Genomic DNA, 72,089 nt, shown 5'->3' on the forward strand with positions numbered 1-72,089 from the left:
TGGAGAGGAGCCTTTATATAGAGGAGCCTGTATGGAAGAGCCTTTATGGAGGAGCCTGTATGGAGGGCACTGCTCTGCCCCCTGCTCACCTGGCCATACTGTCCTCCTGAACTGTGACAACTTCTTTTCTCCATTCATGTCAATGAGGGCAGCCCTACTAATCAACAACCAATCACAGCGCTCACTCTGAGCTCGATTAAGGCCACCATTCGAAGAAACTAATAGGAACCGGGTGAAAGGATCGGCCCTACCTCCTCTGTGACAGTGGTCCGTACCCCCTCAAGGCTCCGGTGTTTTCCTTGTCGGGGCTTCCAATCCGAAGGACGTTACGTTGAATCTCAGCACACAAAACCCGCCCATTCACTCCGTGGCGGTATAGGCAAGCTGAGGATGTCTCCTAGCAACCGTACAGTCTTTTCTGGACAATACCAAATATATTTCGTGGGGCGGGGGGAGACCAGAACTCCTGCTCCATAAAAATGGTTCATTCCATAAGGGAATCCCTGCTACACATAGTTTTAGGATTACTGTGGAGTGTGTAGTAAATGCCGAGTATTGGGGGTTATAGGACCTCAGCAAAAGTAAAGCTGTAGAAAACAACACATTGTACAGGCTCTATTGTATAAGACCACAGTTATGTTTTACCACTTCTGGACCCGAAGGTGTTACCACCTTAATGACCAGGCCATTTTTTGCGCAACGGCACTGTGCTAGTTTAACTGACAATTGCGCAGTCGTGCAACGCTGTACAATAATAAAATTGATGTTCTTTTTTTCCCACAAATAGAGCTTTGTTTTGGTGGTATTTAACCACTTTACCACCGGAGGATTTTGCTGTCTTACATCCAGGCCACTTTTTGCGATTCGTCACTGTGCGACTTTAACTGACAATTGCGCGGTCATGCAACGCCGTACCCAAACGAAATTTACGTCCTTTTTTTCCCACAAACAGAGCTTTCTTTTGGTGGTATTTGATCACCTGTGCGATTTTTACGTTTTGCGCTATAAACAAAAAAATAGCATAAATTTTTAAAAAATAACAATATTTTTCACATTTTTTTTATATGAAATTCCCCCAAAAAAATTTAAAAATCTAATTTTTTTTATCATTTTAGGCCAATTTGTTTTCTGCTACATATTTTTGGTAAAAAAAATCGCAATAAGCGTATTTTGATTGGTTTGCGCAAAAGTTATTGCGTTTACTAACTAAGGGAAAGATTTTTGTCATTTTTGGTGGGTTTTTTTTTAACTAGTAATGGCGGCGATCTGCGATTTTTTTTGCGGGACTGTGACATTGCGGCGGACAGATCGGACCCTTGACTGACATTTTTGACACTTTTGGGGGTACCAGTGACATTACTGCAGTAATCAGTGCTATACATATGCACTGTTACTGCAAAATGACACTGGCAGGGAAGGGGTTAATTTTTATTGGTGATCAAGGGGTTAATGTATGCCTGGTGCTTACTAACGTGTGTGGGGGGAGGTGACTGAGTGACACAGGGACAGATCGCAGGTTCAGCTATGCTGAATCCTGTAATCTGTCCCTGTCTGTCACTTAGGAGATCCGCCCGCTTTGTTTACACAAGCGGGCGGATCTCCCCACTCAATTTCCCGACGATCGGGGAAGAGCAGCGGTGATCACCGCCGCTCCTCCCCTGGCCCGACTCCCTGAATACAGCGGGAGCGAGCCTCCAGTGGCGCGCGCGCGCCGCCCACAAGGTTAGGAGTCCAGCAACGTAGGTCTACGAGCCACTTTGCCGCAGTACGCTCCATGTGAGCGGTCGGCAAGTGGTTAATCACCTGTGAAATTTTTTATTTTTTTGGGCTATAAAAAAGAGTGGCAATTCTGAAAAAAAAAAAACAATATTTTTTACTTTCTGCTATATAACATTCCCAAAAAAAATTAAAAAATCTAATTTTTTCATCATTTTAGGCCAATTTGTATTCTGCTACATGTTTTTAGTAAAGAATACCCAATAAGCGTATTTTGATTGGTTTGCACAAAAGTTATCACGTCTACAAACTTAGGGAAAGATTTATGTCATTTTTATTTATTTATTTTTTACTAGTAGTGGCGGCAATCAGCGATTTTCAGCAGGACTACAACATTGCGGTGGACAGATTGGACCCCTAACTGACATTTTTAACACTTTTGGGGGTACCAGTGACATTACTACAGTAATCAGTGCTAAAAATATGCATTGTTACTGTACTAATGACACTGGCAGGGAAGGCGTTAACACCAGGGGCGATCGAAGAGTTAAATGTGTCCCTAGGGGGTGCTTTCTAACTGTGTGGGGGATGGGCTTGCTGGATGAACAGAGACCTGTTTTCTGAAATAAGAGGCACACAGGATTCCTGTGTTCATTACTGACAGAACAGAGGTCTGCTGTGTTTACACTGGCAGACCGCCATTCTGTCTCCACAGGGAGCGATCGCAGGTGCTCAGCAGACTTTGCGGCCGCTGGATCCGCTGATTGGCTCCCCCTGTGGCCAATCGGCGTTCGTGTGCACGCCCCTACTAGCTGTCCCGCGAAACTATGTACAGCTACGCTGTTTTGTGGGACCTGCCGCAGTATAAGTACAGCAGCTGGTCGGCAAGAGTTTAATGATAAGGTTTAACCCCCTTCACGATCAGGCCATTTTTTTCGATACAGCACTGCGTTATGTTAACCACTTAAGGATCAGGCCTATTTCTGACAATTACTTAGAAGCCCCAGCATTGTATATATTTTTTAACAAAGACTCTGGAGAATAAAATGGCAGTTGTTGCATTATTTTATTTTATTTATTTATTTTGGCGGTATTTGAGCAGCGGTCTTTCAAACACATTTTTTTGGAAAAAATCCATTTCACTGAATTTAAAAAAATGAAACAGTAAAGTTAGCCCAATTATTTTGCATATTGTGAAAGATGATGTCACGCTGAGTAAATAGATACCCATCATGTTACGGTTTAAAATTGCGCACACCCGTTAAATGGCGACAAACTACAATACTTAAAAATCTCCATAGGTGACGCTTTAAAATTTTTAACGGTTACCAGTTTAGAGTTACAGAGGAGGTCTTTTTCTAGAATGATTGCTCTTGCTCTAACGATCGTGGCGATACTTCACGTGTGGTTTGAACACCTTTTTAATTTGCAGATGCGACTTACGTATGCATTTTCTTTCGTGCGCGAGCTCACGGGGGCGCTTTAAAAAATTTTTTTTTTTCCTATTTATTTTATTTTATTTTTAACATTTTTTTTTTTTTTTAAATCTGATCACTTTTATCGCTGTCACAAGGAATGTAAACATCCCTTGTGGCAGTAATATGCAGTGACAGGTACTCTTTATGGAGGGATCAGGGGTCTAAAAGACCCCTAACCCCTCCACTGCACTTCAAAGTATTCAAAACGCTGAAATCTGCATTTTTGAATACTGTCACTTTTTTTAAATCTGCGCCGTTGGCAGCCAACTAAACCAGAAGTGAGGTCGTTTTCCGGGTTACATGATCGGAGACCTGATCAAAGCCAAACCAGGCTTCATTCGGGACTCCAACTAGCCAGCGGACATGCCCTTTGGGAGACCTGGGTAGAGCCGCAGAAGGCGGCGGGAGGGGGGCATCCCTTCCCACTCACTGGGATTACGGCCGAGTGGCTGCTGAGCCGCATCTGTTGTTATCTCCTAAAAGCTGACCGCCGGCTCTAAAAAATGGTACGGGATTGGTGCCTGCAGACATCATCCCGGTACAACCACTTCTTCAAGTCGACGTAAAAGTACGTCGATTTGCGGGAAGGGGTTAACTGACAATTGCACGGTCTAGTGAAGCTGTACCCAAATGAAACTGATTTCCTTTTTTTCCCAAAAATTGAGCTTTGGTGGTATTTGCGAGTTTTAATTTTTTGCGCTATCAACAAAAAAAGACCAACAATTTTGAAAATTATAATTCTGCTATAAAACAAACCCAATAAAAAAATGTAAAAGATCGAATTTCTTCATCAGCTTAGGCCAATATGTATTCTGCTACATATTATTGGTAAATAAAATCGCAATAAATGTATATTGATTGGTTTGCACAAAAGTTATAGCGTCTACAAACTATGGTATATTTTTATGGAATTTTTTGTTTATTTTTATTTGACACTTTTTTGGGGACGAGTGACACTAATACAGTGATCAGTGCTAAAAGTATGCACTGATCACTGTACTAATGACACTGACAGGGAAGGGGTTAACATCAGGGGGCAATCAAAGGGTTAACTGTGTTCCCTAGGAGTGCTTTCTAACTGTGTAGGGGGAGCTTTGACTGGGGGAAGACAGAGACTTGAGTTCCTGCTTAGCAGAAACACAAGATCCCCATCCTCGCCTCTCACAGAATGGCTGTCTGCCTTGTTTACATAGGCAGACCACCATTCTGCCTATCTCCCTAACGATCGCGGGGTGCAGGCAAACATCAGGTACACTGTAATTGGCTCCCGCTGAGTCCAATCACAGCAGGAGAGGGTCACTGGCGGCACGCGCATGCGCCCCAGACATATTGCACAAAATCACGTACAGGTACATGATTTTGCGCAGGAAGGCCACCCTGCCACAGTATATATACATTGGGCGGTCTAGAAGAGGTTAATCACTTGTATATGTCTACCGGGGCAAGATTTTTCATTTTCTGAACACATGTTAAAATCTGCTTTATTTTCTAGAAATGACTGTGAACCCCAAAAAATATACATTTCTGAAAGACCCCCTCCCCTCTTTCCTGACCTTTTTTTTTATTCAGCTGTTAGTGGGAACTCCGCTGACAGCTGATGACTCATCTGTTGTTAAGGACACAGTGGCCGGCTTCCTGGCTCACTCCTTAACTAACTATTTACTGGTTGTTAAGAATGACGGCACCTTCCAATCCCGCTCCTTAACGTTAAACATAGCTTACACACTTTGCTTTAAACATTGCTAATCATTGGCAAAAAATGCTAAAATGTTAGCATTTGTTATCCAGTGGTTTGTTTTTTTTAGCAGTTTTTAGGTCTCTAGTGTGCATGAAGCCTTATGGTTGGCCTCAAAGGGCCAGTTGTATCTGTACTAGATGTCCAGAGCACCGCCCCCCCCCCCCCCCCTTACATCAGAACCAGATGTCAAGAGCCCTCCACCATCAGAACTCAAGAATCCCCCACCCTCCCTTTCACAACAGTGCACCTCCCTTACCATGTGGTGCTGCTAGGAAGAAGCTGGAGGAGGCACTGGGAAGTAGAATGTGCAGGGTCTAGAGGAGGACCAGAGAAGGGCTTGATTTAGCTGCCAGAATCTGCTGAATGCTATGACCAGGGGGTGCTGCACAGAGAGGCACAGGATCTGTAGGAGGAGTTCTGTCCTCCTCTCTGCTGCCAACTGCTGAGACAGAAGGGTGGCAGAAATTAGCTTCCCCGCAGCTGCATGGAGCAGTGCAAGATCTGGTGAAGAAATTCTGTCCTCCTCTATGTTGCTTACAGCTGAGACAAGGTGAGGTTGGAGACATACGAACGAGGGCCACATGAAATGGCCTGGGTCTTGTGTTGGACACTTGGTCTAGAGAGAGTGTTCTTCATCATAATATTGGTCGGAGGAGCAATAGATAATAATAAATAGAAATATACAGAACAATCCATGAAAAAGCTTAGTAATAAGGATAAACGGGTAACTTACCACCTACCTGTCTTGTTTTCTGATGACGGTTTGTACAGCGTCCTCGGAGAGGAATGCCAGTTTTCCAGCAGGAGGACCCCACTCTGAGGTTGCTGTTGTCTCCCAGACTTTTTGAATCTCTCCCATCTCCCATCTAGAAAAAGAACCTGGTTATCTATAGTTAGGTCCCACAAGTGTGGGTTTAACACTTTTCAATACTGTTGTGTGCATAGTAATACCAAGAAAATCAAATCCTTATATTCAGGTGAAACTTTCCCAATACGCCAATATATAAACTGCAATACCAGTAATGTTGTCTACAACGTTCAGCCTGTGCACTCCAGTATATTGGATGTACTATTCGTACCCTCAGAACTAGAATAGGTGAACGTTATTGTGATGTCGTTAATAAGAATGCCAAACAATTATCCAGTATATCCAAACACTTTAGAGATATTTACGGGGGTTGACATGTCCATTTTTTGTTTCCCTGGATTGGAGAGGGTGAAAAGGCCAATTAGAGGAGGAAATTTACATATGATCCTATTGTAAAGGAAAGTTAACTTTGGTGGATCTTTAGATTGGTAAAAACAAAACTACCATCAGAACATGCAGGTGTCTGTTTCTGCTAAAATAGATATGGCACTAAGCGGCAATCTACTGGCCCTGTGAAGACTAACAGAAGCTGCTACTGAGAAAAGTTGTGCCACTCACCTGCCCCCTTCTGCCCTTTCCTCATCCTCAAACTTTGCAGCTGAAGCTTCTTCAATTAACTTTCACATTCTCAGGATAGCTTAGCCTTCCATGTAAGATGTGGGTTGGCAGTTTGCTAGTTTTCTAATCCCTATTGTAAACACAGAGGGCAGAGAGCATGAACTTTGATGATGAATTGCTCCACAGTGCCTTTAACTTCAGAATTCAATGGGGGCCTAGTTTAGAACTGTGACGGAATCCGGACACCTCGACTGGGTATCTCTGCCAGTAACCTGCTTCCTAAGCTCTGGAACACGGGATCTGTGAATCTGGCTATAGTTACCCCAAGAACTAGACAGTACAAGTTTTGGAGTCAACCAGAATCAAACTGTTTATTAAAAACACATGCACACAGATATATGCAATCTTCTAGATTGTAAGCTCTAACGAGCAGGGCCCTCTAGCTCTTCCTGTTTTGAACTGTATTGTAACTGTATTGTCTTCCTTCACATTGTAAAGCGCTGCGCAAACTGTTGGCTCTATATAAATCCTGTATAATAATAATAATAATAATAATCTGAAAACCCCTCCCCCTTAGCCACACAAACATACACATCCCATAATAAGCTTACTTAAGGCAGACAGGAACAATAGAACAATGGAATGCAGGTATTCAACAACAACAAACCCCCACCCCACTAGCAAGAGTCTGGTTAGTGCAGAGCAGACCTGACTGGGGTTCTTGGTCACCATGTGCCCCTAATAGACACAGGGTGACTTACACATAGGAAGGACTGGGGAAACTTGACGAGGAGTCTCCCAACCTCCCTAAAGCAATCTGAGTTCCACAAGCCCTCCAACCAAAGTGACTCACGTCACAAGAACCTATTTACTATTTATTAATGATATTAATAAGTAAATGTCCATAGCATGGCCAGTGTGGACAAGACAAGACAAGAGTAATATGCCAAAAGTTTGGTCAGCCATGGTCACCTTTACAGCACACTTTTCCCTTTTAACCTGACCTAATCTAAACCACCGTCCCCCTCCAGAGATGAATAACTACCTCGATCCAACAGTCTCTAGTGTTTACATCTTGGCTTTGTCTGCACATTACAGCCCTATAGATTTCCATGGAAGTGTCTGCCACCGTCACTGCTTTCAGGACATTGTATCTAGAAATCTATAGGGCTGTATTGTGCAGTCAAGAATTGTGGTGCTTGATATAAACAAGACCCAGAGGTTGCAGCCATTGGAATGAGGTAAGTATGCAATCTTTGGTGAAGGAGGATGGAATAGGTTTGGTCAGGATAGTAAACAGCAGAAGAAAAGTGCACTTTTTCTTTTAAGAGACAATTTCACTTTATCTATTCAGGCCAAAGTCACAGTGTGTTTCTAAAGAGGCCCTTTACCTCAGTTATACTTATACCAGATAGTAAAACCAATGCTTCTGAGTAAGGGTAAGCATGTGACCTCCCATATTGGCAATGGAAGGGTCTAGCAGCCAACTGCTGGGCTTCCAGCATTGTCACACTACTAGATACTGACCTGCATAGGCAAAGTGACAGTGTTTTTTTTAAATGATTATGGAACAAGAATAAAGTTGAACTCCAGAAACTATATGTTTTGCATACTTACATTGGTCCAGTTCGACTTGATGTAGGTTTGCATACTGTACATCATATCTGAAAGGGCTGCTGATGATCCTGTAAATCACTGTAGTAGTCCACACTACATACAATGGGAGCCGTGATCCTCTGGGTTCTGTGGGAGTAGCTTCATCTCTGCACACTGAGCACAGGGGATGGCTCGTTCGACACCTCCGCCATTCATAGAATGCCTTGTGATTTCTTTTAATTAGCACAAGATGTTTTCTGATTGGAGGAAGTGGAGAGGAATGGTGGTTACGTTAGGATCTCCACATTGTACATCACTGCACTATGATACATGTGTTATCACCGTAGAGTGAATGGACCCTATGGCTAGGTTCATGTTTTAACATGCTTTTTAGTGCTTTTTTTTTTTATATTTGAAAGTCAAAATTTTTTTTTGAGCTGTCATTAACGTTGAATTCCAGATATGTTTTTTTATTTTGCATAGGTGCATTGGACCAATGTAAATATATACATTTCATATGTGGCCAATCTTTGTGTAAGCAGAGAATAACTTTTAATAGCTGCTGCTACTACTACAGTGATCCTCACTGTCTTCTGAACCCTGTGCCCCAACCTGTGCGGCTACCCTGCGGCACATTAACCACAGGGGGTTACCTGCTTAGCACAGGCTTCATGTACAGGATGCCTTACATTTTTCTCAATAAATGCAAGGTGATCTGTGATTGGGCATGGTGGAGATCATGACATTACCACCCCACCTCTCAACCTTGTCCAATTAGAGAATGCCTTGCATACATTGAGACAATGTAAAGCATTTTCTGAATGGTATCCGCTCAACATGGGACCCTGAAAACAGCAAGAATTACTGTAGTAGCTTCTCCCACAGGGATCGGCCAGGTATGGAATATATACTGTATACTTCCAAGAATAATTATACTTATTGGTCCAATACATGGAACTCGGCTTTAAAGTCCACGGGGCTAAAAACGTGCGCTATTTTTTGCAATGTGCAGGGCAATGCACATGTGTGAACGGCCTTATAAAAAGGAGTGGCAATTCTATGGTCATGCACAGGTGTGAACGGGGCCTAAAACACAAGCCAGGTGATGATCGAGTGTAACCCAGCACTTGGTATGCTTGAGGAAGGATGAACAGAGATCTTTCCCTCTGTTGTTCCTGGGAAATTATCTGCTCAGCTATGACCTGCATTACTCAGCTAGCCTTCAGTATGTTAATATAAAAAACATGTAACGCTAAATAGTAATGAGTATCAAAGAAAATTCTTAAATATATGTGCACATAAATCCAGAAACATTTTTGAAAGTGAGAAGTCAATATGAAAAGTCCATGAATATGAGAAAATCCAATGGTAAAAAAACTTTGTGCTGTATAGAAGAACCACAAGTCCCAGCATGCAGGTGGAGACGGCGCTCCTCCCACGGCAGAGAAAACAAATAGAAGCCCCCAGTGAAGCAAAGAGAAAAATGGCTTCTTACCAGATGATGTTGGCTTCCAAACAAATGGAAAGCAAAATGCGCATAAAGGGGTTAAACCCATCAGGTGCAGATCATCAGCGAAGACCTTCAAAATGCACTCTCAGGAAGACACATGGGAACCACATAGATGTAAAAAGGGAACACAGGGCACATAGCGTGATACAGTTTAAAACAAAGATAATTTATTAAAAGTTATTACACTCACATGTTCGTAGAGACAAGCAGGCATATCTTAAATACAAGGTGGAGAAAAACAAAGACTGCAGCATTCAATCGTATAAAAGCTTGGGGGTATGGTCACGACACGTCTGGTACTGCCCGACGTAGCGTTTCGTCATAGGATTGACGTCGTCAGTATGGCTACCACTGGTATCCTTTTGCCCAGGGACAACCCATGCTATGAGAGCTTTATCTCTAGGAACAAATGTTCCCAATAGATGCGATTGCAGGTCATCCAAATAAGGAAAGTTGCTCTTCCACAGTTGCTTTTTTTGTCTTTTCTTTTCATCTCCACTGAGGGACATTGGGGAGGGGCAAGGGCATTGGGCTTAGCACATGGCCTTTGCTAGGTTGACCTGTCACTTGGTACAGAAGCAGCTCTGGAGCTCAGAGGCGGGACATCAAATGGATGAAGATGGTGCTCCATTGTGGGAGCCCTACTTGTTCTGGCCTGCCAATCACCAGTCACTGTCATCAATTGCCAACACTGAGTACCGGGGCCCAGGGACAGAGGATGTGGGAAGGAGGAGCCACATCAATATCATGTCACACACTGACGTACTTTATCGAATTTTTGGACCACTGCACTCTGTCTTACTACTCTGACCTCTGAACCTTGTGTTAGTTACTACTCTGAACTTTGCATTACCTACTACAGACCCCTGCACTCTGTATTATTTACTACTGACCTCTTACATAGATTGGACAGTCTAATGGTGAAAGAAATCAAAGTCTATTCGGATATTAGTACTCTGAATATTTATCACTAAAACAGGTACCCCGAGGTTTATGCATTAAAAAGTTTCCAACTTTTGACCTGTTGGATGATGATCTGAAAAGGGAATTGACTGACAGGTTAACAGCATGTTCATTTGATTTTATGAGAATGGTTGTCAATTCTAAATCCAGAGAGTTGGATAAATTACAACAAGGTTTCTGAACATTACAGAAAGATATTGCAAGTTTACAAGAGAGTCCGGGCTTTTTGGAGCTGGATGAGCATTTGAACAACAAATTGAATAAACTGGAAAATTATATTATCGCTGGAAAGAAGGAGAAAATACTGAGAGATCATTTACATATGGAAGAAACCTATCTATTTAAAACAGCATAAAAAAGGGCTATAATGGCCAGAAGAAAAAGGTCAGTTTTTCAGATACATAAAATTTAATTTTGAATAAGACTGGGTTCACACTGTCGCACAGAGCGGCTCACAGCAGGGGTCCGGTGCGTCCCTGTTGATTGTGTTAGGTCCAATTTGAGTCTGAATATTTGGCTGAATTTGGCTGAATTCGGGCCTGAAACGGACCAGAAGACGCACAGGACTATTGTGCAATTTGCACAGGAGCCGCCCTGAAGATATAGAGAGCTGGTCACAATCTCCTGACATGCAAATTGGATGCGGGGAAACCCACATCCAATTGCCAATAGTGTGAATCCAGCCTGAGACTCTGGCAATTACAGCTTCAGATTCTTCACTTGATCCAGGCAATCAGCTTAGTTCTGGTGCTCTCTCCATGGATCAACAGCATTTAAACAAGAATGCCCACAGACAAGTGAAAAAGAAGAAAAAAAACCCCCAAAAAACAAGGGGAAAGGAACATAAATGCAGGAGAAGGCACCTGGTATCAATTGCATGGTCAGACACAGAAGTGATCCACAATGTCATGAATCTGTCACAAAGAACCCATAACTCAGTTTATTTGATGTTATTCTTAATGTGAATACATTTGTTCTGTTCTTTAACCCTTGGGAAGCATTATATTGGTGAATGTAGAGAGACTGCTGGTAATGCATTAATTGAAGGGAATGTCATAACTGAGAAAAGTGAATTTAGTTTTAAGGAGCTCTGTGCAATATGTGACCTTGATAAGTTAAGCTGGATACACACTATACAATTTTCTTTAGATTTTTCCTTTAGATATATCAAAACCATATAATATGAGGTCAAACCCAAACACTTTCAATTTGTATGCAATCGGGAAAGCCCTTATACTACATAGTTGAAGATAAATCTAATGGAAATCAAACAACAAAAGTTGTATTGTTTCAGAGGTTAATTGAGAAAGATCTTACACAATTGGCCACAAAAGTTTTGAATCCCAGCTTTACGTTTGGTGACAATTTACGTGAGTCAGAGCGTAAATCCCTTCAGGATCTGGGCTCTAACTCCAGCATTGTCATTAGAAGCTCAGACAAGGGTAGATTGGTGTTAGTGCTTGATTCCCATACATACAGAGTTGAGACTTTAGGCCAATTGTCAAACAAAGATACCTATGTGTCATGGTCTTACCTTCTTGCTGTTCTCCTTCGTTTGACATGTGCTGGCGGCCATCTTGGTTTCTGGGTTTCTTGTAGCCTCCCACTCTGCGGCTTCTCCTTCCCACTGGGAGGAGCTGGATGCCTAGCTCATATATATAGGAGGTCTGTGTCTTCAGTTCCTTGCTTGGTCCTCCTGTGTTCACATGCTTCTAAGACTGCTGCTGCTTCTGGTTCCTGATCCTGGCTTCGTCTGATTACCCTGCTGGTTCCTGATCCTGGCTTCGTCTGACTACCCTGCTGGTTCCTGATCCTGGCTTCGTCTGACTACCCTGCTGGTTCCTGATCCCGGCTTCGTCTGACTACCCTCCTGCCTTGGGCTGAGTTTGCCAGGAACACGGCGGTGAACTCTTCCTCTGGGACGTCTCCCTTCATGGCCAATTATGGGTTCCAACCTGCCGTGTTACCGGAGGTATTCTCTCCCCAGGATATTCCGGCTGTGGAGGATCACCTTTCCGTCCTACGTGCTTCTTGGGTACAGATCCAGAAGTCCCTTGAGGTCTCTGCGCAGCGCCAGAGACTCCAGGCTGATCGCAGACGAGCGCCTGCTCCTTCCTACCAGGCCGGAGACCGTGTATGGTTGTCCACCCGCAACCTCAACCTTCGAGTGCCCACTCCCAAGCTGGCGCCTCGCTTTGTTGGTCCCTTCCGAGTGCTTCGCAGGGTAAACCCGGTAGCCTATGCCCTTGCGCTTCCTCCTGGCATGCGGATCTCCAACGTGTTTCATGTCTCCCTGTTGAAGCCACTGGTGTGTAATCGTTTCACTTCCTTGGTTCCTCGGCCTCGTCCGGTCCAAGTGGGCAATCGTGAGGAGTATGAGGTGAGCAATATCCTGGACTCACGCCTGGTCCGCGGTTGGGTGCAGTTTTTGGTTCATTGGCGTGGTTATGGTCCAGAGGAGCGTTCCTGGGTTCCCTCCGCAGATGTCCATGCTCCTGCCTTGCTCCGTGCCTTCCACGCACGCTTCCCTCAGAAACCGTTCTTTACTCCGCGGAGGAGGGGCCCTTGAGGGGGAGGTACTGTCATGGTCTTACCTTCTTGCTGTTCTCCTTCGTTTGACATGTGCTGGCGGCCATCTTGGTTTCTGGGTTTCTTGTAGCCTCCCACTCTGCGGCTTCTCCTTCCCACTGGGAGGAGCTGGATGCCTAGCTCATATATATAGGAGGTCTGTGGCTTCAGTTCCTTGCTTGGTCCTCCTGTGTTCACATGCTTCTAAGACTGCTGCTGCTTCTGGTTTCTGATCCTGGCTTCGTCTGATTACCCTGCTGGTTCCTGATCCTGGCTTCGTCTGACTACCCTGCTGGTTCCTGATCCTGGCTTCGTCTGACTACCCTGCTGGTTCCTGATCCCGGCTTCGTCTGACTACCCTCCTGGCTCCTGACCTCTGGCTTCGCAAAGACTCTGCTTCGGTTTTGCCATCCGTTTGGACTTTTGCTTTACAGCTTGATTTTCAATAAAGCCTTCTTATTTTCACTTATCTGTTGTTGTACGTCTGGTTCGTGGTTCCGTGACACTATGGTAAACTCAGTGGAGATCCAACCAATTCCTTCACTAAAAATATGAAATCCCTAATGTGTAGAGCAGTTAGAGCAGGTTTTTTTCCTCAAGAGGAAAGTGATCTGTTTATTCCACTAGCTCCTATTATGACAGTTTTTCATCACTTGCCCAAAGTACATAAAGGGTTAAATCCACTGGTCAGTAGACCAATTAGAAGAGACAAAGCCAAACCTGGCTGGCTAAACCGTAATGTTAAAAAACTTATTAGGGGAAAAAAAATGGCCTTCAAGGAATATAAATCAGAGGGCACATTATCGGCTTTCCAGCAATACAAGGAGGCTAATAAGAAAAGTAAATATGAAATCAAAATGGCTAAAATCAACTTTGAGAGACAAATAGCGGAGGATAGTAAAAAGAACCCTAAGAAATTCTTTAAATATATCAACAGCAAAAAAACAAGGGCAGAGCATGTTGCACACATAATTAACGATGATGGGAGGATGGTTACAGAGGACACTGAAAAGGCAACCGTGCTTAATGCATTTTCTCCTCAGTCTTTACACAGGAAAAGGAGGGGTACACTGACCATGACTGTATGGTTAGCAGTAATTCACAGGACTTGCTGCTATGGCTAACAGAGGGGGAAATCAGGGAAAGGCTGGATAAAATTAACACAAATAAATCACCAGGTCCGGATGGCGTACATCCGAGAGTACTCAAAGAACTTAGTAAAACTATATCTAGACCACTGTTCCTGATCTTTGCTGACAGTATTATGACAGGAAATGTACCGGGGGATTGGAGGAAAGCTAACGTGATACCAATATTCAAAAAAGGGCAGAGGCATGTCCTGGGAAATTATAGGCAGGTCAGTCTGACATCGATAGTATGTAAACTTCTGGAGTGGATGATAAGGGACTATATCGTAGAGTTTGCTAAAGAAAACATCATCAGCAGTAATCAGCACGGGTTTACTAAAGGGCGTTCTTGCCAAACCAATCTCTTAATATTCTACGAGGAGGTGAGTTGTGAGCTAGATAGGGGGAGATCAGTGGATGTGGTGTACCTGGATTTCGCTAAGGCATTTGATACAGTTCCCCACAAGCGCTTAATTTTTTTAAGATAAGGTCTGCAGGCATCGACCACAAGGTTTGCTCTTGGATACGGAACTGGCTAAAAGGGCGTGTCCAAAAGGTGGTAATAAATAGCGCATACTCAGACTGGTCTGGGGTGGTAAGAGGGGTCCCCCAAGGCTCAGTACTGGGACCAACCCTGTTCAATTTATTCATAAACTCTTGGACGTACATCTCAAGGATCAGAACATTAAGGGGTATGAGAGATGATTTCGGCCACGCGCGCCTACACAGGTTGAACTGGATGGACTATTGTCTTTATTCAACCTCAACTACTATGTACTGTAACTATGTAACTAATTGTACCAGGCATAGGTTCTTTAAACGATTGGCTTAGTCAATAGGTTGATCACCATCTTCAGCCAATGGTGATTGAATTACCTGGCAATCTCAGGGATACCAAATAATTGTTGGCCGACTTGCAGGATTTTGAGTGGCAGCAGAATTTTAAAAGGATCATGTGTGATGTGACCAGTTTATATTCCTTGATTCCACATGCTTTAGATCTTCATGCTGTCACTTTTTTCCTGCAACGTTTCAGCAATTATTCATTGGTTCATCAAGAATTTATCCTTTAAAGCTTGGATTATTTGTTAACGCACAGCTTCCTCAGGTTCGATAAGGATTGCTACCTCCAGAGGTGCAGGGCCTCTATGGGAGCTAAGTTGTCTCCGTCCCTTGCCAATCTATACATGGGTTGGTGGGAGAGCTCACGCATCTTTGGCGTCGGCAATCCTATTTCCTACTGATCTTTTGTGAAGGCATACTTTCGCTTCATAGAGATCTCCTGTTTATCGCCTCCTTAAAGATTGGAAGTCTGGATAATTGGCTTGATTATCTTAACGATAAGGAGTTAAATCTAAGACAGGATACTCCAATGTTAGCTTCATTTCTTTCCTGGATGTGAATTTGTCCAGTGAAGGGAATCGGATTATATCTGGACTTCACAGAAATGAATAAAAAACCCCAAGATAAAGGAGATTAAATAGCGCTTGCTAATAGGAACTGGGATAATTCTAAATGTGTTGTGTAAAATCAATACATAAATATGCCTAATGGGCTAAAATATCACAAACCAATTATATATTACAATATAAAACCAATAAAATTCATAAAATATATACCCAATAAATATCATAAAGTGTTAAATAAATCAAATCGCATAAGTGTCATATAAGTGCATAATAGTGCCAAATAAAGTCCAATCAAAGTTCAAAAATGACTATGAAAACTGGTTACACTTCAGTGCAAAGGAAAGTACAAGTGCTCAGTGCTGGATCCTCCAATGGTCCAATAACCAGTCAGATGAAGTGACTTTATGATAAATATAGATGTGAACTCACCAGAAATAGTGGGTCTAAATTACCTTACGGCAAAAAGACCAATAAGGCTTGATGGCCCTCCCGGCCTAAGGACCGGTATCTGCTGGGCTTGTCCCCCACAAGCCGAAATCCCCCTCCTGGGCAAATGAGGTCCTCAGAGTCCGGCCAGGGTGAAAACAATAGCTCCAGATGGTGTAATACCGTTAAGAAGGTTTTTATTAATGTTGCTGATGAAACAATACACATAAAGATAAAATAGAGTAAAACCGCGCCCGCTATAGTGAAGTCTGTAGCGTGGAGAGCGGTAGCTACCGGATTGGACCTTCAGACCTCTGAAGACGTCATACGCTCTGACGAAACGCGCGTCAGGTGGAACGCACACCGCATACCCGGAAGTCAGCTGGAACGCAATCCGGTAGCTACCGCGTTTTGTTAGTTTCTGTGTGTTAGTTGCTACTCTGAACTCTGCTTTACCTGCACTCTGCGTTATATACTACCTCTGAGCTTTGCTTTACATACTACTGAACTGTGCATTACTTACTACTGACCCCTGCACTCTGCGTTACATACTAATGACCTCTAATCTCTGTGTTACATACTACTGCACTCTGAACTTAGTATTTCATACTAGTGTGACCTCTGAAATCTGTGTTAATTTTTTTTTAAATGTTAAAGTTTAAATCACTTTAAAGCAGAACTTTATTAGGTACACCTGTTCAATTGCTTGGTCACACAAATTGCTAATCAGCCAATCATGTGGCAGCAACTCAATGCATTTAGATGTGATGAAGACAACTTGCTGAAGTTCAAATCGAGCATCAGAATGGGGAAGAAAGGGGATTTAAGTGACTTTGATTGTGACATGGTTGTTGGTGCCAGGCAGGCTGGTCTGAGTATTTAAAAAACTGCTGATCTACTGGGATTTTCACGTACAACCATCTCTAGGGTTTACAGGGAATGGTCTGAAAAAAAAGAAAATATCCAGTAAGCGGCAGTTGGGTTGACAAAAATGCCTTGTTCATGTCAGAGGAGAATGGGCAGACTGGTTTGAGATGATAGAAAAGGAAACAGTAACTCAAATAACCACTCGTTACAACCAAGGTATGCAGAATACCATCTTTGAATGCACAACACATTGAACCTTGAAGAAGATGGGCTACAGAAGCAGAAAACCACACCGGGTGCCACTCCTGTCAGCTAAAAACAGGAAGCCGAGGCCACAATTTGCACAGGCTCACCAAAATTGGGCAATAGAAGATTGGAAAAACATTGCCTGGTCTGATAAGTCTCGATTTCAGCTGTGACATTCAGATGGTAGGGTCAGAATTTGGCGTAAACAACATAAAAGCATGGTCTATCCTGCCTTGTATCAACGGTTCAGGCTGGTGGTGGGGGTGTAATGGTGTGTAGGAGGGTTTGGGGGATTTGAGGCAGGAGGGGGGATTGGGGGGAATGTTTGTGCTGAGGGGCGTTTGGGTAGAGAGGAAGAATTTGAGCTGGAAAATTTAACTGGTGGGGGGGTGGATTTGTGGAGGGATTGGGGGGGGGGATTTTTGCTGACAGGGGGTTTGAGGGGAATTTGGGCTAGGAGGGGGAAATGGGGTGGGATTTGTGCTGGGTGGAGGGATTGGGGTGGGATTTGTGCTGGGAGTAGGGATTGAGAGGGGTTTGTGCTGGAAATGGGGATGGGGGTGATTTGTGCTGAGAGTGGGGATTTAGGGGGATTTGTGCTGGGAGTTAGGGTTGAGGTGGATTTGTGCTGGGAAGAGGGATTAGGGAGATTTGTGCTGGGAGTGGGGATTAGGGGGTGATTTGTGCAGGAAGCAGGGATTGAGGGGGATTTGTGCTGGGAGTTAGGGTTGAGGTGGATTCATGCTGGGAGTCGGGATTGAGGGGGATTTGTGCTGGGAGTGGGGATTGAGAGGAATTTGTGCTGGGAGTGGGGATTGTGAGGGCTTTGTGCTGGGAGGGGGGGGATTGAGGGGGATTTGTGCTGGGAGTGGGGATTGAGGGGGATTTGTGCTGGGAGTCGGGATTGAGGGGGATTTGTGCTGGGAGTTAGGGTTGAGGTGGATTCATGGTGGGAGTCGGGATTGAGGGGGATTTGTGCTGGGAGTGGGGATTGAGAGGAATTTGTGCTGGGAGTGGGGATTGTGAGGGCTTTGTGCTGGGAGGGGGGGGGATTGAGGGGGATTTGTGCTGGGAGGGGGGGGTTGAGGGGGATTTGTGCTGGGAGTGGGGATTGAGGGGGATTTGTGCTGGGAGTTAGGGTTGAGGTGGATTCATGCTGGGAGGGGGGGGGGGATTGAGGGGGATTTGTGCTGGGAGTGGGGATTGAGAGGAATTTGTGCTGGGAGTGGGGATTGTGAGGGCTTTGTGCTGGGAGGGGGGGGATTGAGGGGGATTTGTGCTGGGAGGGGGGGATTGAGGGGGATTTGTGCTGGGAGTGGGGATTGGGAGGGCTTTGTGCTGGGAGGGGGATATGGGGAATTCATGCTAGGAGGGATTGGGGAGATTTGTGCTTGGAGGGGGTATTTGGGGAGAAGATTTGTACTAGGATAAAGAATTTGGGAAGAGGATACATGCTAGACAAGTGATTTTGTGGGGTGAGGAAGATTTCTGATAGGAGGGTGAATTTGGGAGGGATTTGAGCTGGGAGGCAGGATTGGGGGGGGGGGGTAAAGTTTTGTGTTGGGAGGGGGAATATTTGCATTTTTGTTTGGGGAGAATTTTGGCTTTCAGACAGAATTTATGCTCAGGGGGTGAATGTGCTGATTAGTGCAGTTTTTGTTTTTTGTTAAGGGGGGGGGGGGATTTGTGATGACACAGGATGCTGGGAGTAATAACAATTAAAATAGACACTGATTCACCTCTGTAAAGATCACAATGCCCATGTGAATGAAACCCAAGACCTTAAGAACTCATTTACACACAGAGAGCTTTATTTATTATCTCAGTATTGTTTTATCTTTTAGATTTAGCAGGAATTTTGTAAGTTATGTTATGTTTGTGTCTGCTATTAATGATTTTCATGTATTTTTACATTTTTAGTGATAATATAGATTTGATTGATTTTTTTTGGGGGGGGGGGGGTGCTGTCGGGTAGGCTGTATGGGGCCCCGGGATTTCTAGTGGCAGCCCTGCAGATTTGGCGAGTTGTCCTGGCACAGCTTACTGTACGGATCGGTCAGGGAGGTGTGTAGCTTTAATACAGTTTTTACTGCGCCCTTTTATGCACAGTAGGCTTGTGCCTATAGGCTAGGATTACCAGACAACCCCGGACTAAAGACACTTTCCCCGAACCAAGTCTGTCCCCGGTTTTGTGATTTTGTCCCCAGATTCAGGGCCGGATAAGTGTAGACAGGGTATGTTGTGGAGGAAGGGCTAAGAGGTGGCTGCAGAGATAATCCATGAGAGAAGGGAGCAGTAGTGAGCTATAGATTGGGGGGGGGGGGGTGGAGAAGTGTCCTCTGTGCATAGCAAACCTCTGAACCCTGCACTCTATGCCTAACAACCTCCTGTATATTATGTAATCCTGAACCCAGCGCTCTGTGTATTATGCAGTCCTGTACCCAGTGCTCTGTGTATTATTCAGTCCTGTACCCAGCACTCTGTGTAATATGTAGTCCTGTGCCCAGCGTTCTGTGTAATATGTAGTCCTGTGCCCAGCGCTCTGTGTATTCTGCAGTCCTGTGCCCAGCGCTCTGTGTATTATGTAGTCCTGTGCCCAGCGCTCTGTGTATTATGCAGTTCTGTTCCCAGTGCTCTGTGTATTATGTAGTCCTGTACCCAGCACTCTGTGTATTATGTAGTCCTGTGCCCAGCGCTTTGTGTATTATGCAGTCCTGTACCCAGCACTCTGTGTATTATATAGTCCTGTGCCCAGTGCTCTGTGTAATATGTAGTCCTGTGCCCAGCGCTCTGTATATTATGCAGTCCTGTACCCAGCACTCTGTGTAATATGTAGTCCTGTGCCCAGTGCTCTGTGTATTATGCAGTCCTGTACCCAGCACTTTGTGTATTATATAGTCCTGTGCCCAGTGCTCTGTGTAATATGTAGTTCTGTGCCCAGCGCTCTGTGTATTATGCAGTCCTGTACCCAGCACTCTGTGTATTATGCAGTCCTGTACCCAGCACTCTGTGTATTAGATAGTCCTGTACCCAGCACTCTGTATATTATGTAGTCCTGTGCCCAGCGCTCTGTGTATTATGCAGTCCTGTACCCAGCACTCTGTGTATTATATAGTCCTGTGCCCAGTGCTCTGTGTAATATGTAGTCCTGTGCCCAGCGCTCTGTATATTATGCAGTCCTGTACCCAGCACTCTGTTTATTATGCAGTCCTGTACCCAGCACTCTGTGTATTATTTAGTCCTGTACCCAGCACTCTGTGTATTATGTAGTCCTGTGCCCAGTGCTCTGTGTAATATGTAGTCCTGTACCCAGCACTCTGTGTATTATGTAGTCCTGTACCCAGCACTCTGTGTATTATGTAGTCCTGTGCCCAGTGCTCTGTGTAATATGTAGTCCTGTGCCCAGCGCTCTGTGTATTATGTAGTCCTGTACCCAGCGCTCTGTGTATTATGTAGTCCTGTGCCCAGTGCTCTGTGTAATATGTAGTCCTGTGCCCAGAGCTCTGTGTATTATGCAGTCCTGTGCCCAGTAGTCTGTGCAGTATGTAGTCCTGTGCCCAGCACTCTGTGTATTGTATAGTCCTGTTGCCAGAGCTCTCTGTATTATGTAGTCCTGTGCCCAGAGCTCTGTGTATTAGGTAGTCCTGTGCAGGAGCTTGGTGTATTATGTAGTCCTGTGCCCAGCGCTGTGTATTATGTAGTCCTGTGCCCAGCGTCTGTGTATTATGTAGTCCTGTGCCCAGCGCTGTGTATTATGTAGTCCTGTGCCCAGCGCTGTGTATTATGTAGTCCTGTGCCCAGCGCTGTGTATTATGTAGTCCTGTGCCCAGCACTGTGTATTATGTAGTCCTGTGCCATTTGCCAATAAAAAAAAAAATATGTCGCTGGATTTCATTTTTAAAAATCTGGTCACCTTACTCTAGGCTGGATAGGCAAAAAGATATCTTCCTCCTGTCCAATCAGTGAGCACACACACATTTCTTCCTATCATCAGCAGCAGGCATTCAGTCATTTTATTCTAGCTTTCATCCCCAGCCTGTACAGTACAACAAGAATCACTCTATAAGGACGACCTCCACATTTCCCCAGTGTCTCCATTACGTAACTACATCCCCAGCCTGCCATCACCTCCCCTCACATCTAATCACGCGATAATCACGGTTGCCCCATTTTTAAGTGCGGAGTGATACGGTGCACGCTGACGCAAAGCACTGTGGGTAATGTAGTTCTCTGTGCCTTGGCTCATCATTGCGGGTTAGGCACGTCTCTACTAAAAAGAAACTACAGAACCTCCTCACCCCGCACACAAGGAGAAGGGGGTGTGTGTGATCACGTGTGTCCTCGCAGCGCTGTACGTCTAGTAGAGGTGACCTGCACTCACTCTTCACAGAAGCTTCATCCAGGAGAGTCGCCTCTTTCCTCTTCCTACCTGCACCGGCCTGTCTATCAGCCTCTACATAACGAACGCTATGGTTTGTATGGCTTCCTTTACAGCTACCGCTCGTTGGTGTCCAGGTCAGCCTGCTGTGTCCTCTATCCCTATACTGGCTCTATGAAGGATATGGCTGGCAGTGCGCCAACTTTATTCTGCTCTTCTTTTACGTTCTATGTTCTCTTCTCTCCATGACAACACCTGAGGCGGCCTGTACACCTGTGAGGAGGAATGTACACCTGTGAGGAGGAATGTACACCTGTGAGGAGGAATGTACACCTGTGTGTGGGTGGCAGAGTCTTCCCTCAGGTGGTGATACTTGGCATTGTAGCAGGAAGGTGTCCCCACAGTGTACATTCTCCTCACACCTATAGGGGGTCTCTCTGAGAGAGAAAGAGGTGACCACCCTTCAAGGTGCAAGGAAATCTTTTATTGTATAAAATCATCTGACCTAGAATAAGAAAAATCATACAAACTTCATGACACATGGAAGGAGCAAGGTTGATGCGTTTCATGAACCCCTTTCACTTAATCCACTAAGAATTTGGGTTTGTGAAATGTGTCACCCTTGCCCCTTCCATGTGTCATGAAGATTGTATGATTTTTATTATGTATTGTCAGATTTTATACAATAAAGATTTTCCTGTATCTTGAAGTGTGGTCACCTCCTTTCTCTCTTGGATATACTTGGCCGGACCTGCACTTAATTATCAAAGAAAATATTGGTCTCACCTGGAGCAATGTCAGTCCTGAAAGCTTTATAGGGGGTCTCTGCCTGTGTCAGCTCTCCTCATACCCCCCCCCCTATATTATATTATATATATTATCTATCCCTCACTGTCCCCTATGCTCAGGCCTCAGTGCTGTGATGGATGTCTTCTCAACTGACATTTTATGGGAATACCGTGCATGCTTGCAAATAGTATACAAATCAGACCCAAAACTGTACAACTGGTATATCCCTGATCACCAATCCTTAGAGAGGTTGTAACCCCCCCCCCCCCCCAAAAAAAAAAAAAGGTTCTGTTCCCTTAGTGAGTTAAACTGCATAGTGCTTGTGCTGTCTAATCTATGCCATTCTATGCTTTAAAAACCTGGTTGATCCTGCCAGTTCCTGTGTTCCCCCCCCCCCCCCTCTGTGTGCTGACTACGGTAATCATGGCTGCTGTTCCTCTGTCATCCCTCTCCTCTCCTCCCTGCCTGTCCACTCCTTTGTGTGAGCGAGCTCTCCATTTGCTGGAACTGATTTTTAAAGTGTTAGCTGGAGTCTGGCTTCAATTTTTTTAGTGTATTTTAATCTACTAGTACATTAACACCCCCCCCCCCCACCAATACTGTCTGCTGTGCCCCTTCATCCAGAGTGGGGCCACTCAAATAGAGGTGTGTTACTGGCCAGTTCCCCAGGTGAAAATGGGGGGGGGGGGGGGTGGGGGGGGGAGAGATAAAGAAAACAAATGCAGCCACCACATCTAGTTGGTAAGCTTCAGTATATTACAGTTCTGCTTTTTAAAGTGGTAGTAAAGCCAGGCTAGTAAGCTAAAAGGAAAAAAAAATGAGTCTCCCGCAGGTTTAAAGTGGTTGTAAACCCACTCTGTTGACATTTACCTATATGTAGGCCTATAAAGGCTTGCATATAGGTGCTATAAATATCTCCTAAACTTGCACCGTTTAGGAGGTATTTAGAATGCATGCAGCTGATGTCATCAGTGCATTCGCTCTGAAGGAATGGCCACCAGTGCCGTAAACAGTGGCTCCCGAGCGCATGTAATTGCGCCTCTGGCCAATCAGATGGCTGGAGGACGCGAACAAGGAAGCAGGGCATCACTGCCAGGGCTTCGTTCGAAGGTAAGTATTTCATAATGAGCTAGTATGCGATGCATACTAGCTCATTATGCCTTTGTCCTTGTAGGTTTTTTTTTTCTCTCCTTTTTTTAGGGTTTACTTCCTCTTCAAGTCATAATATGAAAGTGTGCCCTGCCTACTGGAAGATTATGACAGACTTGCCTGCACACTGGAGCCCTCCAGCACTGCGCTGTCACAGCTCCACGGTTCTTCCATCTTCACCCTGTCTTCCTTTAAGGTTTGGAGTCTTTGGCCACTTGAATGGCCGGGCAGCGGTAACGTCGGTCCTGCACATTGCATGGGAGCCACATTGCTGCGGCATGCAGAGCATGCCATGTATGTGGGCTGGGCATCTGTTACCCAGGTCATTTTACCCACTGACAGGCGGGGGGGGGGGGGGGGATTTGACAGATGACCTCTAGGGTCTCTTCTGTTATAAAAGCTCTGGCTGTCGGAGGATGTTTTTATTAAATTTACAGCCACTTTTAATGTGATGACCGCATTTGTTTTCTTCCACCCCCCCTTTTTTTTTTTTTTTTTTTTCTTTTTTTAGACCTCGTGAACTGGCCAACCACACACCCCCCTGTATTATGGTGCTCCCTGCTCTGGCTGGAGTAATACATTATTCTGATCTTTTAAGGGATAAGTTCACCTTTCTAGCATGTTACACCTGTATTTAGGGTATAACATGTTACAATATGCACCCCATCCCTCATTGTGACAGCAGGTGAGGGATCCACTACAGTTTGGACAAATGAGTTATGAGTGTATTTACCATAGAAGTACATGGTTGGGGTGGTAGACAGAGCAGAGCTCACCCATGTATACAGATTTAGAAGTCCTTTTTCTCTTTGGTGGCTGCAGATAGGAAGCAAAGCATTTCTAGCCAGGAAATTAAATTTGAAGTTACAGCGTTGTTGGTCTCCTCATTACCTGATAGCAATTTTCCACCATGCCATTTCCTTGCGGCTGAGTTTTGAAAATGGTGCATGCACCCCCTTTTTTTTTTTTTTTTCTGTGGGAAATGCAGGCACAGCAGCCGATTGAAATGAATGCACTGCCGGGCCCATGGAGGGGCAGCCGACAAACGTGCAATAATGTGAACCAGATCTTACTCGTGTTGCATTAAGGCAGCCCATTTATTTTGATTGGGCTGCCTAAGGCAACATAATAAACCAAAAATCAAGCATGCAGCTTTTCCGGTTGTGGAATGTATGGTTGTGTATTGCCTTAATATGTTGTAATACACTTTAATAGCAGTGTACCAATGTTCATAACATGCGTTGCAGTAATCTGCGCAATATTGCAACTCAGGTGGGATGGTCCCTCCTTACAGGTAACAGAGCGATTTTAAAAAAGCATGCATTGATTTTTCTGACTTCTAAAACTCCTGCCTGGTTTTCTGGCTAATCCATTGGCTTCAGTACTTTGGTCAATGACCTATACCAAGTGTGCTGATGAAGAGTTAAGACTTGCTGGTTCTTGGTCGGTATCAGTAACTCAGATTTCATGAAATTGTTTGGTGTCAGCAATCGGGAGAAATGAAGCAAGTACAGTATTTTCAGGGGCAATTGTCTTGGCTCACACATTCTCATTCTTGGTGTAGTTCAGATGATGATCGTCTCTGAAGTACTGTACATGTACAAGAGTTCTTACTCATTAGGGTCCATATGGAGGAAGATTACTCGTGGTATGTTAACTAAGGACATGTGCTTCTAAAGCATCTGTCTTCCAGGTACTATGTATGGAAATAACCTTACTTTGAAAGGACATTACTGCAGGGCTTTGTGCCCATACGTCAGAGGTTATGCCAGGAACTGGGGCTGCCAAGTGAGACGCGTTCTTCATCACTGCCAGTGCTGTACAGTATTGAGCCCTACACTCTCTTCACTAAGGCCTTATGAGTCTCAGATGGAACAGTTTCATAGTGACAAATGGAGATAAAGTGGTTGTAAATAGAACTGTTGCAGACATTTTATATTTGATCTTTTGTAAAACAAACCATGAAACTAATATAATTGAAGAAAATAAAATTTTGGAATGAAGTTTCATATCGCGCCATCATGGCGGTCAGACTTTGGTTTGAGAAACTGTTTTAAATAGGCAGGCTGTGTAGTTCATGGAATATGATTTTTATATAGGTGATTTGTTGGAATGTTGTCTTAGATCACTGTTCTGTTATTGGATGGATATGTTCTCTGGATGTTGAATAATATATACACTATATTACCAAAAGTATTGGGATGCCTGCCTTTACACGCACATGAACTGGCCCACCATGGATGAGCAGGTTTGGGGTGGAGGAACTTGAGTGGCCTGCACAGAGTCCTGACCTCAACCCGATAGAACACCTTTTGGATGAAGTAGAGCGGCGACTGTGATGTCTGCTGCAAAAGGTGTCCATATTGAAACCTACAGGGTAAGACTGGGATGCTAAGTTCATGTGCGTGTAAAGACAGGCATCCCAATACTTTTGGTAATGTAGTGTATGTTTATCCTGGCTTTTATATACACCTTTCTGATTACCGTATATAAAAAGTTACCACTTGTGTGTTAAAAAAAAAAAAAAAAAAAAAAAAAAATTAGATTTTCTGAGATATCAGAAATGTCTGCACTCAGTCAGTTATGTCTACTGTACTGCTGGAGAAGTTCTATTTAGCAGTGATAATGAGGGATCACTTAGTGACTGTTGGCATACATTTTGCTGTGTATTGCAGTGCAGGCAAAATACTTGGGTTTTAGATACTGGTAATACTTTAGTGTCTGGACTTGCTTTAACCATTGCTGCATTGTGTTTGTGTCCTGCAATTTTGGTCCATTTAAGTCAAGTGAATGGGATCCTAGTAAAACGGTTGTGCAAGTGAGAACCTAGTAATGTACAGTGCCACATTTATTATGGTATTAAATTATGGTATGCAAAAACAAGCTTGGTTCCTAATTTTAAGCTAGTCTCTAGTCAGATCTTGCCAGGCAGATGAGTAATGAGTTATTTCAAATGTGGGCATCCCCTTCCCAGCACTAAACATATCCATCTTGTTTTATGATTCAACTAGTTCATCCCAAATTTTTTTATTTATTTTTTTTCCCCAAAAGAATATCAGCTGTCACTTTACTTATTAAACCAGCCTTTTCTCAACCACAAATCTGCAAAACCCTAGGATCCTATTGAAATTGCTAGGGGTTCCTTGAGTGAAATCACACATTGAGCTCTTACCTATACTGACTACCAAAGCAAGTGGGCACCACTAATGTTGGGTGACATGATCATTTTTTACTGTCTGTATTTCTTTTATTGCATTAACTATTTGTGAATGTTTCTTGCCATGTCTGTGTACGAGAGTGGTGGATTCTGCATGTGAAGCTAGGAGATGTTTAGAAAATAGGGCATACTGCTATGTGGAATGTTTTGCTGTTGTGCTGACTGTCTTCTGCCTTTTTATTCCAGGCTCAGCCTATAAGAGTCCTGGTAACTGGAGCTGCTGGTCAGATTGCCTACTCTCTGCTTTATGGCATTGCAAAAGGGGATGTTTTCGGCAAAGACCAGGTAATTGTTTTTGTGTGTGTGTGTGCACTGTTCTCTTGAAACAGTTAATTATCCATTGCTGTTTTAGTGGTGTAGCAAAACAATGTTGTCGTCCAATGTATAATATGCTGTGTATGGGTTTTATTGCAGCCGTTGGAGCTTGTTCTCCTGGATATTACACCTATGATGGGAGTATTGGGAGGAGTAGTAATGGAGCTCCAAGACTGTGCCCTGCCTCTGCTTAAAGGTAACGTAAATTGTTCTGTACATTTTCACACTTTTTTTTTTTTTTTTTTTTTTCTTGCATTATCAACGATCATGTGTTTATACAGTCATCAACAGGCTCTATAATGTTTGCGTTTAAAAAAAAAAGTGTTTGTTTTTTTTTTTTGTCTTTTCTTTCCTGCTTCTGTCAACCCCCTCCCCGCTGGCTGTAAGGTTGAGAACTGAGCAATCAAACACCGCTGATCACACAGTGAGCTAGTGACTCAGTCACCGGCTCTCTGCTCTGCCATTTATCAGCCCTGCCCTTTACTGGAGTTCTGGGTAGTGGAGGGGGCAGAAGGGGCTTGCTCAGGCTCTCAGCAACTGAGCCAGGTGTCAGTCCAGGGTTCTGGGTGGATCCTGACCATATGGTCTCGGTTTTTCTGTGTCAGCTGAAAATGGATCACAGGAGTGCAGAACGAACTGTGCTCCTATGATCCACAGGAGAAGTACAGGCAAACGAGCTTTGGCTGTACTTTTCCTCCTTTAACCACTTGAGTCCCCAGTGCCAACTTAAAATGGCATTGAGAAGATTTCAGACATTGACAGTCAGAATGTACTTGTTTCTGAGCCTTCAATGTTCCCACCAAGTGACTAAGACATACTTAAGCTACAATCGCACAAGCGGTTTCCCCTGGTGCGAATGACTGTTTTAACACCTGTGATCAGCTGTTTGTGGCTGTTCACACTGGATGCGTGTGTGTGTGTGTGTGTGTGCGTGTGTGTGTGTGTGTGTGTGTGTATGTATGTTTCAAATAATACTACTCTTAATGGCCCAATCCAGTATTCCAGCTGACTGGCCACAATGTGTTTTGCAGGTGACTGGGTTGAACTTCTATAGGGACTCTATATTAGAATAGTAATATGGGAGCTGTCACTGCTTATAGGTCATTAAAATTGCAAATCTCTAGTGTTTAAATTCTGTCTTTACTAGCTAATCACTAACTTAAAAAAAAGCATGCTATGTTCTGTACATCGACTCCCACTATCTGATATTCATATACTTGCATCATTAGGTAATGTAGGATGGGTAAAATGGAGCTTCAGGAAAAAAATCTGTTTACATTTGATCTAGCTAATCTACCTCTAATGCTGTACATTCCACATCCAAATGGCTGCTGGGATGCTTATATTTTTGTTGTAGTTATTATTCAGGATTTTTATTGTAAACCGTTTGTGCAGCACTTTACAACGTTGGGGCAAACGGTACAGTTTAAAAATAATTAAATACAGGTTGAATCAGAGGGCCATGCTTGTTAAAGTTTACAATCCTACTACAGTTTTGATCATTGGTGAGTTCTGGGCTTGTACAGTGATTGTGTTGTCTCCCATACCAATCTTACCCCGTCATGTTTTTATAATGTATTCGGTTTGCAGAGTTGATTAAACACAAGGAGGTCCTTTTTTCTTTATCCGCCCCTCCTTTCCCTTGTCCAGTCACAGAACATATTTTGTATTCGGCAAATAGATTACAAGATGTTTTATGAATTTTGAGGAGGAATATAATTTTCTAGCAGCCATCCTGATGTAATATGTCCAGAATTAGAGGTAACTTGGCTGGACAAATCAAACGTTAAAGAAAAATCTGTCTCCAAAGGTGTGTGTGTGTGTGTGTTTCCTGGCATCTGTTGCTTTTATATGAAGATCAGATTTCAAGTACTCCCCCCCCCCCCCCCCCCCCCCCCCCCCCTGAAAGCTGAGTCTAACTCTCTGTATGGCTGGCATGATTGGAGCTCAATTGGATTTAAAAACTAAAAAAAAAGCTGATCTCTTCAGTTGTCAGTCATTGTAAACCTGTAGAAACATCATGATGCATTTGTTAGAGACCATTTACTCCTTAGGATGGGCTCTCCAAACAACAAGGCCAATTTACTGTGGACTCTCATACACAGATTTAGTTTGCAATTCACTTCAAATCTTTGCATGCAAATCTGACCATCAAGTGTATGTGTATGCAGCTTATTCAGTGAATCAGTACAAAGAGTATTTCCAACCCTTATAAAATAAACATTTTAGGCCTAAAGAATATATAAACCCCCTTAAAATATTATATTTTCTGAAAGAGGAGACCCTGTAGAATAAAATGTTGGTAAATTTAATTTTCTTTAATGTAGCACAATATTTGCATTGCTGTTTTTATGGACTCAGTTTTCATTAAAAGATGCACTCAAGAAGTTTAGTGCATACTAACACAATTTTTTTCTTCTTAAAATATAAAAAGTGAGGTTGTCAAACAACATCATATTTTGGCTGTACCTATCCGTGTGCAATCCAATTAATGTTTTTAGCCAAAACCTTACTTTCAAACCACAAAACTGCTATCATTATTCAGTGACAAACTTTCTCGTGTACAATAAAGTTAAAAAAACAAAAACAAATGTGACCGTTCCAAATGACTAGAATTCAATTAGTAGTTCTTTTCTTTCAAATCATTCCTTTTTTTTTTTTTTTTTTTTTTTTTTAGGATGTAAGCCCACCAAAAAGAGAAGGGGGGGGGGGGAACCCTGTAAGACAAAGGCATAATGAGCTAGTATGCATCACATACTAACTCATTATGAAATACCTTAGAACAAAGCCCCCGCAGTGCCGCCCGCTCAGCTACAGGAGGGCTGACATGTTTGGCCGTCCTGGGTCACGCCGGCCAGAGGCCGTTCACAGCACAGGGCTCTGAAGGAACGGCATTTCCTAAAATGGTACAAGTTTAGGAGATATTTACAGTACCTATAGTTAAGCCTTTAATAAGGCCTAAAGAATATATAAACCCCCTTTAAAAAGGCTTACCTATGAGTATAAGTTAGAGGGTCTACAACCTCGTTTTAAATGTGCTTCTCATTTCTCGCAGTATTTCCACCTTCACCCTTGTGGATTTCAGTTAATACAATTGTGCAGTGACTCCCACCTTTCACCACTGCGCTCACCTCCAGTTTAGACCTCTTTCCAGGTCTAAAATTGCCTTCCTATGCTAGGGTTAAATCCTGGCTCCTCAACCCTTCAGTCTTCTTCCACTTTCCTCTGAGTTGGCTTTGTCTGTCTGGATTTCCTTTCCTCCACATCCCCTCAGTATAAAAGATAAACTCCCATTGTGTAGTATATAGACATCATCTGATGGGGCAGCAGCTCCCATATGTTCCACAAACCCAATCCTCTCTCAACTGACTTCTCCCCCTGCATATTGTCATGATCACTTGACTTCCTCAGAGGTTGCTAAGTAAATCGTCCCCCCCCCCCCCCCCCCCCCATGTCAAGCTCCAAAATGACTTGCACCTGTAAGTGGCAAAAAACGATGGTACTCTATATTCAAATGCAATGCTTTAGCCTTTTTACAGGGGGGGGGGGTTACACACTCCTGGTGACTGCAGCCTCTGGGGGGGTGTATACCTGACAAGCCGACTTTTTTTAACCATAATTACGTAGGTATCACATTAATATTAAAGACTTTTTTGTTAACAAGGAGCGTAACAAAGGCAGGCTAATTCTTATCAGGACTTGAAAGAATGCAAACACTTAATGAAAACATTATTGGTGCCGTGTGCAATATATACAATATACAGTATGTACAAATTTCCTTTACATCTCCCCTCTTTTGATCAATATTTTGATCCCTAGCCATACCTGCTATCTTTTAACCTGGAGCCTCCACACACTTAAGTGGAGGTAGTCCCGGCCAAAGAGGCAAACTCCATTGTGGAGAATAATAGCTGAGAGCAGCTTTTTCATTACAAAATGACTTTTCATTGTAAAAAAATATTGATAAAAAAATATTTGCGAGTAATTGGCTGTACACTCCTGTGGCTGGAATGGCCTTCTAGCTTAACTGTGGACATGCTGACTTAGGTAATCACAGACAATTCTACATAAAATGGAAGACCTATAGAAGACAATATGACTTCAACATGACTGAACTACTTTTCAAATCACATTAAATATATAATCAATACAATTCAAGCATTTGAATAAATAGTACCTCAAACTGTGATTCCGAAAGAGGGGAAACAGATACTTTCTCTTAGTCATTTTTGCAGTGTGTGGGTCCAGGTGACTTTTCCTTCAAGTTTTGTAAACTGTACATTAAATAGATACTATATTGTGTGTCCACACATAGAGATAGAGATATATATATATATATATCTCTCAATAATCCACAAGTCACCTGGCTTTAGTTTGAGATCCTTCCAAACTTTTAGGATCTGGAATTGGGGAGAAAACGCATATAAATGAGTTTGTCAAAATCTTAAAAGATCAGAACCTTCTCTGTGAGATCTGAGTTGAGGCCTTCAACTGCTGAGACAAATTATAAGCAAGTGAGCAACACGCTCCCTAACCAAATCTCAGGGAGAGAGACCAATACCCGCTTACGGGCTTAAAAAAAATCTATGAAGACCTTCAGGCCATCGTTTCTTACTCTACTTTTTCCACTACATTGTTGATGGGTAGAGGTGTAAAATCCTCAACTTTTTGTAAGGACTCTCCCATAAAGTTTCTGGGACTCTGTACTTACAAACTACTTCTAATAATACTTTTTACTGTGGCCTTTAGAATTTACCAGTGGCCAAACTTCTGGCCATCCCGAAAGCATGTCCATGCAGATAAAATGCATACTCGTAAGATCCTGACTTGGGCGTCTGGATATAATATATTTTTTGTAATCTCTGCAAGGGATGTTCAGCTTTTGGTAACCGGTAAAACAAACGGTCATTATAAAAACGGTGGTGAACCCTGGCACAATCCCACACACATTTAATAAGATGGCTATAGCTGCCTTTGACTTATGACACGGTCCATGTGTCAAGCTGAAGGGAAAGGAGTGGCTGGCAGACATAAGATCACCTTTTTCAAAGTCTTGTTTCATAAGAAGTTGCCCCCATGTGGACCACTTGTTCTCGTTCTGGGGTCCCTAAAGTTTAAATATTATTCCAAGCTCTACTGGGGCAGAACTAGGGTGGAATCTGTGAGTTGCACAGACCCAGAAAGTGTCCAGGGCTGTAATGCATCATTCTTAGTTGCCTGGTTTGCTTCCATGTGAGTTTTAATGTTAGTGTGTGGCTACCTCAGCAAGAAGCTGGAAGGCTGAAGACAGCCAATCAATTAACTTGGCATGTTAGGTTTTTACTTCAGGCAGGTAAACCAACTTCTGGCCCTTCAAATGGAACCAAAAGCTCTCTAAATCTCTATGTAAATGTAAACGGTTTTGATAGCTCACAGGCATTGCTAAAGCATTGAGCTCTGCTTCTGGAGCTGGGGAAGAAGGGTCTAATGTCTGATTACAGAGCGTCCTTGTGGGTGATAATTGCATACTCAGTATGGGTATTGCCATCCTTGGTACAAAAAAATCAAATATTTGGGTCTTCAGGGAGTGTCCTGCTCTGGACTCGCAGCAGCTGATTCCTACATCATTAGTTTAACACATGTAGTTTTTCTTTGTCTCCAGCCTCCTCCAATACAGGCAATAAGGTGGCTGGGTTCAGTGTAAGTATTTTTCATTGTTAGGTTTGTACATAACAAAACACATTCATATTTTGTAAACCTTTCATTAAACAAATATTTAGTTAGGCTGTTTGCAATATTTGCTGCACAAAATGTGGGACCGTAAAAGTTAAATTGACTGACCAAAAAAAATTTCTAACTTTGCTACTACTACTTTAGTTGGGTGAACTCTTCATTGTTGGGTCCCGCTTGCATGAGATGTATATTACAATGGCTTTTTTTTTTTTTTTTTTTTTTCATCATGTGGTTTGTGTAAACTCCAGTTTCATATTTCAAATTTCAAAAAGACAACCTTTCCTGGCAATATTATATTTTCTCATTACATGTGCTGTTAGTTTTGAGCAAGATAACACAAGTCCTTAGTTCCCATCTGACAATATAATATATTTCATAAATTAGAACCATACTGTGCAGTAATGCAGCAGTTTACTACTGCACTTACAAGGAAAATGAACACATCATTTCACAATCCACACATTCTGCTTTGGAATTCAAAAATAAAAACAAGTATAGTCAGCCAGATCAAAAACTATAAAACAGCTTGGCTGCAGGTGACCTCTATCCCAACAGGGTGTGTGGACTTTATGTGATGGGTCTGTTATATTTTACATTTTGTTACACTCACATTATGGACCGCACATCAAGTTCAGACGACCTCCTAGATTTCATCTTTTGTAGAAAATTCCAATGTATCCCATCCATCTTGGTTTTGTTCAGTACTATAGCAGCTGTTATAATTATCAACCTCCTCTTGATCTAAACTAACCCCATATTACAAGTTTTCCCAATAAACCTGTATTTTATTTCCAACCAAAAGGTTGTCTCAATTTTAAAATGTATCTATATTAATAGAATTGTTAACCTTAAATCTGAAAGTAACACCCAGCCCAATTCCAATATATTCCCACAGTTATAGATCTCCTTGCGTTTTTACCAATTTTTTTTTTTTTTTTTTCTTAATGCACTGTTTCCAGTAACCAAGGATCTTTAATATGTGTTATTCTATACTGTGTGCACTTTTCTCAATTTAACCTTCATTTTGCCATTCGGTTTGGGAAACGGATTCAAAATAACTGATCACATGGTTTATCATTAGATTAATTTAACTCCGCGCACATTGCTATGATATACGTGTAGTAATATCATGGGTGACCTTGCCAGAAATCACTGTCTCATCCTAGTACATTCCTTTCATGAGAAAGGGAGGGCAAGGGAGACTATCACGTCTGCAAAGAGCTAACCTGACACACAAGATGTAAAACTAAAGCCTAGTACACGTGTAACGAATTTCCGCCGATCGGTCGTCCATCTTTTGTCCAGAGTGGTGTTTTGTTGGTTGGAATGTGCCTAGACTGCACACGCATTTTCAAGCATGACAAAATTCTACTTAAGAAGTGATGTCATGTGTTGGGTTGCTTTCTTTGTGTTCTTTCTTCTCTGAGCATGCCCAGTCTTGCTCATAAGATTTTTTTTTTCCCTGTCAATCTGTACTGACTGCACGAAAATCGGACGTGTTTTGACGGAGGACAAAAATTTTATAGCCTGCACACCAGAATTTTGTCGGCCGAAAAGTCGGAGTCAGTTGTCGGAAGCATCATACTAACAAGCCGAAAATCGACGGATCAGTTGTCGGACGAAAATTCCCGGCCGAATTTCGACGCGTGTTTACGGGGCTTTAGAGTTCCAGCATTCACACACACAATTATCTCTCTAAAACCGCTTTACATTTATCTATTGTCATTGACCGATGCAGCTCTTATGCTTCTTATACCCTAGGTTATGATGCCCCCTGCAGGAGTAGTACAAGCAGGAAAAAAAGCAATTCACCACGCCCACGGGGGCTGTCCCTAAAGGCATAACCCCACACACCGTGCTCCTGCAAACCAGTTTGTTTGTGCCTAGTGCAGTAGGACATCCTCCATCTACGGGGGATACCAGCAATTTCTCCGCTTTGCGGTGTCAGAGGAGCATTTTCAATTTGTGGCGTTACCCTTTTGGTCTCGCCTACACTCCCAAGTTTTTAACAAGGTTCTGGCCCCGGTGTTGGCATTGTTACTTTGGAAAGGGATTGCCATCCTGGGAAGTTTGTAAAGCAGCAACTTGGTCTTCTGTGCACACTTTTACAAAATTCTACTACAAGGTACATTTGTTGGCATCTTCAGATGCTTCCTTTGGCCGCAAGGATTTGCAGGCTGCTTTTTCATAAGAGAATCATTTATTTCTCTTCAGGAGTTTTTTTTTTCATGGGTGAGCTTCATGCTACCCAGTTGGCTAAGTTTAGCCTTTGGAGTTTTTTACTATCTGGTTGCGTTATCCCCACCCCTCATGCCAACATTGCTTTGGGATGTCCCTATGGTATAAGAAGCATAAGAGCTGCGTCTGCCAATGGATTATAGAGAACTAGATTTTTGTAAGAACTTACCGTAAAATCCTTTCTCTCTCTATATTGATAGACTTAGCACACGCTCCTCTGCTATGGGGATGGTTTGTGTCTTTTCACTGCTTGCAACAAAACTGGTTTGCTGGAGCAGGGTGTGTAGGGTTATGCCTATAGGGACAGCCTCCATGGGCGTGGTGAATTGCCTTTTTTTTTTTTTTTTTTTTTTTTTTTTTTTTTTTTTACTCCTGCAGGGTGCAGCATAACCTATGGTATAAGAGCTGCTTCTGTCAATGGACTCGAGAAAAATTTTACAGTAAGTTCTTACAAAAATCCAGTGTTTTTTTTTTGTTTTTTTTTTCCTTCCTATTTGTACACAACACATACAGATCATTCTCCTCACTTTCTTTACTTCCTTAACCACTTGCCTACAGTACACTTTCACCCCCTTCCTGCCCAGACCGATTTTCAGCTTTCAGCGCTCTCACACTTTGACTGAGAATTACTCAGTCATGCAACACTGTACCCATACAAAAATTGTGTCCTTTTTTCACACAAATAGAGCTTTCTTTTGATGGTATTTGATCAATACTGGGTTTTTTATTTTTTGTGCTATAAATAAAAAAAGACTGAAAATATCGTGAAACGCATTTTTTCTTTGTTTCGGTCATAAAATTTTGCAAATTAGTCTTTTTGTTCTTCACAAATTTTGGCCAAAATTTATACTGCTACTTATCTTTGGTAAAAAAAACCCAAGTAAGTGTATATTTGGTCTTTGTGAAAGTTAGAGTCCACAAGCTATGGTGCGAATCATTGAAAATTGATCACACCTGATGTACTGAAGGCCTATCTCATTTCTTGAGACACTAAAGTCAGGAAAGTACAAATACCCCCCAAATGACCCCTTTTTGGAAAGTAGACATTCCAAGGTATTTAATAAGGGGCATGGTGAGTTTTTTAAGTTGTAATTTTTTCCCACAATGCTTTGCAAAATGAAGATTTTTTTTTTTTTTTTTTTTTTTTTTTTTTTTTTTACAAATTGCCGTATTAACAGGTTATTTCTCTCACACAGCACATGTATACTTGCAACTACACCCCCAAAACACATTCTACTACTCCTCCTGAGTATGGCGATACCACATGTGTGAGACTTTTTCACAGCCTGGCCACATACAGAGGCCTAACATCCAAGTAGCAGCGTCCGGCATTCTAGGAGCATAAATTACACATATAATTTCCTGACCACCTATCGCACTTTTGAAGGCCCTGGAGCACCAGGACAATGGAAACCCCCATAAAATGACCCCATTTTGGAAAGCAAACAGCCCAACGTATAATTTTTGAGGCATAATGAGTCTTTTGAATGTCATTTTTTTTTTTTCCACAAGTTTTTGGAAAATGTGGAAAGAAAATGAACACTTTTTTTTTTACACAAAGCTGTCCATTTATGCAATATTTCTAACACATAGCATGTACATAGCAAAAATTGCACCCCAAAATACATTCTGCTATTCCTCCTGAGTATGGCGATACCACATGTGTAACACTTTTTCACTGCCTGGCCACATACAGAGGCCTAACATCCAAGTAGCGCTTTACACAAAGTTGACCATTTATCCACTTTAAGACTGGGCCTATTTTTGACACTTGGTGTTTACAAGCTAAAATAATTTTTTTTGCTAGAAAACTACTTGGAACCCCCAAACATTATATATTTTTTTTTTTAGCCGAGACCCTAGAGAATAAAATGGAGATCGTTGCAATATTTTTTTATCACACCATATTTGCGCAGCAGTCTTCCAAATGCGATTTTTTGAAAAAAAAAAAAATTCACTTTTTTGAACTAAAAAATAAAACAGTAAATTTAGCACAATTTTTTTCCATAATGTGAAAGATAATGTTACGCCGAGTAATTAGATACCCAACATGTCATGCTTCAAAATTGCGCATGCTCACAGAATGGCGCCAAACATTGGTACTTAAAAATCCCCATAGGCAACATTTTAAAAATTTCTGCAGGTTACTAGCTTAGAGTTACAGAGGTCTAGGGCTCAAATTATTGCTCTCGCTCTAACGATCGCGGCGATACCTCACATGTATGGTTTGAACACCATTTACAGATGTGGGCGGGACTTGCGTATGCGTTTGCTTCTGCGTGCGAGTTAACGGTGACAGGGCGCTTAAATTTTATTTTTTTTCCTATTTTATTTATTTTTTTATTTTTACAGTTTAAAAAAAAAAATGTTTGGATCCTTTTTTATTCCTATTACAAGGAATGTAAACATCCCTTGTAATAGAAATAGGCATGACAGGTCCTCTTTATTGTGAAATCTGGGGTCAAAAAGACCTCACAACTACACTAAAAAAAAAAAATTGTTGAAAGAGGAAAAAAAAAAAAAGCGGCCCTTTAAACCGGTTGCTAGGCAACGTCTTTTGACGTAGCTCCGGTCCTCCAAGACCATAGAGTTGAGTGAGGGCCATCTTGCCCTCACTCGACTTCCTGTCTCTGAGTATCCGGGACCGGATAGTTTTCCCCGCTGCCGGCGGGTCCGGTAAGCTGGGAAAACGTCTGGGACGCGGCAGGAGGGGGGGGGGCACCTCTTCCCCTGCACCGTAAGGGTAATTCCGCCACTGGGACCACCCTTATCTGAAAGCCGACCGCCCGCCGTTTCAAAAAATACCGGGGTTATGGGGGCTATCTGCTGCCATAACCCCAGTATTTAGCTTTTAATGGCCGACGCATATAGTCGTTAGGCGGTCAGTAAGTGATTGCATGTATATGGCAAACAGGTGACGATGACTGATGGGGTGACGATGACTGATGGGGTGACGATGACTGATGGGGTGACGATGACTGATGGGGTGACGATGACTGATGGGGTGACGATGACTGATGGGGTGACGATGACTGATGGGGTGACGATGACTGATGGGGTGACGATGACTGATGGGGTGACGATGACTGATGGGGTGACAGGTGACGATGACTGATGGGCGTAATGCGATGTTTGCGCGATGTTACCGCCGGAAATGGCGGCAACATCGCACAGCGTTTGGGGTGCTATTGCAAAAATCGGGCAACGCACAGGCGTCCCGCAATTTGCAATGATTTCCGGATTGCGGGCAGAATCGCAGTGATTCTGCCCGCGATCGCTGCGCTCACATGTGAACGTTATGGGTGTCAATTTCTGGGCACTGATGAGGTGACTGTTGGGTGACAGGTGACATTGGGGGGGGCTGAGGACTGTGTGGGGACCTTTATTGGTGTGATTTTTACTTTGTGACATGTGTACAGAGCAGTAACTCACTGTTTCTAGCTCTTCTCCCCTCATACTGGAAACTGTGTGAGGGGAAAAGAGCTAGTAACAGTGAGTTACTGCTTTGTTTACATTTTGTGATCGGCTGTGAATGGATTCACAGCCGATCACATAGTAAACAGTCACTGTAAGTGACTGTTTACTACTGCCGGTGACAGCTGTGTTCCTACGGAACACAGTGCCACCGACATGACCGCGCTCCCGATCGCGCATGCGCGGTCATCTCCCGGGGCGCCTCCATTGTGATCGGCTGTGTCATTGGAACACAGCTGATCACGTGGGAAACTGTTTCCCCCCTGCCGGTGATCTGTTTTCCTTATTTTGTTCTGATATCCCTTACATCCTATGTACTGTAATCCTGTACTTCACTTACTCTAGCTCCTATGATCAGACAGGCAGACAAAATGCTCCTTCCATGTTCCCTCTCTGGCCACATATAAAGTATTCTGGTTGAGCCAGGGCCAAAAATTTTTATTCCTATACAGTTTGACTCTCATTTTTCTGTTTTTGGCTTTCCCACGTTTTTAGAATTTTACTAGTTATAGTGCCTGACCCTAAATTCATCACAATTAACATCAAAATTTCCCTTTTTATGTCTAGTGTAAATTTGTCTGTCACCCTTCGTCCATCCTGCTCACATAGATGGCTTTTCCTCTAGCTGTTTAGTCTGCATGATTCTTAGTCCCCATGGACTTTTGTTACCCATTGTGGATCCCTGTCCACTTTAATGTTTTATCTAAGGGGTCAGTATAGGCAGAACCGCACCTTTTGGTTCATATATTTTCTAGCGCTCCTCTTGCCCTGGGCATTTTTTAAGGGTCATTCCCTTAATTTAATGCCCATAATGACTGACCAGTCTTTTTCTCTTTACCTTTTGCCTCTAAACTATTATTACAGCAGATGTGTTCTTCATATATCCTGTTACCAGCACTATTCTTACCTTTCTTATAACACTCCAATGGACAGCGACAACTTAAAATGTATATCTATCCCACCAATCAATACAGTTAGATTAAGGGGAGTAAAATGGGTACCCTTTTATCCCAAAAGACCTTAACTGATTAAGGAAGTCTGATAACCCAAATGTAAGCAAAAGGCTTACCTCAGCTGGCTGATTATCAGAAATTCCTGGACCGTCTCAAGCTCCTTGTTTCTCAGGGTCACCTGTAAATTCCTCCTGGCTGGCTCTCCATTTGTTCTGGACATCTTATAGATGGACAACTCTTATCCTCATATTGATTAGTGGTTCCAAATAGCTACTGCAGTAGGGAACAGATGTAAAGATACACTCCGCATCTTTCCAAAATAACTGTTCTGTTTTGACGCAGTTGAAGTCTTTTATACACATGATTACATAGGTATTGCAATAATACAGTTGTACTTTTATGCTAAAAAGGGGTTTTATAAATTTAATGTTTATTGAGGAGAGACAGGCATACAAATCAACAAAGGCAGTGAATTTAAATACAGCCAAACAGCGTAACAGGGGGCGTAAATCATGTAAACATAGCCGTATGCAATAAATAACACGCAGTGCATCAGAGTATGTCTCAGGATGGCAGGCTCCCAGGAAGAACCACACCCCTACTAGACTTAAAGCGGGACTTCCTCTTTTGGCAGAAGTTCTGCTTTAAGGCACCTGTAAACCTACCTACATTGCTTATAGCTTGGGGTGTTAATCAGGTCATGTATCCGAAAGGTCCAGTGACTCCTATTGGGTGCAGGCGGAAGAAAGAGCTTGTCCTGGCTCTATGCAACTTCTAGTAAGGTGGTTGGATGTTTTCTTACTGGGGGTTGGAGGACTCGTATCATGAAAATGGGCAAATAAGTCAGAAGGCGAAGCACTAGTCCTCATTGTGTCATTTTGTTTACCCTCAGGACTGAGTTGCCATGTGTTTTATCTCTGTGTAGTGGATGTTTTGGTGTCCTTCTTCCTTTTTTTTTTTTTTTTTTTTTTTTTTTTTTTTTTTTTTTTCCCATCCTCATGGTAGACTTATTTTCAAAAAAAAAAAATTTTTATTGATTTAAAATACCGGTAACAAAAGAGAAATTTACTTGATAGAGCTGGCACAACACCAGCTCTTGCGGGAGAAGGCCACACCTGGCCAACAAACATACAGTCTAAATGAACTAACATAATTCAACTAACAGTGGTCATAAACTTAAAATACAACCAACAGCCCCAACTACCAGCTCAAACCCGCATCCAATAGATCAAAATATCAGGATAGCATATGCATCTGAATCCTCATGGCAGACTTTGATAACTAGTTGGGGAATGATTAGTAGGTAGCAGGAGATACTAGAAGACACATCTCACCCAGCGGCATCCATATATAGTATTGCATAGCAGACAGATCCAGCAAGATGCCACCCCTCAAACCCCATTACAACCCAAGCATGGGCACATGATGAACACCAGATAATAAATAGTCAAATGAACTTCCTTTCCCATCGATGTAGATTGGGTTTGATCAAACTTGGTCAGCCAGGGCATATTCCCTATAAGACAACAAATCCTCATTCTAAGGATATATACTATTTATAAAAATAGTTTCTTATGCTGGCAGAGGTACATACCAGGTAAGCTGGTGTACTGCTCGCTAATGTAACTCCTAGGTCACATTTAACCTTGATTTGTGAAAATATTCCTGAAAGTCCAAAGTGTTATTTCGTGTAATGCTTTTGCTTATCTGAAGGGTAAAGGTTAGTTCTGCACTCTGCCTTAAAAACAGCCTGACCGTTTTTGTAATTTTATTATGTTGTTTTCAAGTTGTTTGTGAAATTCTGTAGCGTAGTACAGTACAGATTTCAGAATCTATAGGTCATGGGTTGAATCGTTGTGGTGGTGATCTAGAACGCATGCAAGTTTACATTTCCGTATTGCATCTTGTTCTTTCACATCAGTGATTCTTCTTTAAAGCCCAACTCCGGGCAAAAAAAAAAAAAATGTTCCTATGCAGTGGCGCTGTGCCCGCACTGCATGGGTTTTCTTCTAGTTTTGTCTAGAGGTGAGAAGACTATACTCACCCAATCCTTTGTTCCACTGGAAAACTGCACTCCCCCCCCACGGTCCAATGGTGGACTGGTCTGTTGCATCTGCTCTGGGCATGACGTCAGGAACAGTCCACAATTCAAGAACACTGTGTGGGGCTACCAGACTGGTATCGTGCTGGGAGGATCTGAAGGGTTGGCAGGCACAGCACTCCTTTACTGTTTTTTTTTTTTTTTTTTTTTCACACTGTATTAGAAGCCTTGAATCATTTAAAAGTCTGTTATCAAGACCTTTGTTCCTCTCTGACCCAATACACATGCTGAGTTACAGCAATTTCTAGATGGTTATACACTGTCTGACTTCGTGGGAAACGAATCCTTATTGAACTCCCCATTGAGGCAGAGGCCATACATTTATGCAAATTATAAAAAACTGTTGATGAAGGAATCTCTCCTGCAGCATGGACGAGGTTGGGCTATGATGTTGCGCTTCCACCTCATCCAATCAGAGAACGCTTTGCATTCAGAGAATGCAAAGCATTTCTCAAGGGCACCTGTGCCAAGTGGCTGACTTTCTGTATTCAGTAAGCAGAAGTGAAACCGCTTGCATGTTACCTGGAAGCAAGTGGAAATCACTAGAGGAATGGGGTCTACTTCACTGATTTTACAGCTTCAGGGGCATCTGCCGTGTGTGTGTGTCATTTACATATGTCCAGCTTGGATCAATGTAACTATGTATGAAATACTCATGCCTGGAATTCTTTTTTTTGTTTAAGGCACAATTGCCAAACGTAGCTGAGAGCTGCACTTGATATATTCTCTGCTGTTAATTGGTTGTGTTATTTGTGCAGATGTCATAGCTACAGACAAGGAAGATGTAGCCTTCAAAGACCTAGATGTTGCTGTTCTGGTGGGCTCCATGCCAAGGAGGGAAGGGATGGAAAGAAAAGACCTTCTGAAGGCCAATGTTAAAATTTTTAAATCCCAAGGTGCTGCTCTTGACAAATACGCCAAGAAGTCTGTGAAGGTGATTCTTAAGACTTTTCTGTTCGTAAACTTGCAGTAGCTAACGAAGTCTGACCGCTTAGTTTGTTATAGAAGATTGAAGGGTTCAATTGAGCGCTCTTTATAAACACTAAATGACCGCCAACTGTTTCAACTCTTTTTGGACAGGGCAGGCAATGTTCTCCTGTTTTGGAGGATCTTGTCGGACAGTTGTTGAATAGAAGTAGTCTAAGTCCTGTCCTGATCACCCTATCAGTGTATGGCAATGCCATTTACCTTCACTGTCTACAGTGTACAAAGTCAGTCTGATTGCTTTGCACATCAGAAATGTATGTGGAACGGGTGTGCATGTGACACCACCCGTAAGTGCAACTAAATGCACTTTGAGTGGGTGAGCGTACGACATTCTAAAATTTGTTACCCTTAACTTTTTTAAATGTGCCCCCCTCCAGCAGTGAAAGGTCCAAACTCCAGGCACTACTGTCTGCATTCGCCCCTGCTGGTTCTTCAGACTCCAAACTTGTCTTTAGCTTTGTGACAACTACTGGTGTATTTCCTGTGTGTTTGGATTTGCATAGTTCTGCAACCTTGCTTTATTCTCTGGATCACCCATACCTGTATATAGGAAAAGGAAAAACTGTAAGGGAGTCTTGAGGCAAGTTTTATTCCTTTAGTTTTGCAGCCATGGGTTGCAAATAGATTGATGGGGAAATCCCTCTTGCAGAGCCATGGTGTTCTCCTGGCAGGGGGAAGCCGTCCCCACCGGGAGACCACAATGTTTATTGCTAGTGGCTAGAATAGTCGCTAGCAATAATCGCATGGAAAATCCGGCAGGCTGTTTGTACCCAAGTTGATAAACTTGGGTACTTTCTGCCTGCCCCCGGCTGCTGAACTGGCCAGGATTCAAACCATCTATGGTCAGCTTTACTTGGTTACTATGCCAAAAAAGAAAACTCCTGGTACCTCGCTGTGCTCCATGTTTTTTTTTTTTTTTGTGGTGCATTGGCAGCTCATTCAAATTTTAGGCAGTGTACATAATACAACATAGTACGGTAATATAGCTGAATAGGTCCTTATAATTTCAGTTTTAACCTCCAATATTTTGCCATTTTTAGAACTGAATGTCAAGTGTTTCTATTGTGTTCAGAATGTCACTACAAAATTACAGCTTTTTTTTTTTTTTCCCCTTTTTCTTTTAAAGGTGATTGTGGTGGGCAATCCTGCAAACACCAACTGCCTGACTGCCATGAAGTCTGCTCCATCCATCCCTAAAGAGAACTTCAGCTGCTTGACCCGTCTTGATCACAACAGAGCCAAAGCTCAGGTAAGAGTTGGGGAGTCATTGCTTTTAACTGTCTTTAAAAGGCTCTTTTCTAGAGCGAACTGTCATTGGGGTGATGTGGGATATGTATACTGTTTGTGATTGGTATACAGTGTCATGAGCAGAAAAGCAGGAAACCATATTGTGCTATGTCTGACAGCCATGCACATGTCAATATCCATATGTTACTAATGGATCCATAAACGTTTCACATTAGGCCCATCAGGGGATTAATTGTCACTTTTTTTTTTTTCCCTCTACAGATTGCAAATCGCTTGAAGGTAGCAAATGATGATGTTAAGAATGTGATCATCTGGGGAAATCACTCCTCTACCCAGTACCCTGATGCTAGTCATGCTGTTGTCCATCTCCAAGGAAAGGATGTGCCAGTGTTTGATGCAGTGAAGGACGACAGCTGGCTTAAAGGGGAATTCATCTCGGTAAGAATAAGAAATACACCAAGATCCCTCTTGTGCAGGTCATGTGACAAAAGCATGGGTGTTTTTTGTTTTGTTAAATTTCTCTTTGGGGAAAATGGGAATTGCCTCATACAATCCTAAAAGGGTAGTAAACTCCACATTGATTTTTACCTACAGATAGGCTTATAATAAAGCTTGCCAGTGGGTAAAATCTCCTAAACCTGTACGGTTAACGAGATATTCCAGCGAGCGGTAGACGGTGACCTTTGTGCCATTTCTTCAAAGCTGTGTGCCGTGGCCAGGACTCATGCACAAGAGTGACAATTATTGCTGCTCGGCCATTCAAGTGGCGACAGCTGTGAACCTGGAAGGAATTGACAGCAAACACACTCTCATCATAGGTTTTACTGGGTGGACTTGTGTTTTTTCCCCCCCCCCCCTAGCCTCACTAACTATGCAACTATGAAGACCGGGGAAGATGGAAGCTTCTGCAGTGGTGACAGCACACTGTTCAAGGGCTTCATTGTAGGGCAAGTCTTTCATAATGTGCTAGTATGCAGTGCATACTAACTAGCATGTTAAAATATTGCCTTGCAGGAGGAAAGCTTTTATTTTTTTCTACAGACTTTTTAAAGTAAAAAAAAAAATTCACATATTTTGCAGGAAAAAAATGCATTTTTTTTTTTTTTTTTTTCCACAGGGAACTAAAAATTGTGCTCTCCTTCTAGCTGTCTGCATGTACTTGACTTTAAGTTAGAAAACTGGTGAAATATTAAATGGACTACAAGTGAGCTGATTGCCACACTAGTAGTACATTGAGAATTTAAGTCCTTCTGCCACAGTGACAGACGGGACTGGTAGTTCACTCACAGATGCTGGTCAAGGAATGACTGACTCGGCTGACCAACGCTCTGGTGTGTGGATGCTTAGGAACATGTTGGTTATTACATTCTAAATACAGGTGTAACCTGTTCCCAAAGGTAAACTTGGCCTTTTAAAGTAAACCTGTGGCCACACTATGCACATTAAAGTATTGTTTAATTATACATATACTCTAAGATCACAGATCCTTATTAAGTGACCATCACTAAAAGAATAACATACCTGCTATATAACAAGATAATGGTACATATCCATATTCCTTTATTATACCTAAGGGCTTTATCCCTTTCTAGATTATCTGTTTATGTAGTCTCCACTAACCTTTAACCACTCCAATACAGGCCACTCCCCCCCCCCCCCCCCACTGCCCAGGTTAATTTTCAGCTTTCATCGCTGTCCCACTTTGGCTGACAATTGTGCGGTCATGTAAAACCCAAATGTAACTTTTTTTTTTTTTTTTTTTTATTTCTTTCACATAAATGGCTTTCTTTTGGTGGTATTTAAAACCGCTGTTTTTTTTGGATTTTTACTAAAAGACAGAAAATTTTGAAAAAGAAAAGTGTTTTTTTATATTGTCAGTAAGTTTTGTAAATAAGTAATTTTTTCTCCGGCACTGATGGGCATTGAGTGGGGTGATTTATGGGCACTTATTTTTGCCCTGATTAACTGTCCTAGACTCCCCTTTGAGGAGGAGCCACTGATCGGCTCTCCTCGCCTCACACTGACAGGGTGAGGCGAAGAGCACTGATAAAGGGCACTTCCTCATTTACATGTGACTGGCTGTGATTGGACAGCCTATCACATGGGTAAAGAGCCACGTCATTGGCTCTTAACCAAGACCAGGGTTGCACCGTGTCCTGCAGGCGCGTGAAAGCGGCCATTCTGGTGCGCCGTCATTTGATGTCCTCCCAGAACGAGAGCCGCACTGCTCCGCCGTCATTTGACTATGAGCGGGCGGCAAGTGGTTAAATAAAGCATAATCCTAACCATCCTACTGCGTAAATGTCATTAATTTTATATCCGCTTCTGTATTTAGTGGTCAGGTCTAGGCAAGTGTTTGACCCAATATTAATAGCTAAAAGGAACTCTATTAAGAGAGGTGGGGAGAATGCTTGAAGTAGCTATTAAACCTTACAGTATGCAGGAAAACCTTCAGGGCCAGTTCACACCAGAATTGCACAGGAACGCAGTCTGCTTGGCAGTGGCTGCAAGTCACACAAAAAGTGTATGCACTACTGTTGAAAAACGCAGCACACCATAACGCATGCTACCATGTAATCTGGTGGCCAGTCACTGCATTTGCTATCAGAGTTTGTGGTGCCATTACAGTATATTGGCACCTGTAGTAGATCGCTGGCAGTGTTTTGAATGGTGCATGAAACAGGCTCCAAATGCGCCTATCCTGCACCATGTTCTGATGTGAACTGGCCCTCAAACGAGATAAGAATGTTAAGATGTGTAAGCTCAGTACATTTTACTGTAGCAAATGACTTGTGAAAACCATAATCAAATGTAGCTGTGCGAAAAATAAAGGATTTATCCTGTGATCACATGACTGCATCTTCCTTCAGTTCTCTCTCCCTCTAGAGTGGGCATGTCCCACTAGTAAGTGGGCAGGCATCGTCTGATGTCACACACAGCAGGGGACGTACATTCCCTGTCTGTCTGCATAGCCGTCTCGTATCTGTAAAACGCACAGCCTGCAGCTTTCCTCCCTATATGTAATCACTTGCTGGCCAGCTTCTCTTGTTCTGCAGCTGCTCTCCACCTCCTAGTGCCCCAACATATACTGGATTCTGATAATAGTCTGCAGCCCCCCCCCCCCCCCATTTCCAGTCACCTGCAATCCAGCTCACTCTTCAAGTCCTGCAGACGGTCTCGCACAGTGCTCTAAACACGCTCACACACAACATACACACTTTCTGCACTATACAACGCCTTCTAACTGATCCTAATCCATCTGGAGGGGGGATGTGTGATTACAGGCTGACAGATCAGACACAGAGTCAAAGAACATTCCCATGTAAGCACTGTCCTGAATCTCCGCTGTCTATGAGCAGGGCTGGGAGGGGGTGTGCCACTACAGCAGATGGGAGGATGCCAGGCATGGGTTCGGCCCCTCTAAATCTCCTAGCAGGCATGCAAGGGACGCAAACTGAGCACGCTTTGAGGGATCTGCCATCATGGCTAATGTGGTCAGTTTGAAACAGGAACTCGAACTGTCATAGTCTGGTATTTTTCAGCAACCTGCTCAATAAAAAGACAACACTCGCTAATCAGTAGGCATACAAGAAAGCATATATAGGTTTTTCATTTTTGGTGTTACAAATGCTTTAATTAAATTTGTGATTTCATCTCTAATGGCCTATGTTCTGAGTCGGGAAGAGCATGAGTACAAACGGCTCTTCATATTGGGCCTAGCAAGGTAAATTTTAGCACTGTGCTGGTAAGAGTGTAGTGCTAAATTTACCCTCCTATCTTTTGAAATGTTTTAATTCCAATTCAGGTTCTAATAGTGTTTGTTTTTTTTTTATCTTTCCTAGACTGTTCAGCAGCGTGGTGCTGCTGTTATTGCAGCAAGAAAGTTATCCAGCGCTATGTCGGCTGCCAAAGCCATTTGTGATCATATTTGCGACATTTGGTTTGGAACCCCAGAGGTAAATATTGGATTTGCACAAGCGCTTCTAGACTTAGACCATTTTGTGCCATTTTTTTTTTTTTTTTTTGCCTTAACATCCTCAAATTATGCATGCTAACAAGCGTGTGATCAACTGCATGACATGACTATCTAAAATATCCTGTATACTAAGATTTGCATACAATTTGTTGAATTGAGTTAGGAAATGGCTTGTTTGTTTTTCATTGGTTTTTAACAAAAGCAACACTGCTGAAATTCGGTATTTGGTCTTTTCCCCTCTGTGTATAAAATCTGTATCTCAGTGGCGATGCCAGCAAGGGCACTTAAAGCCCAACTCCGAGAATTTTTAAAGTTGGGTCTGCACCACAAGGGTTAAAGGCAAATTTCACCTTTTCCAGAAAAGCCTATACAGTCAAGGTGCTTTAGTAAGTACTGTATTAACAAAATAAAAAGACACACAGCTCTATCTTCATGACTGTAGGGTTATACTGCTCCCTACAGGAGTAGGACACTAGGCAGAGAAAAAAAAGCTTGAGCATGCCTATGGGGCAGTCCCTGGGGGTATACTTCCACTTTCTATAGGTATTCCATTTTTTTTCCTGCCTAGTCAGGAGTACAGACCTAGTTACTTGCTGGGATCTCTGGTCCTGGCAAATTTTTTTTTTTTTAGAATTTTTTTTTTTTTCTCATACGTGTGTGTGTGCCCAGTTCTGCCCGCAAGCTATTGCAGACTGCATCACTGCGCTAAGTCGGCCGTGACATGGCCCCACTGGATGGGGGGGGGGGGCTGGCTTGCAAGTTAAACATCTCATGAGGGTGCATACGAACTGGCTTCAGCCTGGTTCTCAGTGTTTTTGTTCTGGCCAACAGCACCCACATTATGATGGAGCGGTTCCCACCCTGTTCCTGTTGTGGTAAGTAGCTGACACCCCTCTAACCATGGATGGTTTTGGGGTGGGCCCTGGACTCCCCTCCCTCCAAGCTCCCGTCCAAACCCCCCCCCCCGGTCCATGCACCCTTCTCCAAACCCACCGGGGAAGACATACCTTTTTTGGGTTGAGTGGGGAGCTGCTTTGGCCGCCTGCGACCGAACAATTGCTCCTTGGGTGGGGGGGGGGGGGGGGATGGGCCTGGTAGGTGTGCTTGCCAGGGCCCTCCTCCCTGTTGGGATTTTTTTTTTTTGTTCCTGCCCCTGGGAGCCATGTGGGTCGCCATTTTCTTGTAGCCTTGTGTGCTACAGATCAGCAGCCATGTTTGTGTAGCCTCGGCGGCCATTTTCCTATGGTTTCCTATTGCAGATAGCGGCAGCCATGTTTTTGGGAAGCCTTTCCTCGGCCTCTAGTGCTGATACAGAGATATTCCTCTTCCTGATCGCCGCATGGTGTGCAGATAATTTGAGCAGTGATTACCTGTGGTAACGGTGGTGGTGAGTGCCTTGTGGGGTTTTCTCTCCCTCCTTTCTGCTCTTTCCCTCTTTCTGCTATTGCAGCGGTAGTGCTGTGCTGGGCTTTGTTGTGCCTAAAGCATGGTGAAGTGTCCCTTGCAGTGTTTTTACGCCTTTTTGTGGGTTCCCACCTCCATGGAGTCCCTGAAGCATGTTTCACCACCTGATCCCCTCTGAGGCTGCCGGGGCCCCACAACTGACTACATTGATGGCGGTCCTGGAGTTCCTGGTGTCCAAGTGGATTTGGTCCAGGGCAAAAAGCGTCTCCCCCCCCCATAGGGTCGGAGGCCTTGACCCGCCATGTATGTTCATTGCAGCTGGGTTGGCACTTAGGTCGGTGTTTACCATCACCCTGGTGTCACAAGTTATGACTGAATGGGCCAAAATTCTACGCTGGGAGCTGGAGAAACAGCCCCCCCCCCTGCTTTTGTGGAGCTGGCGGATCAGTTGGTCCAAGGGCTACAGTTCCTTTGTGACGCCTCTCCCCTGACTTCTACACTGTCTGTTTTAGCAGTGGTCCTGCGGCCCATTATCTGGCTGAAATGCTGGTCTGTTGACCATGCTTCTAAGAAGACCTTGTATGATCTTCCATTCGTGGGCGGATTACCTGTTTTGGAGCTTCTTTGGATGACCTCATCAAAGGCCTCCATGGGGGCAAAGAGTACTCTTCTTTCTCAGGCTTCTAAGGGTAAGGAGTCCTGTCGCAGACGGGGGATCATCCTTTTCAGCTCACAAGCAGCCTTTTCGTCCCTCAGGGCCTCAAGACAAGGGATCTAAACCCTTCAGGGCCTCCACTGGGGGTTTTCAAGAAGTCTTGGTTGGGCAAACCATGAGTGGGTTCTGCAAGACCAGACAAAAATTCCTCCGCTTGAAAGGGGTGCCCTCACCCATATCAGTAGACGTTTTTGCTGTTTTCCGAATCCGTGGACCTCCCTGATTCAGGACAAGTGGGTCCACAGTCAGTCGCTTCAGCTACAAGATCGAGTTTCGGTCTTATCCTACAGAGGTTCTTCCCTTCCAACCTGCTCTTATCCCCAGATCGCCTAAAGGATCTCAATGGGGCAGTGCGAGACTTGTTACTTCAAGGGGTGATTGTTCCGGTTCAGACGTCGGAACGTTTTCAAGATTTTTACTCAAACCTGTTTACGGTTCCCAGGAAGGAGGGCAAGGTGCGTCCATAGTACCTGGACTATCTGCTTTTGCGAGCAGAGTCTTTGACTCCTCTGTTGGCCATCTTGGAGATTACTCTGCAAATGCTGAGGGAGTTCAGTTGGATTCTGAATCTTCAGAAGTCTGCTCTGGTTCCGTCCATGAGCCTGGACTATCTGGATCTGACTCTGAACTCTGCCTCGGCCAGAGTATTCCTTCCTCTGGAAAAACTTCAAAAGTTGCAGCAGACAATTCGGCTTCTGCTGTCCAGCAGATGGTCCTCTCTGCGGGCTTGTATGCGGGTGTTGGGCCTTATAGTGTCTACCTTCGAGATGGTTCCGTTTGCACAGTTTCACACAAGATCTCCGCAAAAAGCGATTCTGGTGAAATCTAACAAGGATCCTCAGTCTCTGGACAATCTGATCCTGTTGAGCCGGAGCACGAGGGAGGTCCCTGGTTTGGTGGCTTCATTCTCCGGTACTGATTCAGGGAAAATCATTTCTTCCCCTGTACCGGATGGTTGTTACCATGGATACCAGCCTATCTGGGTGGTGAGGCATCCTCGGCACAGACTGTGCTCAGGTGGTCTGGACCCTGGAAGAGTCCAGGCTACCGATCAATGTACTGGAGCTCTGAGCGATCAGGCTTTCTGGATCATTGGAAAAGTCTGTCTCCGGGGGTGTCTGGTACAGATTCATTCAGACTGAGGTGGATCTGTTGGCCTCTTGCCTCAACAGGAAACTACAGAGGTTTGTGGCATGGTCTTGGGATCCTCTAGCTGACACCACAGACTCCTTAGTTGGCTCCCTGGAGTCAGAATTGTCTGCTTTATGCCTTTCCTCCCATGAGCTTCTTCCGAGACTCCTGCGCAGGCTCGAGGCAGAAGGAATTCCGGTCATCCTAGTGGCTTTAGACTGGCCTTGCCGGTCTTGGTATGCTGATCTGTTACTGCTGGTTGCTCCTTGGAGATTTCCTTTCAGGGAAGATCTGCGGTCGCAAGGACCATCTTTCATCCTGCTTTAGTAGCTGGCTTTGACGGCTTGGCTGTTTAAAAGCCAAGTGCTGAAGGATAGAGGATTATCTGAATCGGTGATTCCTAAGCTTTTGAAAGCTAGAAAATCTACTTCTAGGAAGACTTATTTGTACTTGGAAGACGTACATTGCGTGGTGTGAATCCCTAAGTGTTCACCCTCGCTCCTTTCCAGTGACTCGGGTCTTTGCTTTCCTCGAGCAGCATCTGGCCTTGAGTACCCTCAAGGGACAGGTCTCGGCCTTGTCGTTTTTTGTTTGTTTTTTTTTTTTTCCCAATGTCTGTTTGCCACACACTCCTTGGTGCGCACCTTTCTCCAGGGAGTGAGACGATTGGTCCCCCCCCTGTGCGGTCTCCATTGTCACCGTGGGACCTCAATTTGGTGTCAGTTCTCCAGAAACCCCCCTTTGAAAATTTTTGGGAGATTCTCCTGCTTATATTGTCCCAGGAGGTGGCATTTTGGGTGGCTATTACTTCTGCGTACAGGGTATCTGAACTGGCAGCACTGTTTTGTCATTCTCTAGTGGTTCACAAGGATAAGGTGGTTGTTCGGCCATGTCCGTCGTTGCTTCCAAAGGTTGTCTCTGAATTTTCATCTGAATGAAGACATTGGGTTGCCCTCCTAAGAAAGTTGCTTTGCATTCTCTGGATGTTGTTCGGGCAATAAGGGTGTACCTGGCCACTATGGAGTCATTTAGGAAGTCAGACTCACGGTTTCTCACGGATGGACCTTTCAAGGGGCTGGCTTATTCTGCCGTGAGCATTGCCAGATGGATCAGACACTGGTTTAGGCTTAGTCTATTAAGTCTGGTTCCTCCTTTCTGTCAGGGCGCACTCTACTCGGGCGCTTAGTGCCTCCTGGGTCTTCCATTGTCAGGCGTCAGTGGTGCAGGTGTGCAAGATGGCCACCTAGTCTTCTGCACGCATTCACAAAATTGGATGTGTTGGCATCTGCGGATACTTCTTTTAGCCAGTTTTGCAGGCTGCTGTTTGGAGGACTTGTCCTTTTTTGAGGCTGTTTTTTCAGGTGAGGTTCAGTTTTTAACAGTTGAGCTCCAAGTTACCTGGTTGGCTATGTTTAGCCTTGGAAGTTTGTTTTCTGCTGTTCCAACCCCTCGTATTACACTGCTAAGGGATGTCCCTACGGTTATGAAGATGAAGCGCTGTGTCAGTCAATGAACAAAAGAGAAAATGGGAGTTTTGACCGTAAAATTTCTCTGATGTTCATTGAGACACAGCACCTGCCCCTCTTTGGAGTTGGGTTTTTTCTTCTGACCCCGCTTTTACAAAACTGAATACCTAATAGTAGAAAGTAGGAGTAGTATCCTACTCCTGTAGGGTTATACATATGAAGAGCTGGGTCAGTCAATGAACATCAGAGAAATGGATTTTACGGTAAGTCAAAAATCCCATTCTCACAATTTCGGCTATTTGGGCTCCTCCAAAAACCTTGCCAAATACTTTGTTAGAAACCCCCACATCCTGCCTTGTTACTAGGTTAGAAAAAACATTGGTTTTTGCTTCTGTAATGCGGGGAAGTGTCCAAACAGTTCTCTCATCCTAGCTACAAGTCGGCTACACACAAGGTTAACGTTGTTGTTGTTGTTGCTAGTTGAGTGCACATAACACTCTGTTCGCTTCTTCCCTATCTACAGTGGCTGGGGAAAAATGACAGGTAAACCCAGCAGTGATGTAATACTCCATTTCTGGGGAGACATTCCCTGATCTCCCTCATCTACCTGACAAAACCTGCAATAGGTTCCCAGTAGGGATGCACCGAAATTTCGGCCACCGAAATTATCGGCCGAAAATGAGCCTCTCTCATTTCGGCCGATAATGGGTTAACAGTGCCGAAAATAAAATATGGCCGCCGTGGGGAAGGAGGAGGGCGCAGCGCAGGGCAGGTTTTAAAAGTCCCGCCTCTGGCCCGCCGTCCGCCTCTCAGTTACGTCCCTACTACAATCTGTGCATTATGAATGGACATACCAGGTCGGGGCGAGCGGCCGCTATAGAGAGAACTAATGTGATCCTTCCTGTCAGCTCAGCACGTCTGTGTGAATGAGAACAGAACTGAGCTAACACCGGGGGCGGGCGGAGCGGCCGCTATTAGCTGTAACTATGTGAGAGCTTCACTTCACTGACTGACAAGGAAGAGAAGCTCTCACATAGTTACAGCTAATAGCGGCCGCTCCGCTCTGTTCTCATTCACACATAGACGTGCTGAGCTGACAGGAAGGATCACATTAGTTCTCTCTATAGCGGCCGCTCGCCCCGCCCCCCCCGACCTGGTATGTCCATTCATAATGCACAGATTGTAGTAGGGACGTCATTGAGAGGCGGTGCCGCCGGCCAGAGGCGGGACTTTTGAATGCAGGACACCCGAGGAGGAGGACGCTGAGGCAGTGGGAGTGGGGGGAGATGGGGGGGGGGGGGAGCTGAGGCAGCTTACCAATGATATTAGTATTATGCAGCATGAGGGGGTTAATGTATTGTCACTGCTGGTCACTCATCTATTAGTGACCGACCAGTGGCAGGTAATTAACCCCTTTGTGCTGCATTAGTGCAACCAGTATCAGTGTTAAATAACACTGGTTGCACTAATGCAGCACAAAGGGGTTAATTACCTGCCACTGGTCGGTCATTAATAGATGAGTGACCAGCAGTGACAATACATTAACCCCCTCATGCTGCATAATACAAATACCATTTGGTAATTAAATTAACCTATTGCCAACCCATCACAGTACATATACTGTGACAGGGTGGCAGCGACAGGTGTACGTCGCTGCCTGTTTTTGGTGTATGCCCCTGTTCTATCCATTTTAAAAAAAATTTTGGGGGAAAGGTCATTTTCGGTTTCGGTTTTCGGCCAAGGGCATCCTGCATTTTCGGTTTCGGTCCAAAATTTTCATTTCGGTGCATCCCTAGTTCCCAGGCCTGCAGGTGGAAGAGTGTTTCCTATGAAAACATGACTGGATAGGGGGCAATGTACCAAGGGGGAAGACTAGTGATCGACCAATTATCGGAAAATCGACTATATCTAAGGCCGATATGCACTTTTCCCGATGTATATCGGAATAGGCCCTGGAGGTTACCAATATTGCCGATATTTTGGGAAGTGCGTGTACCGGAGTGATGCCTACTGCTAGAGGCATCACCCCGGTATCTGCATCCATAGCCGACGGTCGGCTGTCTTGTAATGACAACCGATGCGGCTGAGAAGCTGCTCGGCTGTCATTACAAGGAGCGGGAGGGGACTTCTGCGGGCAACCATCCTGCATGGCCACCGAAGACCGATCAAAGCTGCATTCGGCTCTGTTCGGGTCTCCATGCAAAAACCCGGACGTGATGTCATGAGTGACATCACGTCCGGGTACTGTCTGGCGCCAGATTTAAAAAAAGGCAGCATTCATTCAAGTGCAGAGGAGGGGTTTGGGGTCTTTTAGACCCCCAGATCCCTCCACAAATGTACCTGTCCAAAAAAAATGTTTTTAAAATGCACAAAAATATCGGCAGATACCAATATGCATTGGCCAAAATATTGGTATGGGCAACGAAAAAACGATATTGGTCGATCATTAAGACCCCACTGCTGCCAAAAAAGACACTTATTAATGGCAGTGAAGGGGGCAATATGCATTGACTTTTTTATTAAAGGCAATAGTTACTAAAGTCTGATCAATACAGGATGAATTCTAAATTTCCAATCTCCTAAATAAACTAAATTTGTGGCTAACCCTTTTTCTTTTTTCTCATACAGGGGCAATATGTGTCCATGGGTGTTGTTTCAGATGGAAACTCATATGGCGTGCCTGGCGATCTCCTGTACTCCTTCCCTGTTGTAATCAAGGTAATCGTCAATTCAGATGATTTCTTCAAAAAAAACGTGTAATCTTCAGCTGTTGGAGTGATCGCATGAATGCAATAACATGAGTCAGCCCAAGGTGAAAAAAATGTAGTGCTTTCCCCCCTGATGAGCTGCAGACTAGGTTGAACCATTATGTGCTACCTTTACTTCCCTCCCCCCTTCTAAAGTGTCCAAGTTTTTCTGCCTGACCCTGGCTCAATGCGCTAAGCTGGAGAAAGGTAGCGTTTTTTTGAGAGCTGGCAGAATCCATGTTTCCTTCAGTACAGTTTTCTTTAGGCGTACATGCCCATTGAATTTTTGAGGGCAATTCATCACTCTGAGAAAATATTTTGCAGACTGTAATAGTCTATGCCAAACCTGTAGTGTAACAGCAACTTGGCCAAATATTTTCCAATTCTTCCAGTTGTTGAAGTCCCAACGCTAGCAAATGATTTGCTGACATGATGTCCATTTCCTATAGTTTGAGTTCACTTCCACCTTTAACTTATCCCAAGAACTTTGTGCAAAGATTGCTTATTATTCATAATTTGTTATTCATCATTCATATTAATTTTTTATCCAACAGGATAAAAACTGGAAGATAGTTGAAGGCTTAAAAATTGATGATTTCTCTCGTGGAAAGATGGATCTAACAGCCAAAGAACTCCAAGAGGAAAAAGATACTGCTTTTGAGTTTCTTTCAATTGCATGACTAGAAACTGGTTCACAAATGCACTTAACCAATGAAAATGTTAAAAGTAGTCTTTAAGTTTTAGTATCAAGTGCTATTTATGTCTAAAATGGTCAATTCTAGCAAAATCCACTCACATCTGAGTTTTGTACTTGTGACTAGTTCAAGTCATTCCTGGTGGTAGTGAAGAATAAAACCCTTGACACCAATTTGTGCTGCTCTTTCCTTTTTTGATTAGGGAGGAGGTATGGCCTCAGATTCTCCAGTGTGTACAGTAGAATGCACAGTCCATTGGAATGTAATTCAAAACCTTAAAGATCAACTGCACAAAGTTTTATTGTAGCCCAAGGTGAGACCGAAGAATGATCCTACACTAGATGAAAAATGGAAGTGTTGTCCTTTATACAAGCATGTGACTGGGTAAAAAGCAGTTGTGCATCTCATGCTGTTCAGTGAGCATGCTACTGCAGTCAATTGGGGTATACAGTATCTATCAAAAGGGAGTACACACCACACATTTTGGTAAATATTTTCTTATATCTTTTCATGTGACAACACTGAAGAAATTACACTTTGCTACAATGTAAAGTAGTGAGTGTATAGCTTGTATAACAGGGTAAATTTGCTGTCCCCCTCAAAATAACGCAACACACAGCCATTAATGTCTAAACCGCTGGCAACAAGTGAGTACACCCCTGAGTGAAAATGTCCAAATTGGGTCCAATTCGCCATTTTCCCTCCCAGGTGTCATGTGACTCGTTAGTGTTACAAGGTCTCGGGTGTGAATGGGGAGCAGGTGTGTTAAATTTGGCGTTATCACCCTCACTATCTTACTGGTCACTGGAAGTTCAACATGGCACCTCATGGCAAAGAACTCTGATGATCTGAAAACAAATAGTTGCTCTACATAAAGATGGCCTAGGCTATAAGAATATTGCCAAGACCCTGAAACTGAGCTGCAGCATGGTGGCCAAGACTATTCAACAGGCAGGTTGCACTCAGAACAGGCCTCGCCATGATCGTCCAAAGAAGTTGAGTGCACGTGCTCATCGTCCTGTCCAGAGTTTGAAGGGGGGGTGATCAGCCTGTCAGTGCTCAGACCATATGCTGCATCAAATTGGTCTGCATGGCTCTCATCCCAGAAGGGAGCCTCTTCTAAAGATGATGCACAGGAAAACCCACAAGCAGACTAAGGACAAGGATTATTGGAACCATGTCCTATAGTCTGATGAGACTAAAACTTATTTGGTTCAGATGGTGTCAAGCGGGTGTGACGGCAACCAGGTGAGGAGTACAAAGACAAGTGTCTTGCCTACAGTTAAGCATGATGGTGGAAGTGTCATGGCCCGGGGCTGCATGAGTGCTGCTGGCACTGGGGAGCTGCAGTTTATTGATGCAACTATGAATGCAAACATGTACTGTGACATACTGAAGCAGAGCATGATTACCCCCCCCCCTTTCGGAGATTGGGTATTCCAACATAACGACCTCAAATACCTCCAAGATGACCACTGCCTTGCTAAAGAAGCTGAGGGTAAGGGTGATGGACTGGTCAAGCATGTCTCCAGACCTAAACCCTATTGAGCATCTGTGGGGCATCCTGAAACAGAAGGTGGAGGAGCGCAAGGTCTCTAACATCCACCAGCTCTGTGATGTCATCATGGAGGAGTGGAAGATGACTCCAGTGGCAACCTGTGAAACTGGTGAACTCCATGCCCAAGATGGTTAAGACAGTGATGGAAAATAATTGTGGCCACACAAAATATTGACACTTTGGGCCCAATGTGGATATTTTCGATTTAGGGGTGTACTCACTTTTGTTGCCAGCTGTTTAGACATTAATGGCTGTGTGTTGAAATATTTTGAGGGGACAACAAATGCACACTTATACAAGCTGTACACTCCTTTACATTGTAGCAAAGTAGAAAATATAAAATAAAATATTTACTTAAATGTGAGGAGTGGACTCACTTATGTGAGATACTGTAAAAAAAAAAAACAAACTTTACAGCAATTTGTCCTGGCTACATCACAAATTTAGAATGCCACAGGGAGTTTCTCTGTCTTGGACTGCTTGTGGATGCTGGGCAGATGTGAAAGAATACTGAGGTTTCACCACAGGAAATCCCAAAGATTTAAGAAATTGTATGCGTCACGGCTTGGTAATTATCAAATCAAAATTTATTGCATGGAGTTGGCACTGAGACCATGAGCTGTTTGGCAGGAAAAAAAGTAATGTTCCATCTACTTTAAAGGATCCAGCCAGGGCTAGTATAAGGATGTGTACCCAGGATTCATTTATAATATTGTCAGGACATGACAGCATGAAATTGGGTGGAAGCTTTATTTTTTTTTTTTAAATGCTCTCATTCTCAGACGCTATTGCAGAGTTGGTTGGCAGATCTTATACCCAAAGATGAGTGTTTAAGGAGTCAGCACAGCATTGCTCACATTATGATCAAATAAAAAGTTCTCTGGTCACGTCATTGGAAGGGTTTATGTTCCTGGTCATGTTCAGAAGTGAATTTTAGTAATGTATTTTATATAGCTGACCTTAAGTACTGGAAGACATTTCATGTCACAGGTGCAGTGCAGATTACAAGCACAAGCTGGAGATCGGATTGTCTTATTTAATTACCTGAGCTCTGTGATACTTTTAGGATCAAGCAGCTTACATCCATTTCCTTACTAATGTCATTTAGATGTAATGCTGGTTTAAGCCACGCTTACAGTGCTCACCCTGGTCACTCCTCCATTCTCATAGCCACTACATGATGTATTTCTTCTTAAGGTGACAAACTATACACCTGTTTTTCAAAATGAATCCGTATATGTCCACTACTTAATGGCACTCAAATAATTCATATTTTACTGTAACCTGTAAATACTATCATTATAGACCTGGAAAGAAATAACATTAGCAGCGCTATTAATGTCCTTATTCATAAAAGTCCTTTTTTTTTTTTTTTTAAAGTTGAAATGAAAAACTAGGAATAAAAAAACTGGCGAGGAGATAGGTCAATAAAATCCTTTGTTTCACCAGTGTTTAAATGCCAGAAGGTTCACACCATTCACCTTCAACACACCATACGTGCTCCCCCCTTTAAGGCAATGGACACTCACAGAACACAGGTTTGTACGCCATTAAATAATCCACTCAGTTGAATTTCAACTTCCACAACGAATTTCACACACCTCGTTTTATAATCACCTGTATTCTGCAGTTTTCAGTGACTTCATTTCCTCTTGCTGCTGAGTCCAAGAGCAGCAAGTAGGTGTGAATAATGAAAGCCAGTGACATCACCCCCGGGGGGGGGGGGGGCACACTGCTCCAGCGTAAGCAGTGGTACAGACTTAATGGCACTGTAATTGATTTTTCGTCTTATAGTTTCTTGCTGTGTTTTTCTGCCACCTTTTGTGAGCTACTGAACCGCTCCTTTTTCCCCTCACTTCTGTTAAGAATAGGTATTCACATTACAAATCATATAGTCACTAGTCCATCTTGTGAGCAAGCAAGAGAAGGTGACTATGTTCCTAAATACAGAGGGGTTTATTTAGTAAAGCTAGAGAATGCAAAATCGGTCACGTTAATCAGCTTCTAACCTCAGCTTGTTGAGGCTTGGTAATAAAACTTGAAAGCTGATTGCTTTCTCTGCAGAAGTGACTGATTTTGCACACTATAGCTTTTGTAAATAACTCCCGAGGGACCATTGGGTGCCACAATGCCGTGAAAAAGTAATCATACCCCTTGAACTTTTTCACATTGTCATGGTTCAACCAAAAACAAATGTATTTTATGTGAAAGACCAACACACAGTGGCACATAATTGTGGAGGGAAAATGATTTTCACTTTTTTTTTTTTACACAAATATCCGAACAGTTTGGCGTGCATTTGTATTCAGCCCCCCTGAGTCAATACTTTGTAGAACCACCTTTCGCTGCAATTACAGCTTCAATTTTTTTTTTTTTTTTTTTGGTATGTCTCTACCAGCTTTGCACATCTGGGAGTGACCTTTTTGCCAATTCTTCTTTGCAAAATAGCTCAAGCTCTGTCAGATTGGATGGAGAGTGTCTGTGAGCAGTAATTTTCAAGTCTTGCCACAGATTCTCAATTTGATTTAGGTCTGGACCTTGACTGGGCCACTCTTAACACATGAATATAATTTGCTAAAACATTCGATTGTAGCTCTGGCTTTGTTTGGGGCTGTTGTCCTGCTGGAAGGTGAACCTCTGCCTTAGAAGAAAACCTGTTAGTCTGCAAAAGACTTGAGACTAAGATTGCCCTGTATTTGGCTCCATCCATCTTCCGATCAACTGACCAGCTTCCCTGTCCCTGCTGAGGAAAAGCATCCTCCCAACATAATGCCACCACCGTGTTTCACGGTGGGGATGGTGTGTTCAGGGTGATGTGCAGTGTTAATTTTCCGCCACACATAGCGTTTTGCTTTTAGGCCAAAAAGCAAAATTTTGGTCTCATCTGACCAGAGCACCTTCTTCCACATGTTTGCTGTGTCCCCCTCATGGTTTCTTGCATAATGGACCTCTTGGCTGCTTCTCTGATTAATGCTCTCCTTGCCCGGCCTGTCAGTTTAGGTGGATGGCCATGTCTTGGTAGGATGTTGTGGTTGTGCCATACTCTTTCCATTTTCGGATGATGGATTGAACAGTGCTCCATGAGATGTTCAAAGCTTGGGATATTTTTTTTTTTTTTCCCCATATAACCTAACCGTGCTTTAAACTTCTTCACAACTTTATCCCTGACCTGTCTGGTGTGTTCTATGGCACTCATGATGCTGTTTGTTTACTAAGGCTGGCCATACATGGGTCGGATTTCGAAAGAACTTTCTTTCCAAAATCAGAAGTTTTGTGATCCGATGGTGCCGCCATTGATTTCGAAATTCGACCAACCAAGCCTTCAATTTCACCACCTATTGCTACAGAAAATAATTTTGGTGGCTGGGAATCTTCCTTTCTGTCTGAGAATTTTTATTTTCTAGCACTCGTGCGCATTTCTTTTTTGCACTATTCGACCCATCATTGATCAGAAAATCCTATGTTTTTCAAAAAATTTCCAACATGCCCAATCACTCAAATTCAATGACTGCACAAAAATAGGCCATTTCTGCAGCCCAATGGTGCAAAATTCAAACAAGAATTCTTGTATAAGATTTTAGAAAATTCTGAATTCTTGTGTATAACCCTCCTAGTCAGGTGCTAGGTAGAAAGAGTAGTTTTGGCTCTGTCTGCTTATCAGGAGAGCAACAGGCAAAACCTATGTGCACTCTGCTTATCAGGAAGCAGGATTGATAGTTAGGTCTGCTCAGTGTGCCCAGTGTGTATTCATCTGGTCTCAGGAAGTGTCCCCAGCAGGTCCAATGGGGAGGCACGTTGGATGCTGGAGGAAACCTGACCAATGGTACACAAGTTTTTGGTACTGTCCCAGTGGGTTGGCACAGACAGTGGTGCATTATGGGACATTGTATAAAAAGCCAGGGGCACATGAGGTAGAGGTCTTTGGTGGGAAGCAGAGTCCCAGAAGGAGGGTGGCAGCTCCCTCCTCTTCTGTAACGGTTGATGGTGGTCACAGGCAGTCGGCCTGGTGTACTGGTGGTGTGAGGCTAAAACCAGAGGTCCAGGAAAGCTGATTCAGGAGTTGGGGCACAGCGAGACTCTGGAAAAACAGTATCGTGACTACAGAAGATCTGGCCCGGGGGTCTGCCAGGAAGGGGACCACTCCGCGTAGTGCAGTCAGTGGACGGGTGTCAGCTAGCCCAAAGAGAAAGGGGGTACTAGGGGAGTACCCTGAAGAGATACTTTAGAAACGCCCATCTCGTCTTCATTCAAGTGACATGATGAAGCAGCGGCCTGGCCGCATTCTCAAGGTAAGAGTCCTCAGCATTGTGAATAGTTAACAGTTGGAGTATCCCACTCATCACTTCTCCCATCCCAATTACAATAAAACCACAAAAACAACATCCCCTGGACTGAGCCAAGAACTTAAAGTGGTAAGTTTCTGCAACTATTTTTACGGGTAACTCAGGGGAATCCTTAAAGTATAATACTCAGCAGTCCTCTAGGGGGCAGTGCTACACTTGCAATTCGACCCATGTATGGGCAGCCTACGGTTCTCTAACAAACCTCTGAGAACTTCACAGAACAGCTGTATGTATACTGAGATTGAATTATACAAACGTGGGCTCTATTTACCACTTCGGTAACTTAAGGTAATTGGTTCCACTAGATTTTAGTTAGGGGTATCAGAGTAAAGGGGACTGAATACAAATGCACACCAGGTTTTTTTAATTTTTATTTATAAAAAAAAATTGAAAACCATTTATCATTTTCCTTCCACTTCACAATTATGTGCCACTTTATGTTGATCTATCACATAAAATCCCAATAAAATACATTTACGTTTTTGGTTGTGACATGACAAAATGTGGAACATTTCAAGGGGTATGAATACTTTTTAAGGTCACTGTATATACTGCTGATGAGAAAAGGTATTTAGAAGTTTATATTTACTAAAATATTTGCATTTCCGTTTACTATGGTAGACTAGATATAGTGAATTAAGGGTCCAGGGTTTAGTAACACTTTAAATATAATTTTTTTTTTCTTTTTAAAACCAAAGTTAAGTGTCACTTTAAGATTTGCAGACATCATTTCCATATTTATCTAACAAAACAGCCTCAAAGTAAGAGTACAATAGGAGAAAAGGAGGTTGGAACAGAATAATTGGAAGGATAGAGTAATGGTTTCAAATGAACTGTTGTTTAAACCCATGTACACAAGGGCCCGAATGTCAGGTGGCATTCGCTGGTTCAATAGAAACCAGCCAACATTTGGCCTGTGTGTACTACCGCTGGTCTTATAGAAGCCAATGGCTGAGAGCGCTGACTGGAGTGTTCTCCATCCCCCTGTCAGGAAACAGTAGAACAGCAGGGGGGGGGGGGGGTCACTGTACTAACACCAGATTGTTAGTACAGCAGCTCCTCCGGAGCGGTCAGTTTTTTTTCTTGTTTTTTTTTTTTCCATTCAGCCCGCTGGGTTGAATGAGGAAAAACTAGTAGTGTGTACCAGGTTTTAGAAGCGGAAAAACCAAATTGATAACTCCAGTGACTTGGCTGACCTTTCTTTACAGGAAACATCCTTCCAAAGGGAAATGTTTTTCACTAGCACAATACAAAAATGTATTCCACACTTTACAGAATTTCATTACAGTACGTGTCATCTCAAGGCAAGCCAAACAAACAAATGTCAGTTTTTTTTTAAGGCAGCAAGAGTGGAACTTGGCTGTACAATACGTCTCAGCATGGTCACTTACAGTTTCCATTCACCGATGAATGTGTGACAGGGTGACAATGCAAGAGGTCAATTAGGGGACCATGACACAGCGTTGTCACCTTATAACAGGAAGTGCCTTGACAAAAAGCTTCAGGGGAGTATCACCAGGTATTGTTTTATGGAAAGCTGCAAATGTAAAATACTGAAATTACATTGCCATGTTAAAGCTTGTATGAGATTTTTAGTATTTTAGTTTGGCTCTTTTTCACATTTTAAAGTATATGCAATGTAGTACTGCACCCTTCATTCGCCTGCCATTGTTTTATCCCCAGAAAAAACATAAATCCCTGCCAGAAAGCCAGCAATCATGAATTCTATGCTAAAATGTAACACTTTTGGACTGCAATGCTTCCAACTGACTATAAAAGGACTGAACATACTAATTTATACAATTTCTCTTATTACTGAACTGCACACGGTGATTTGTCTGCGGTGGCGTAAGCAGCCCAGCAGGTGGCTCTGTTGACAGAAAGTTTGAGCTTGTTCAAAAGAAAATGTTCAAGTACCAATACTACCAAACATAGTCAACAAAGGGACAATGGGGGAATTGGGACCATATGATACCAAAAAGTAATAGTAAAAAAGAAAATATATTGGAAAATGAAAAAAAAAAAAAAAACATATTCTAAAATGAGAATTTTATTGGTACAAAAAGCAGTAAAACACCTCAATGAAGGACCATTGTTAGGTGAATAATAAAAACCATGAAGACATAGATATGTGGAGAGAATCCCGGTATAGATACAAATGTAGAGAATAGTAGACACAGAACAACCAATGCGTTTCAACCTAAAGTCTTCTGGGGGGTAGATGTCAACTTGTCACCAATATAATGAGCAGATCCATACATATAAAAGTCTGTACATATGATCAGGATACCAACTGTGTGTCAGAGACTTAGAGAGGACATCCCAAAAGGATGATAGCAGAAGTTCCCAGGACAGCACAAGGGATCAAGGAGCAAAGAGGGGACGAAATCACAAATTATAATGAAGTCTCCAATGTTGCATACAATAAAGGAACCAAAGATGTCCCAAACAGGAGCCAAAACCTCTGTAATTGCAACAAACAATGGAAGTGAATCTCCTCCCTAGTAGGGAAAGTTCCATAATGACAGCAGGTGTGGGCAGAAGAACGCCTGCTCAGTGTGTGGACAGGATGCAGCTGCTGGAACATGTACTACATGAATTTCTCCCACTTAACTAATGTCGGGCATTATACTGGATGCCTCCAACCTTAGTGTATGGTAATTAATCTTCCACTCTAGAGCCATGTATTTTCTCTTACGTCCTCTGACAGTCGCCGCCCACTCATACAGTCTTCACTTATGGGTATTGACCTCTTATCCATAGGAGCAAGCTAGGCATAAGACTTGTTAAAACACAAAACAGTTTGCATAGACACACCTGTAGGGGGCTGTCCCACTGGTCCAATTCCCCCCTGCTATCAGCATTCCCAACTCAGTTTGGTAGCAAGCAGTAAATAGTCCAAAAACCCCCACAAAAGAGGGGTGGGCGGCGACTGTCAGAGGACTCAGAGAAAGGAATTTTACGGTAAGTTCTTACAAAAATTCCGTTATTTCCAACATGACTGACCTCCAGCAACCCTTGGTCCCCTTAAGCAGAATCCCCTGCCCCATCCCTAATAGTATACAGTGGTGCACTCCATCCAACCCACTGTTAGCATTTAGCCTCATTACCCCCCCCCCCCACCCCATCTGCTCACAGTAGCTTCCCTACCATCCATCCATTAGAGAATTTTATCTTTACACCTAGTGAATTGGCACTTCTGAACAAAAGTTTTCTAATATCGTGTCACTTTAGTTTAGTTTTTTTTTATTTTTAGGATTGTGATTCCCTTCCCGCAACCTCCTGGAATACGTCACAGGTCCTGGGAGGCTGCAGGGCTATTCAGAAAGCACAGCTCTCACATACGCAGTGAGGAGCCAGCAGTGAGCCCATTGATTGGTGGAGGGGGGATTATGGTGTGGGGTTGTTTTTCAGGGGTTGGGCTTGGTCCTTAGTTCAAGTTAAGGGAATTCTTAGGACGTCAGCATACCAAGACATTTTGGACAATCTCATGCTCCCAACTTTGTGGGAACAGTTTGGGGATGGTCCCTTCCTGTTCCAACATGACTGCGCACCAGTGCACAAAGCAAGGTCCATGGAAAGACATAGATGAGCGAATTTGGGGTGGAGGAACATGACTGGCCTGCACAGAGTCCTGACCTCAACCCGATAGAACACCTTTGAGATGAATTGAAGCGCAGACTGCAAGCCAGGCCTTCTCATCTAACATCAGTTCCTGACCTTACAAATGCGCTTCTGGAAGAATGGTCAAACATTCCCATAGACACACTCCTAAACCTTGTGGACAGCCTTCCCAGAAAAGTTGAAGCTGTTATAGCTGCAAAGGGTGGGCCAACTCAATATTGAACCCTACAGATTAAGACTGGAGATGTATAGTAACTAAGTAAAACTACTTCACTACTGTACTTAAGTACCGAAATGCGGTATCTGTACTTTCCTAGAGTATAATTTTTTTCTCCTACTTCCACTTTTACTTCACTACATCTTTTCAATGATTTCAATACTTCTACTCCGATATATTTTTTTTGTGCTGCATAGTTACTCGTTACAATTATAGAAATTACCACTGCCAGAACAGTAGATGGCAGGTTTCATGAAGTTCAAAACATGTGTATTGTCAGCGTATACGAAAATAAATGCTACTGTTGTATAAATAAAAGCTGCATTTGAAATAATAAAAAACAATATGATGTTCAAACTTTTGACTTCTTTCTTTAATAACTACATAACACAGTACTTGTACTTTTACTTTCAGTACTTGAGTAGCAATTTTTTTTTCAAAACTACTGGTACTTTTACTTTCAGTACTTGAGTAGCAAAATTTAAAAAAAAAACTACTTGCAATACTTAAGTACAAAAAATGTTGAATACTTTAGTACTTCTACTCAAGTCACTTTTTGATCGAGCACTTGTACTTTTACTCAAGTATGGGTTTCGAGTACTTTATACAACTCTGGACTAGAATGACATTAAAATACATGTGCATGTGAAAGGCAGGCGTCACAAGCATTTTTTTTGTTGTTCCATAAAAAGATACTAAAGCTTTTTTCTCATGTATCTACAAACTTTCAGTGTCTGTAATATTGTGCCACCTTCAAAATTATCTTTCTTACAGGAAGATCTTCACTCAACCTTTTTCGAAATGTGGTCACCCTTTAAAATAGGCCTCTAGATTATAGGAGGTCGGATACATTGACATTTTTTATCAATTTTATTTTGTTCTATTTGTGACTCACAATATGTGCTAGCACAGGGATGTCAAACTCAATTTCATTGCGGGACGCATCAGCATTATGGTTGCCCTCAGAGGGCCTGTTATATCTTTAAGATTAGATGTCCAGAGCACCCCACGCCCCCTTACATGAGATGTCAAGAGCCCCCCCCCCATCAGAAGTCAAGAGTCACCCACCCTTCCTTACATCACAATGTACCCCGTACCTTGTGCTGCTGCCAGGAAGAAGCTGCGGATGGATCTGGGAAGAAGTGCAGGGTCTGGAAAAAACCAAAGGAGAGCTGGAGTCAGCTTCCAGAGTCTGCTGAATGCTGAGACCAGGGGAGGCAGGGGCAAGGTGGTGTTGCGGCTGCACAGAGAGGTGCAGGATCTGTAGGAGGAGTTCTGCCCTCCTCTCTGCTGTGGACTGTTGAGTAGGGGGGGATTGGGCAAAGATGAGCCTTTCTCCAGCTGCACAGAGGAGTGGAGGATCTGGCAAAGGAGTTCTGTCCTCTCTGCTGCCGACTACAGAGACAAGGTGGGGGCAGAGACAAGGAGGGTCCTACAGCTGTGAGGGCCACATGAAATGGCCTGTGGGGCCGCATTCGGCCCGCGGGCCTTGTGTTTTGACACCTGTGTGCTAGCAGTTTGGGGGAAAGGAATTATAGCACAGCTGTTCTGGAAATTATATATAATTAAAATTTTCTAGCCCAACATGCAGATTTTACCATGAGTGCAAAAACAAAAAAATGCTCTGGCAGTCAGAGTTACATGGGTTGATATATAAAGAATTTTCATAGCCATTCCTCCAGTGAAAGCGCATGTACATTTATTCTATGTGAGCTAGGCAAAAAAAAACAAATGTACATAGACTAAATCCTGTGGTGTTGAAATATAAATCATTGATTTGAAGCAGAAATTTCTGCATGATTCTTCCTAATAAATACTCCCATGATAAATTCCTATAATGCTTAGCTCCATCTAGTGGCCAATTGCAGTATTTACCATTTAAAATCAATTATTTACATTCAAACAGCACAGGATATTACCTATTTACATTTACTTTTACTGGGTGAATAGCTATTCTTAATAATTCACCTCCAAAGTGTATGTCAGGATTAAAAAACCTTTGTGTAGCTGTAGGTAGAGTGGGGAAGGCTTACAACCCTTGTCTGGTTTTCATTGCTATCCTTCACCTCATGTTTTTATTGCAGTCTGTGGGCATTCTTCTTACTTTATGTCAAGTAAACGTCAGCAGGAAAGAAGTAAAGGGAAATCTCATTAACAGAGCCTCTGATAGCAATAAAAATACTACAGGGTTTGTAACCCTTCCCCAATCCACCCAAAACTAAGAAAGGGCATACACTTTAAGTTTTTAAAATATAATTGGCTGGATGCGCTTCCTCTTTATTTTATATCTTTCAAGCTGAAAGCTGTCTCATCTTTTATTAGACAGGCATGGGTTTATGCCATGCAGACGGAGCGTGGACTACATAGGGACGAGATGTGGGGATAACGCAATACACATCCTAAAATAGCAATCTTAAAATATCACAAATCAACTTTGATGTAAATAAATAGGTTTAGTATTCTATGCAACCATGTGTGTAATATCAAACTTTATATTTGTATGTGATTCATTTTTCATTATTAAAGAAGTCATACCACTGCCTCCAAGGTGTTTTCAGCCCAGGGTAATGAGGGACAACAAGTAGGTCCAAAATGGGGGGGGGGTTTATATATGCATGTGCACATTAGGATTGATTTACTAAAACGGCAAAATCTGGTGCAGCTCTGCATAGAAACCAATCAGCTTCCAGTTTTGTTTTTTGTTTTTTGTCGAAGCCTAATTGAACAAGTTGAAGTTAGAAGCTGATTGGCTACCATGCACAGCTGCACCAAATTTTTCACTGTCCAGTTTTAGTAAATCTCCCCCGCAGTGTGGTTTGTAACAGTGTGCATTAGATGTTTAAAATTAAAAGTCTTCAGTAAAACCTTCGTTCACACAGGTGACTCTTTTTTTTTTTTTCTGACAAATCTGAAAAGTGGTCTGTGGTAGATCACTTTACAGAGGACGTTGATATGTTGCCTCCTGGATGCCAATTTTTTGGGTGGAAATTCCACTGCACTGTGCTGTATCCATGTGCATTAGATGCAGTTGTGGTACAGTACCAGTCACTTAAATAGGGCACATTTGGTGGTGGTACCACTTGCCAAAAGCAACATACTATAAAACTTTTGCCATGCCACAACTGCCGGGTGGGTGGAAAAAATGCTGAACCACCTTTTATCACTGCCCCTCTGACACCCATGTGAACAAGGTGTTCCCTTAATATTGGCACAGCCTCACTGCTCCACAACTGCATCTCTATTGGATGCAGTTACATTGTATATTCATTAATTTCCTTAGGGTGCATTGGCAGGCAGGATCACCCTCCGAAAGCAACATCCTACTTTTTTTGTTGCACCACCAAGCACTGCGCATGTGAAAATATAATGGGGCCATCTATTGGGTTTTGTCAGGCATTAAAAACATTCTTCAAACCGCTGGATTTACCACACCAGCATGCCCATGTGTAAGGGGCCTCAGTGTAGACACCAAAAGATGCCTGCCATTATTTTAAAGAGTAAGGCCTCTTTCACACGGGCATTCCGTATGTCCGTATATCACCCCATCCGTTTGCGGGTGATATACGGACATAATGCATGTCAATGGGATTGCGGATGTCAGCGGATGACCATCTGCTGACATCCGATTTGCGTCCTTTCAGTTCTGTTCCGTTTTTTGGAACGGAACAGAACCCTATTTTTCTTCCGTTGAAAAAACGGAAAGGACGCAAAATCGGATGTCAGCGGTGTCATCCGCTGACATCCGCAATCCCATAGACATACATTTTGTCCGATTATCATCCGCAAACGGATGGGATGATATGCAGACATACGGACCGGATGACACAAGTGTCATCCGTGTCCGTAAAAAAAAAAAAAGTGACTGAACAGACTACAAAAACGGAGCGCTCGTGTAAAAGAGGCCTTAGAGAGATTCTCCTCACTGGTAGGGCCGCTGATAAGGGGGGACCACCAGTCCTTCTGTCGGGGCCCGGCCCACGGGGGCCCCAACAGCACAGGAATTGGTGCAGTCGGGTGGAGGGGCAATTACAGAAGGTGGGGCTCTCTGCAGTAGCTGAAAGCCACTTTCTCCCCCTCCTGCCAGCTTTCACCTGCTGCAGGGAGAGACACAGACACAGGGCATTGTTTCTGCAATTACTTCTCCGACACTGATCCCCCTCCCAGTTCTGCCTGCTTCTGTCCCCCTTCCTGTGTGCCCCCCTATCACTGTAATGTCCCCCCCCCTCCTGCAATGCTGCTGACTTCCCTGCCCTGTAAAAAAAAAACATTGTAAAAAAAATAATAATAAATAAACATAGTAATAAAGAATTTAAAAAATTGTAAAATAAAATAATTGTAAACATTTTTAACATAGAAAAAAAAGTTATACATTTTTCTTAAAAATAAATGTAATAAAACAATTGAATAGGGCTAATTCACACAGGTTCTCTGTTATGTTTGTGTTCACTAATAATGATTTTAATGTATTATAGTGAAAATATTGTCTTAATAAATTCAGGATGGGGGGGGGGGGGGGGCTGCCAGGTAGGCTGTATGGGGCCCTGTGATTTCTAACAGCAGCCCTGCTCACTGGTAAGAGGAATTTCATTGTAAAGCTGAAGAACCTCAGGCATGAAATCTAAAAGATGGTTAGTTCCACTCTAAAATTACCAATTGTGGTGTCTATCCCAAAAACGAATATGGAAAGATAATTCCAGAAAATGAATTAGACATGGGGAACGGGACATTGCAACACCAGAAAAACTGAAAATTGTATCATACTTACCGTAATTTTCCTTTCCTGGTGCCTATCCATGGCAGCATACCAGTGATAGAGCTCCGCCTCTACTCTGTCTTCAGGACTAGTGAATACCATAAAAGAAAGATGCCCCCTACTCCCAGCATTCTCCTGTAATATAGAATACCGAGGGAGGGAGCGTATGCTGCCATGGATAGGCACCAGGAAAGGAAAATTACGGTAAGTATGATACAATTTTCCGTTTTCCTGGTGCCTCCATGGCAGCATACCAGTGATAAATAACTAGCATAACAAGGGTGGGTAATGCCAAATAAGTGAATTTTTAATTGGAAAAGGACATCGCTGATTCAATCATTCTTCTTCCAAACTCAACGGTTGTGAGTGACCCAGGGTCGATACGGTAGTGTCTGAAGAACGTGTGTTCAGAAGACCATGAGGCGGTCCTGCAAACCGTCTCCAAAGACACATTAGCCCTTGCCGCCCAAGAAGCTGAAACTGCCCTGGTAGAATAAGCCCTCACTCGAGAAGGAGGATCCAAGCCCTTGATCTTGTAGGCCTTTTGGATTAACTTGATTATCCAGGATGACAGAGTCCTGCTGGTAGCTTCCTTGCCTCTGTTCTTTCCGAAAGGAACGATGAACAACCTTTCTGAGGATCTGAAAGATTCTGTTGCTAATAAGTAGGCCTAAATAACTCTAGAGATGTCCAGATTATGATGGGTGTTTGACTCTGGATCCAACAGAACTGGTAGGGCCCATGGTTCGAGAAGATGGATTGAGGATGACACCTTGGGGACGAAGCCTCGTAATGGACGAAGCTCAACCCTATCAGGGAAAAAGGCAATATGCTCCTCGCCTATCCCTAAAGCATGCAGATCGGAAATTTGCTTTCCAGAGGTGATGGCTACAAGAAAGACTGTTTGTAGAGTCACATTCCATAAGGTTGCCTGCTTCACAGGGGCAAAGGGGAATCCGGATAGAACCTCCAAAATTAGAGATAGATCCCACTGAGGAAAAGGGTGTCTAGCGGGAGGGCGGATTCTTTGTACCCCTTTAAAGAAGGTGACCACCAAAGGATCTACCGCCCATCCTATATTGGTTGCTGCCGAAATCGCTGCGACCTGTACTTTCAGAGAACTTAGACCTAACCCTAAATCCAATCCTGTTTGCAGAAAAGATAGCAAATTGGAGGATGAGGGGCTGATCGGGTTGAAATCCTGTCCTGTCGCGAATGCCAGAAACTTACTCCAAATCCTGGAATATATTGCATTTGTAGAGGGTTTTTTAGCCCTCAAGAGCGTGGAAATGACTCCGGGAGTACATCCTAAAGATTTAAACCTCCTCCTCTCAGCCTCCAAACATGAAGATCCAGTTTCTGCGGTCCGGGTGGCATAGACCCCTCTGAGAGAGCAGATCTGGAAAAGGAGGAATCTTGACAGGGGGTCCCACACTGAGCCGTACTGCCAGAGGGAACCAGGGTCTCTTTGGCCAGAATGGAAGAACTGCTAAGATCTGAACTGATTCTCTGAGGAGCCTCCTGAGGAGTTTCAAAATTAACGGGCGTGGAGGAAAGGCAAAAGCCATGGAAAAGTTCCAAGGGCGCATCAGGGCATCCACCGCCTCCGCCTGAGGGTGGGGGAGACGAGAGAAGAACCTGGGAAGTCTTGAGTTCTCCGGGGTAGCGAACATATCCAGCTGTGGGGGAAACCAGAGGTTGGAGATTTGAAGATAAATGTGTGGGTGGAGACACCATTCGTTGTTGTCCAGAAAATTCTTGGACATGGAATCTGCTATCGTGTTGAGCTTGCCTGGGAGATAAACCACTCTCAGGTCTACCAGGTTCCT

The 72,089-nt window shown here is 43.3% G+C and overlaps 2 protein-coding genes across 2 annotated transcripts in view; one reads left to right on the plus strand and one right to left on the minus strand.

The window, feature by feature from the left end:
* The window catches only part of WDPCP (WD repeat containing planar cell polarity effector), a gene marked incomplete at its 3' end in the record, with an annotated part of 645,662 nt that extends 645,273 nt beyond the window's left edge, over window positions 1–389 (minus strand). Inside the window, exon 1 of the mRNA XM_082249143.1 lies at window positions 252–389. The remainder of the gene's footprint in view (window positions 1–251) is intronic.
* A 21,012-nt stretch (window positions 390–21,401) lies between these two features.
* Window positions 21,402–55,938, plus strand: MDH1 (malate dehydrogenase 1). The gene is made up of 9 exons (XM_082251431.1): window positions 21,402–21,542; window positions 26,790–26,888; window positions 27,018–27,114; window positions 42,155–42,330; window positions 43,510–43,632; window positions 43,893–44,069; window positions 47,474–47,587; window positions 54,952–55,041; window positions 55,625–55,938. The coding sequence occupies exons 1-9, from the start codon at window positions 21,540–21,542 to the stop codon at window positions 55,748–55,750; spliced, it is 1,005 nt and encodes a 334-aa protein (XP_082107557.1). The 5' UTR covers window positions 21,402–21,539; the 3' UTR covers window positions 55,751–55,938.
* The last annotated feature ends 16,151 nt before the right edge of the window (window positions 55,939–72,089 follow it).

The sequence above is a fragment of the Pelophylax lessonae genome, assembly GCF_965119305.1.
Source record: "Pelophylax lessonae genome assembly, chromosome: 3".
NCBI classification, from domain to species: Eukaryota; Metazoa; Chordata; class Amphibia; order Anura; family Ranidae; genus Pelophylax; species Pelophylax lessonae.

Excerpts from the sequence above, each read along its gene's own strand:
- MDH1 (XM_082251431.1), top strand. Across the intron at positions 26,889-27,017 it reads ATGTTTTCGGCAAAGACCAG|CCGTTGGAGCTTGTTCTCCT; the intron begins GTAATTGTTTTT and ends GTTTTATTGCAG. Across the intron at positions 43,633-43,892 it reads ACAACAGAGCCAAAGCTCAG|ATTGCAAATCGCTTGAAGGT; the intron begins GTAAGAGTTGGG and ends TTCCCTCTACAG.